This window comes from Aegilops tauschii, chromosome 3 (assembly GCF_002575655.3).
Source record: "Aegilops tauschii subsp. strangulata cultivar AL8/78 chromosome 3, Aet v6.0, whole genome shotgun sequence".
In the NCBI taxonomy this organism is placed as follows: Eukaryota; Viridiplantae; Streptophyta; class Magnoliopsida; order Poales; family Poaceae; genus Aegilops; species Aegilops tauschii.
The window spans coordinates 572,253,076-572,325,164 of record NC_053037.3 but is presented as its reverse complement, the minus strand read 5'-3'; the positions used below and the strand labels follow the sequence as shown (position 1 = coordinate 572,325,164).

The 72,089-nt window shown below is 45.4% G+C and overlaps 4 protein-coding genes, 1 non-coding gene and 1 pseudogene across 5 annotated transcripts; all 6 read right to left on the bottom strand.

The window, feature by feature from the left end:
* Nucleotides 1-4,971: 4,971 nt before the first annotated feature.
* LOC109754062 (putative glutaredoxin-C2) lies at nt 4,972-5,951 on the bottom strand. The gene has a single exon (XM_020312984.4). It carries the CDS (start codon nt 5,541-5,543, stop codon nt 5,229-5,231), a length of 315 nt encoding a protein of 104 aa, XP_020168573.1. The 5' UTR covers nt 5,544-5,951; the 3' UTR covers nt 4,972-5,228.
* Nucleotides 5,952-22,019: 16,068 nt separating this feature from the next.
* On the bottom strand, nt 22,020-42,829 carry LOC120976995 (uncharacterized; annotated as a pseudogene).
* LOC109754052 (large ribosomal subunit protein uL18) lies at nt 27,383-28,802 on the bottom strand. The gene is made up of 6 exons (XM_040402841.1): nt 28,716-28,802; nt 28,610-28,618; nt 28,527-28,533; nt 28,196-28,272; nt 27,654-27,788; nt 27,383-27,448 (listed from the first exon to the last, which is right to left on the bottom strand). Exons 1-6 carry the CDS (start codon nt 28,800-28,802, stop codon nt 27,383-27,385), a joined length of 381 nt encoding a protein of 126 aa, XP_040258775.1.
* A 5,276-nt stretch (nt 42,830-48,105) lies between the features above and the next one.
* Nucleotides 48,106-49,606, bottom strand: LOC109754064 (uncharacterized). The gene has a single exon (XR_005773793.3). It is a non-coding gene; the product is annotated as an uncharacterized protein (transcript).
* An 8,547-nt stretch (nt 49,607-58,153) lies between these two features.
* On the bottom strand, nt 58,154-62,961 carry LOC141020700 (uncharacterized). The gene is made up of 3 exons (XM_073495636.1): nt 62,230-62,961; nt 60,337-62,113; nt 58,154-60,030 (listed from the first exon to the last, which is right to left on the bottom strand). Exons 1-3 carry the CDS (start codon nt 62,959-62,961, stop codon nt 58,154-58,156), a joined length of 4,386 nt encoding a protein of 1,461 aa, XP_073351737.1.
* Nucleotides 62,962-69,318: 6,357 nt separating this feature from the next.
* LOC109754061 (putative glutaredoxin-C2) lies at nt 69,319-70,020 on the bottom strand. The gene has a single exon (XM_020312983.3). The coding sequence runs from the start codon at nt 69,880-69,882 to the stop codon at nt 69,568-69,570; it is 315 nt and encodes a 104-aa protein (XP_020168572.1). The 5' UTR covers nt 69,883-70,020; the 3' UTR covers nt 69,319-69,567.
* Nucleotides 70,021-72,089: the final 2,069 nt, after the last annotated feature.

Below are 72,089 nucleotides of genomic sequence, written 5' to 3'. Positions count from 1 at the left end.
CTCCTACGTATCTCGATCCGCTGACCAAGCGTGCAAGGTTGCAAGAATGACTTCGGCATCTTCACCTTGTACCCATGAACTCCCGCAACCATCCGGACCAAACTGTTCGGACGCAGTTTGTCATCCAACACGTTACCACATTGGTCCACGGAGCGATCCGGTTGTATGAAATCCCATAAAGCAGACACAAACCTAGGGGCTTTGCGCGCGTCCGGACCGCTGCCACATACGTGTCCGACACTCCGGTCCCACCCAAAGCCCTCCGCACGAAGCGGGTGTCACGCATTCACGCCGGTCAGCGCCGCTCCAGAGTTAATATGACCCCACGACATTCATGCCGATCAGAGCGATGCGACCGGACGAGTGAGCGGCACACTTCAATGCCAACGCGGAGACCGAAAAGGCTACTTTAGTGGTTGTGCCGCATTAAGGTGGCTTCCAAATCGAACATCACGTGAAGGACGTGTCGGCATCGCCGGTGCATAGCGGGTAGGTCCACATTGATCGGCCAGTGTCGCCGCCACGCCGCATGTCGCGCAGGAAGGCCATCAAGGAGGAGGTGTCATCGGCGATCACAAAGGTGCGTGAGGGCTTCCTCTACTACCTCGTTGGCCATGATGGTGGCGGCTGCTCGTCGCCGCGGAGCGTTGTGTCGGCTAAGGAGAGGGCAGTTAGGCAGCAGCGGTGCACCACTCGACATTCACCAAGTCTAACGAATCGTCGACCTAGGTCCGCTCAGACCTCGACCTCACGGAGGCCTGGGCCCGCGGCCGGTCGCTAACCACCATGAAGATGGTCACGCGACGACTACGCCGCCTCGACGGGGAGCTCACCAAGTATGGCGAGGAGTGGTCTTTCAGTGAGATTGACGTTGCTGTTATCGGCGGGATGGGTGAGGGCAAGGCTCCCCAGCTAGGGTCGGCGTTGGCCGCGGCGCCCTCTGCACGGCGCAAGAGGAAGCAGGACAACTACTCCACAAGGGCAGGGTCGCTGCTCCCCCGCGCCCTTCCACCGCTGGAAGGACCACTTCGACGACAACAACACAAACAATTATGGACGTGCCGCCGACCAGGCCGGCCACGCGTACAAGGTCACCATACACTACAAGGTAGCTTATGTGTTTTTTTTAGGTTTTAGTTGAAAGATGAAATACCGTTTGTCTTATGTAAATCAAGTCTAAAATTGAGTTAATTTCATCATGTTTACATGACAATCGTCCAGTTTGTTCAAATTCCATATGCGGCCATGGTTGGATGACCGGTCCCACGCGTCCACGGATAAATACCATGTCGATTTTAGGGGTCCGAGTTGGAGATGTCCTCTCCTTATTGCAAACTGAAAAGCCTACTACTATCACCTACTTTGATTTTTCAGATGAAATGGCAAAAGTAGGATCCCCCTGACCCACCTTGTTGGGCCAGCTCCTTTTCATTGTTGTTGCTCTGCCCTAGCTTCTACCTGCCCTTTTTCTCGACTCTGTTTTGCTCTTTAGAGACTTAGTTAACCAAGCACCAAAGTTTGGTAATGCAAATTGAACTTGGAGGGCCTTGAGCTCAACATCAATTTTGTCTTGATTTGAAATGTGTTCTCATGCATGAGGATGATATGTAACATACTGAGCTCACTGAACCCAATGGGCGGAGACAGGCCCCAGGCAGCCCGGGCCGTGGCCTAGGGCGTGAGGCCCAAGTCGTTCCTTGACTATAGCATTTATTGTAGTTATAGCACTACAGTAAACGAAGGTTGCCTAGGGCTGCCTGGTCCTTGGCCAGTTCCTGTGGCCGCCACCGACGGAGATGGGCCTCAGGCAGCCTAACCCGTGGCATGGGGCGTAACGCCCAAGTCCCTCCTTGGTTTTAGCATTTGTTGCAGCTATTGTGCTACAGTAAATGAAGGTTGCCCGAGACAGCCTAGGCCTTGGCCAGTTCATGGCACCGCCACTGAGGGCGTGTTTGGTTGCCCGCATTAGGCCCAGCCTGGCCCGCGCGGGAAGGAAGTGGCCCGTTTGGTTGCCTGCGTTTACTGTGCGGCCCGCATGGCATGGACCTTAAAGCACTCCTGGGCCTGGCTCCCTGGGAACGCATGAATCGGCAGTTTCTCCAGGGCCAGGCCCGAGCGGTGCACGTGGGCGGCGGCGGTTGCACGCGCGCGGCCACGCTCGAGAAGCCGTGTTGCTTCCCGCAGCGCCGACAATTATTAGCCTCACCGCCCCTCACCGCTCCCTCTCCAAACTCTCACCGGCGGCGGCGGATCGAAGCAGAGCAAGAAGACCACCGGACTCCATCACCAGCGAGCGGATCAGCAGTTGGCGCGCGGCAATGGCGGTAAGCACTTCTCTCTGTTCGACATGCAAAACTTTTTCCCGTTCGATTCGGCAATAGATTCGATCCACGGCGGAGGGGAATGGGGAATAGAGGTAGATAAGCATAGGGGTAGTTCATACTAGTTCATACCAGTTCATACCAGTTCATAGATGCAAGATCGGAATGAAGAAGGGGGATAGGGGGATAGGGGGTACACAACGGACACCGGCTGGCCGCGGCGGTCGTCACCGGCGTGCAGAGCGGCTGGTCGAGCCGCTGGCCTTCATCTTCTTCTTCATCGCCGTGCGGGCCGGCGGGTCGTCGTCGTCGTCCTCGGCGGAGTTGAGGTCGATCGGCCTGGCTCCGGCGCCCTCGCTGGCATCTGCACCGCTTCTTCCTCCTCCTTAGGCTCCCCACCGATGACCGCCGGTGGCGCGATAGCCGTCTCCCAGTACACTGCGGCACGACGGTCATTAGAAGCCCAGTAGTTCTTGTACTTGCACCACTTCTTCCTTTGTTTAACGTCGTCAGAGACGGCCTGATTCATGGCCCAGCAAATGATGTCAACTGCCATCGCACCCTTCGCTAGGTCAGGAATCGGCGTCTTCAGCCCTTCTTTAGTGGCCTTCATGAGCACTGCATTAGATTCGTTCTGCATGTCAGGCATGGAGCTGAAGTTCGAGCACACCTCCATGGTGTTCTCGAACTTGATGCGGTCACCAGCCGACCACCCGAGGAAGAAGGCCCTCCGGCCAATACCCCAAGGGAAGGGGTTGGCGTTGGAGCTGGAGCTAGAGCTCATGGCGATGGGGAGGAGGAAGGTTAACAGTGAGAGAAGAGAGGGGGTGGGTTAGTGGTGGGCAGGGTGAGTAAATATAGGGGGGATGGAGAGGAGGAGAAGAGTGACAGTCATGTCGTTTTAACTACATGCTCTTCAATAAGCCATGAACTCTGTGTTGTGCTTGAGTCCATGAATTATGTGCAGATCGAGGAGAGTAATGAGATGGGCACGGAGGTGCTTCCGGCCGTTGACAACAAGGGCAAGCATCCCCTTCACCCAATGCCCGACGAGGTTGTGCTGCCGCCCACCGCCGAGGAAGACCCAAAGACGCCTGAGGGTGGCGACGACGAGGGCATGCAGGAGCCCCCCAGCAACAAGCGCCGCAACTACGGCCACTACCATCAGGAGGATGGCCCAACTCACTTCTGCAAGGTCATCGTTGCACCGAAGCTTGAGTGCATCCCCATGCCCCTGGACTTCACCAAGCACTTCGTCACGGTGCCGACCGAGTTCAAGCTCAGGAACAACACCGGCTGCTCCTGAAAGGTGACGGTGAAGCTGATGAACGGCAGGGTGACCCTGGATCAAGGTTGGGCCACCTACGCAACCGTTCATCAGATCAAGATCGGCTACAAGGTGACGTTCAAGCTCCTCACTCCCGACACCCTCGAGGTCATCATCTTCGACGACGATGGTATTGAGGTCGTCAACAAGTGCGGGAAGCACGTTGAAGCCTTCGCCGCCAAGGAGTAGGGCCAGGGCCTCCCTAAGTACTATCGAGTCTGCTTTGAACTGTTTATGTTTATGGTTTATGCGTAGAACTGTTATGAAGTGTGGTACTGCTTATCTGAAATATGCTCTTATGTAGTTGATCCTCTGTGTATACACTGCTGTGCTTATGATGTGTGCTACATGGTTGTGCCGAAGTGTGCTGGTAACCTCACCAACTAGCCAAAGAGGTTACCACACACCAGGCGTTGCATACAACCAAACATCATGCCTTGGGTTTGTCCACTAACATGCATGCAACCAGACACTAGTCAGTGTGGTTCTGCCCATGCAGGCAAGAGGGCATGCAGGCAACCAAACAACATGCAGATGGTGCATTTGAGGCTGCATTTGCATAGCCAGGTTGAGTGGAGAAGTGTATGCAATGCGGGTATTGTAGCGCACGGCAACCAAACACGCCCTGACTGAACCGGTGCGTCTATCTCAAGTTCTCAACACACCGAGATCTCCCCTCTCTGTATCAGCGCATCTACCCCCATGCTATCCATGTACTATAGCCCCGAGAAAAGTGTGAGCAATATTATTGAATATTTGAGCAATTTTCCGTTAAATTTGATCCAGAAAGACCAAAAGACGGTAGGTAAATAAAACATGATAATCATAATAGAGATGATAATCAAATCAAGTAGCAAAGTGATGTAAGTAGTCATGCAATTGAGTAAATAACAAAGACAAGATCCACATCGATAGATAAAAGCAGTAAACCGGATGCAAAACCTAACAGAAGAGAGAAAACGTACGCTGCGATGGAAGAAGATGTTGGTGCACCGTTCGTCATATTGCCGAGAAGGTAATCCAAGTTGGGGGAAAAGCCATCGTTCTCTGCCACGAAAAAGGAAGATTCAACAGTTGCGCTAGAGGGCTCTCTAAAACCTTATTGCCTCTCTCCTGTACAGCAAGAGGCAGGGATTTGAAGGCCTGCTGTCTAACGTCTCGATGCACACCGAGAGGTACAACTGTCTAATAAAATTCCAATAATTCGAGCAGATATGACACTATATTCTCCATTCACCGAGGAGCATTATATATACCGTGGATTCTCTCACGGCCTTAGCACAACAGCCAGCCAGATTAAGCAAAGCATCAAATTAGTTAAGCACCGGCAACAAGATAACAGGCATAAGCTCTTTTAATATTGCTCAGGATGCTCATCTCTTACAAAGCATCCTTTCTACTCTTTTCATGACAACGAGGTACAACTGAAAGGTCATAACCGTTAATATGTTTGATGACCTTTTCAAAATTACGTAGCTGCACTGCAGTGCACGCACTACATGATCACTAGCTTCGCTCGATTTCGAGGCTGCGATCGCACATAACTGCTCGCACCATCAGCCACTGCTGCCCATGACTCTTCAAAGCCACAGGGCGCCGGCCTGGCGGAGGAGCGGCACGAGCTGGCCGCCGACGTGCAGCGTCATGACCTGGTCGGTGGTGCCGATAAGCCTGCCACCGATGAAGACGGCTGGCACGGGCGGGCTCCGTCCGACCATGCCAACGAGCGCCCTCTCGACGTCCTTCCCGCGGGGGTCCTTGTCCAGCTCGTGCACCGTCCAGCTCACGCCCAGCTCTGTGAAGAGCGTCTTCACCGTGTGGCACATGAAGCAGTTGCTCGCCCCAAAGATCACCACCGCCCGCTGCGATGCCAGCTTCGTCACTCTGTCTGCCATTGCTGATCGAGCGAATTGGTGGGTAGCTAGTAGGCTGTTCTTGGGGATTTGTTATTGGTCGATCTGATCAGCTCACTTCACTTGAGCTTGCTCTAAGCTGTTGTGTTCTTGGAGTTGGATGATGGTGATGACCCAACGGTGCTTATTTATAGATGACTGCGGCGGGTAAAGAGGATGGAGTAGTCGGCGCGGGATTGCACGCTTAACTGAGGTGCAAGGGAATCGCTATGAGATGTGGCTAATTGGGTAGAATATATGTTCTCTGTGTAAAGGTTCTATTCTAGCCACCACCTTTTCTAATCTTTGCTTTTGGGAATTGGGAGGGGCCAAAATCATACAGTTAGCTATGTCCAGGAGAGTGGCTGATCTTTGATATTTTTAAAGAAGAATCAAGATTCGAGACAGACTGAACTTTTGTTGTTAGTACCATATATAGAAAAATGGTGTGAAGAATCAAGATTCAAGAGAGGCTAAACTTTGGTGATATCAATTGAATCAATGCTTCAGCTGATGATTCAACAGGTTCCTGATAGGCTAGGTTAGATACAGTCTAATTCCTAGTTTTTTGCCATTTGTGCGTGAGAAGTAATACCATCGGTGTAAGATGGATACCACAACTAACATTCAACATGCTCACCTTGTTGTATCGTCGGAGCCATCCCTTCCAGAACACAAATGAAGCTCCGTTGCCACAAGTTGTACTTTCAGTCATTTCTGTTCCAGTTGCAGCTCCTCATATTTCTACTTACCTGTCCTCCAAGGATTTTTTTTACACTACGATAAATTCCTTATCTTCAACGTAAAGGCAGAGCTCCTGTTTTGGCTAAAAAAAACTTCATTACTGACAAGTCTATACACACTGCAGTCAAGCTTAGAAGATTCAGTATACTGGTGGATATCTCCAAATACACTTCTGTAAACTTAACATTCTTTTCATGAAATGAAGTTTTTTACGGATGGCCGCCGAGGTGCAGCGACACGAGCTGGCCGCCGAGGTGCAGCTTCATGACCTGGTCGTTGGTTCCGACAAGCCTGCCGCCGATGACACGATGCTTATTTGTAGATGACTAGCTGCGTCGGGTAAAGAGGCGGGAGTGGTCGGCGCAGGATTGCATGCTTAATTGAGGTGCAAGGGGATCGCTATGAGATGTGGCTAATTAGGAAGAATATATGTTCTCTGTCTAAAGGTTCTATTCTAGCTAACACTTTTTTTATCTTTGCTTTTGGTAGGGGCCAAAATCATACAGTTTGCTATGACCAGGAGAGTGGCTGATCCTTCATATTTTTTAATAGTGTCTCGAATAAGTAAGATGAAGAAGAATCAAGATTCGGAACAGGTTGGACTTTGTTGTTAGAATCATACATAGAAAAATGGTGTGAAGAATCAAAAGATTCAAGATAGGCTGAACTCTGGTTGTATCAATTGAATCAATGCTTCAGCTGATGATTCCAGAGGTTCCTGATAAGCTAGGTTTAGATACACTCTAATAGCCTGTTTTTGCCATTTGTGCATGAGAAGGAATATCAATAGTGTGGAGATGTCGAAATCATGCATCACACCTAAAACCCCTTTGTCTAATGGATATCACAAAATTAAGCAGAGAACTAGCTCCAGATCACACCTAACGATCTCGCCTAGAACTAGCAACTACTCTATGAAGTTTGTCGAAGTTGGTCAAACTTTATGAAGTTTGACTTCTAACAAATCTTATATGCAGAGTAAAAAGGACCAGAGGGAGTAGTAGTGAACTAGTGATGATGGACGATTGGACAAAAAAAATCGGAGAAATAAACAAGTTTTAATGTGGCAGATGGATATCACAACTAACATTCAACATGCTCACCTTGTTGTATCGTCTTAGCCATCCCTTCCAGAACACAAATGAAGCTTTGTTATGACTGGCATATTAGGGGCTTAGCCCAATGGGTTGTGGCCCAAGTTATCTTATTGTTATTAGGGCTTAGCCCAATTATCTTATTGTTATTAGAATCGTTTACTTAGGAGTCAAGTAAACCTCTCTATATAAGGAGACGAGATGTATCAATCTAATCAAGCAAGAAGCAATCATTATTTGCTCGGCTTCCCGAAGGGAGCCGGGAGACCTAACCCTAGCCGCCTCTTGCGCCGCCTGTGACGCCCCCGATTTGACCGTACACTAATCATGCACGCAAATGTGTACGATCAAGATCAGGGACTCACGGAAAGATATCACAACACAACTCTACAACATAAATAAGTCATACAAGCATCATAATACAAGCCAGGGGCCTCGAGGGCTCGAATACAAGTGCTCGATCATAGACGAGTCAGCGGAAGCAACAATATCTGAGTACAGACATAAGTTAAACAAGTTTGCCTTAAGAAGGCTAGCGCAAACTGGGATACAGATCGAAAGAGGCGCAGGCCTCCTGCCTGGGATCCTCCTAACTACTCCTGGTCGTCGTCAGCGGCCTGCACGTAGTAGTAGGAACCTCCGGTGTAGTAGGAGTCGTCGTCGACGGTGGCGTCTGGCTCCTGGGCTCCAGCATCTGGTTGCGACAACCAGGTAGAAGGGAAAGGGGGGAAAGAGGGAGAAAAGCAACCGTGAGTACTCATCCAAAGTACTCGCAAGCAAGGAGCTACACTACATATGCATGGGTATATGTGTAAAGAGCCATATCGGTGGACTGAACTGCAGAAAGCCAGAATAAGAGGGGGATAGCTAATCCTGTCGAAGACTACGCTTCTGGCCACCTCCATCTTGCAGCATATAGAAGAGAGTAGATGGTAAGTTCACCAAGTAGCATCGCATAGCATAACCCTACCCGGCGATCCCCTCCTCGTCGCCCTGTTAGAGAGCGATCACCGGGTTATATCTGCCACTTGGAAGGGTGTGTTTTATTAAGTATCCAGTTCTAGTTGTCATAAGGTCAAGGTACAACTCCGGGTCGTCCTTTTACCAAGGGACACGGCTATTCGAATAGATAAACTTCCCTGCAGGGGTGCACCACATAACCCAACACGCTCGATCCCATTTGGCCAGACACACTTTTCTGGGTCATGCCCGGCCGCGGAAGATCAACACGTCGCAGCCCCACCTAGGCACAACAGAGAGGTCAGCACGCCGGTCTAAATCCTATGGCGCAGGGGTCTGGGCCCATCGCCCATTGCACACCTGCATGTTGCGAACGCGGCCGGAAGCAGACCTAGCCTAGCAGGCGTTCCAGTCCAATCCGGCGCGCGCCACTCAGTCGCTGACGTCACGAAGGCTTTGGCTGATACCACGACGTCGAGTGCCCATAACTGTTCCCGCGTAGTTGGTTAGTGCGTATAGACCAAATGGCCAGACTCGGATCAAATACCAAGATCTCGTTAAGCGTGTTAAGTATCCGCGAACGCCGACCAGGGCCAGGCCCACCTCTCTCCTAGGTGGTCTCAACCTGCCCTGTCGCTCCGCCATAAAGTAACAGTCGGGGGCCGTCAGGAACCCAGGCCCACCTCTACCGGGATGGAGCCACCTGTCCTTTCAGCCCCCTCATTAGAATCACTTGCGGGTACTCAACGAGCCGACCCGACTTTAGTCACCACATGTGTCATGTACATAAAGTATATAGTATATACCCGTGATCACCTCCCGAAGTGATCATGGCCCAGTAGTATAGCATGGCAGACGGACAAGAGTGTAGGGCCACTGATGGAACACTAGCATCCTATACTAAGCAGTAGGATAGCAGGTAAGGGTAACAACTGTAGCAACAATGACAGGCTATGCATCAGTATAGGATTAACCGAAAGCAGTAACATGCTACACTACTCTAATGCAAGCAGTATAGAGAAGGAATAGGCGATATCTGGTGATAAGGGGGGCTTGCTTGGAAGCTCTGTTGTACAGGGAGAAGGGTCTTCGGTGACGTAGTCGTACTCGGTGGTCTCAGCGCCGGTCTCGGGGTCTACCGGAGAAGAAGAGGGGGGAAGAAACAGTAAATACGGAGCAAACAAAGCATCACAAAACATAACGAGGCAATACGCGGTGCTAGGTAAGCCCTAACGCGGTAATAAGTGATACCAGCGAAGGGGGAAACATCCGGGAAAGTATTCCCGGGGTTTTGCATTTTTGGACAGATGAATCGGAGGGGAAAAGTTGCGAGTTTGCTATGCTAGGGATGTGTGGCGGACGAACGGGCTGCGATCCGGATTCGTCTCGTCGTTCTGAGCAACTTTCATGTAGAAAGTATTTTCATCCGAGATACGGATTGTTTTATATGATTTTCTAAAAATTTAATCATTTTCTAGAATTTATTTAATTAATTTAAATCAACATTATCCAGAACCGTGTTTGCTGACGTCATCATGACGTCAGCAGTCAACAGAGGTGTTGACTGGTCAAACTGACGTGTGGGCACAGTGGGACCCACCTGTCATACACTGTTAGGTTAATTAGGGTTTAGGTTAAACTAATTATTGTCTAATTAAACTAATAGGTTAATTAGATTAATTAAATAGGATTAATTAACTTAATTAATTTAGTTAATTAATTAATTAAATTTATTATTATTATTTTAATCCTTTTTTATGAACCGTTCTATGCGTGGGCCCCGGCTGTCATTGGGCCAGGGGCCTTAGCGGGCGCGCGGGGTTACGGGCGCGGGCGCACGGGCGTGGCCGTGGGCGCCCATGCCCGAGGCCACGGGCGAGGGGACGCACCAGCGCGCGCCGGCGAGGCGCGGTGGGGGCGAGCCGTGGCAATGGTGGGCGGAGTCGACGCGGCCCGACGGGCATGGCCGGCCGGAGCAAACGCGGCGGGGCGGAGGGCAGCCGGGCGGCGACCAGGGGAGGTGCCGCGACAGAGGCCCGAGCGCGGGGGGAGGGGGCGAGCGCGCGGTGCGAGCGCGTGCGCGAGGCGGGCGGCGGCGCAGTCAGCAGGGGGGACGGCGTGGCGCAGCGGGGCCGGTGAGTGGCCAAGCGGGCGCGGGGCAGCACGCGAGCAGGGCTGCTAGGCGGCACGAGCGGGCGGCAGGGGCGCGGCCGGAGCGGGCGAACGGCACGGGCGACGGCGCGTCGAGGGGAAGCAGAGGCGGCCACGCGTGAGGAGCGGATGGCGCGACGCGCGCGCGGGCGAGCGGCATTGGCTGCGGGAGGCCAGCGGTGCGGGCGGCCGAACGCGTGTGCGGCGAAGCGGGGCAGAGGAGAAGGAGCGGTGCTCACGGCGGGGTCGTAGGGTCGGGGGCAGTGGGGCGCGGGGAGGAGATGGAGACGACGGCGACGCGGTGACGAGGTGCAGGCCGGCGAGGAGGAGGCAGGCCGGCGAGGTGGCGCGGGCTCCGGGCGGCGGCGGCCTGGCGCGGGGCGGCGGTTGCCGCTGCGAGCCCTGATCCGATCTGGATCGGGGGAGGGGGAGGAGTGGGACGAGTGGGGGGAAGTGGGTGCGTGGGGGTTAGGGTTTCGGGGGCGTGGGGGGGTTAAGTGAAGTGGGGGTCGACCGGCTGGGCCTGTGGCCTGCTGGGCCGAAGCCCGGGGGTTCTTTTCTATTTTTTTTGTTCTTTTGTTTTCTGTTTTTTGTGTTTTCTTTTCTTTACTTATTTTATTTTCTGTTTTAATTCATTTCAAAACAAAACTAGTTTTAAAATACAAGAATTGCATCTAAAAATCCTATTAATTTAGGCTACTATCACCTTTAGTTTGATCGGCAAATAAGTTAGTTTGTATTTGTCTAATATTGTAAAATCATTTAAATATTTGTTTTAGCCACTGTTTTATTTACTAGAGTGCATTTAAACATTTTATTTAAATATGGGTTCTTCACCATATCTACCTATGCAACATTTGTCACAACCCGAACATTTTAGTTTTCACATTTGAAAATTTTTGTTGTTTGCCTTGATTTTGAATTTGAATTTGAATCGGTTCCTAATCAACGCGAGTTTAACAACAGTAACCGAGGTGATGTGGCATCATTACGAGGGGGTTTCTGTAGCTTAATTACTCGGGCGTCACAATTCTCCTCCACTACAAGAAATCTCGTCCCGAGATTTAAGAGGGTGTATGGGGGGAAGTTCTGGTTACGAAAGTCTAACGGATCTTCTCGTCTTTGGTTGCTCTCCTCGAAGAGGTCGATCCATAGCATTGATGTCTTCACTCCTATGCCTCAATGCATCATGTTGAAATTGTCGTCCTTCCTTCAGGATCTTCACCGGACTTACGAAAGGATAAGAGGGGGGGGGGACTCTATAAGGCCGGATTCTAACAAAATTGATCATCGGACGGTTAACTCAGGGGGAGAAGCATAAGTATCTCTCGAAGTGAAACTTAAGAAGTTATCGAGAGCAAAGTAAGAAGGTACCATGAGAAGTTTCAAACGGATAGGCAATCTTTCGATGTCTGAAACAACACGCGAAAGGGGTCCAGAGCAATGAGATTGAGTATTGCTTCTGTTACTAGAATAGATCACTTGGGGCGGTGGCCCGTGAATTACATACGAGGCCATGCGCGAGGAATAACTTTGGGAACAGGGGGCGTACAGGAGAGTCAGGTTTCGATCCTGTGGAGCTGTGGGTTATGGGCCCACCATGTGGTTGAAAGTAGGAAGGGGGCCGACATCTTGCACGGTCACGATAGTAAGGCGTGTCAGAGGGTAGCCTGTCAGTTATGTCGGCAACAACATCGATACCAAGGGCGAGGGACGAAGAGAACCATTTTCCTGCTCGTTGAACGAGGCGGGCCAATAGGCAAGGTTCTCGTCCATCGGTAGCTACCGAAATGTCATCAACAATAGTAACAGGGTCTTGCTGACTGAATTGTACACCGAGGTATATACATAAGCAGGAGAATATTACTGCTTAGATCATATAGATCACAAGAAAGGTTAAACCAAACAATGGAAGGGAAAGTGTGTTTAAGCACATATATCAGGGGTATATCCTTCCCAAGGACAAGCAGAGCATGATATCCTTGGCAGGATATAATATAGAAAACTCTTTAGGAAAGGGGAGAGAAATTTCATGACATTACCCATGCAACGGTGTTTGGATAATTGAGCAAGTAACATTTAGCATTGGGCTTCAAATGTTCTGGTTGAAAATCAAAGCACCACAGACATGCTTCGAGATAGCATTGATAAGGTCTTCAAGCAAAGGTCAGACTTTGGATACACAAAGGATCCATCAAGATGAACTTATTAAACAAGGCATTCAATTTCCTCACGGAAAAAATGGTTAACCTTGTTAAGAAGGAAACTATAACACTAGGTCCTCCGGTCAGGTGTGCTAGGCATGACATCACCTTACCGGGTGATATAAAGACCAATGTTAAGACTCTTGGAAAATGTTCTAACCATCATATCTGACTGAGATTCAGATCTGATTGGTGTCAGGATACCTCAGACTCAGGGAATGAACTATGGGAGTGAGTTCCGAAATGAGAGTTCATCATTAAACTAAGGAGAGGATGAGGAGGTGGCTGATGGACTCAGCGACAACTCATCGAGATTTCCAAAAAGATGGATTTCCACAACTATGTGAACAAGGAGATAACATTAGCTAGATCGAATGACTTAATGATGTATGCTCGAGGAAAACATACACAGTTAAACATTGGTTGAAATATGCACCCGAAATATGGGCTAGGTAGCACGATCAATGTTCGAATGATGATTCATTAAGCCATAGACGTAGAATGAAACTATAGACCAATAACTTCAAAGCAATAGGGTTGCTAGATGTTTAGAATTTACACATCACAGACCATTTGTCGGTATTTCGTTTAGAAACAACACGGGGACCAAGAAAGAATGGTGATGGTGAGAAGTATCACTGTACCAAGAATTCTTAAGAGGTGGAGTAATGTTCACGACATTCTTGACATCAAAGATGGTAATACTCCACGGTAGAACATAACATAAGTTGGATAGCAGGGAAATCAAGATACAACACAAAATATGAACAAGTTCGTGTTGGGGGGAGGCAAGAATGTTGTCGATGATAACACAATTCATCGAGGGGCAAGGATGGTATTTCTCATCTTGAATTTCGACACACAACTTGGAAGAAGTCAAATTGTTGACAATGATCACGACAAATTTGTCGAGAGGTTTTCAAGAAGATGTAATTGATCGACGATGACATCAAGTCAAAGGAATGATGAAAGCGAAAGGTTATTGGAACCACGGTTAGGACACAAACTCGAAATCAAATTTGCTGTTCAAGGAGAAGTGATATGACGAGGAAGATCGATTGTAAGATTAGCTCACCGTCGCAATTTGTGCTCCGGGAAGGACCCGGTAGCACAGTTAAAATTTAGCACGATAATGATATAGCCAATCAGGCTAGGAATGACGTGTTTGGGTACAAACTCGTAAGTAAAGAATATTACTAAAGTTGTTGAACCGTAGTGCGGACTCGGTTCAGTTATCGGTGTCTTTGAGTGTTTAATAACTGAGAGCCCGTGAAAAATTGGAATCAGTGAGAATGTAGTACTTGATGAAGAACTCATAAGAAGTTATGATGTTTTGTGTTTATCTCGAGATACCAGGGGGTAATACTCGACGATAGATTAAAGTAAAGGTTGGATAGGTGCAATGATCTGCAGAGGACAAGTGGTTTAACTTGTCTGAGAAATTGAATCAAGGGGAACAGTATGGTCAGAACCACATTTGTAAATGATCAAACCACGGATACAAGAACTTATAACAAGGGGTAACTATTTTACGAGAAGCTTCCATGATAAGATTTACATCGTGTCCATGGGCATGAACACAAAGTTCAAGGTCAACTCCCACTTCTTTAATGCATAACCTTTCATTCACTTCTCGCCTTGATAAAGGCATTAGTGTTGAAAGTTTTACCTGGTGAAATACCAGATGAGTATGACTCGTGAAAACTTCCGAGTTCACGCATATTAAGGAAGGCATAGGTTCAACCCGTCAGGGTATCATGGAAACATATACCACAAGCTTCAATAGTAAATACCACCAGCTCGAAAACAGAGCATGGTTGAGAAAACAGAGGATACAATTTACCAAAGGCATGGTGTATCAGGGGAAGAACTCAAGGTTTTGAGAATATGCAGGAACGGTCGGATAATAATCCACCAAAGGATCTGGCGGACCGCAAAGAAACTGATTTGAGTATATATGTTCAGCCAGAAGAAGAAATAATGCCAAGGCATCGGATTATACAAAATTCTGGATAATTCGGGACCTTAAATGCAAGGAATTATGATTTCCAAATTGGGGGATCAAAAGCAGATGCTCTGATCAAAAGACAAGTAAGTTGAATAGACTTAGAGGCACAAACGGTGGCAATTTGATTGGTCGACAACCAGCTCATGTTCAAAATGACGTCCGAGCCGGAAGGATGAATTCTAGACTCTGATTGAGGATTGCGAGCATTCACAACAAATTGAATCAACGGACTCAAAATGATAATGACAAGAGATGCCAATAAGATTACGAGACTTAAGATTAATCATAATGCAAGTAAGCAAGAATTTCAAGAGCAAAAAGGCTCCTGAGGATTTTTGGAAGATCGAATGGTATTTTGAACACTTTTGTGAAATACTTGAATCAACTGGGGATGAGCGGATACTCGGTAAGTGCGAGAATTATCCGTAGGGGTATTCAGGTGACAAAGAACAGCAAGGTAGTAAGCTCAAAGGATTCTCGGAACAACAGAGAGAATTTCGGGGTATCTTGTAATAACAAGATCAACTAGGAAACATTGTATGAATGGCGAGTATACGTGGTTATCCATAGGAGTTTATCGATGAAAGGGAATTTCAAAAGCGATGAACACAAGTTCTCGGGTTATCAGCGGAGAGTATCTTCAGGGTCTTCACGTGCAGCAGACGATCATCAGTAATAAGGGGCTCTCCGGGTGAAAGTGATAACGAGATCCTAATGTTAGATTTAGCAAAATTAATTTAACCCGAATAGGAGAGAGATCAGAGTCCCAGAGTAAAGGTCGAGGAGTAAAAGATCCTAGTACCACCCAATGGCGACGTGGGCCCGTAAGACACACAGCCATGTTAGTAAAAACTTTTCCAATGACTAGACTCGACTTCGGCCAAGGAGTTGGAAAGGGGGATTCCTACAGGCAGTTGGCTCTGATACCAACTTGTGACGCCCCCGATTTGACCGTACACTAATCATGCACGCAAATGTGTACGATCAAGATCAGGGACTCATGGGAAGATATCACAACACAACTCTACAACATAAATAAGTCATACAAGCATCATAATACAAGCCAGGGGCCTCGAGAGCTCGAATACAAGTGCTTGATCATAGACGAGTCAGCGGAAGCAACAATATCTGAGTACAGACATAAGTTAAACAAGTTTGCCTTAAGAAGGCTAGCACAAACTGGGATACGGATCGAAAGAGGCGCAGGCCTCCTGCCTGGGATCCTCCTAACTACTCCTGGTCGTCGTCAGCGGCTTGCACGTAGTAGTAGGCACCTCCGGTGTAGTAGGAGTCGTCGTCGACGGTGGCGTCTGGCTCCTGGGCTCCAGCATCTGGTTGCGACAACCAGGTAGAAGGGAAAGGGGGAAAAGAGGGAGAAAAGCAACCGTGAGTACTCATCCAAAGTACTCGCAAGCAAGGAGCTACACTACATATGCATGGGTATATGTGTAAAGGGCCATATCGGTGGACTGAACTGCAGAAAGCCAGAATAAGAGGGGGATACCTAATCCTGTCGAAGACTACGCTTCTGGCCACCTCCATCTTGCAGCATGTAGAAGAGAGTAGATGGTAAGTTCACCAAGTAGCATCGCATAGCATAACCCTACCCGGCGATCCCCTCCTCGTCGCCCTGTTAGAGAGCGATCACCGGGTTATATCTGGCACTTGGAAGAGTGTGTTTTATTAAGTATCCAGTTGTAGTTGTCATAAGGTCAAGGTACAACTCCGGGTCGTCCTTTTACCGAGGGACACGGCTATTCGAATAGATAAACTTCCCTGCAGGGGTGCACCACATAACCCAACACGCTCGATCCCATTTGGTCGGACACACTTTTCTGGGTCATGCCCGGCTGCGGAAGATCAACACGTCGCAGCCCCACCTAGGCACAACAGAGAGGTCAGCACGCCGGTCTAAATCCTATGGCGCGGGGGTCTGGGCCCATTGCACACCTGCACGTTGCGAACGCGGCCGGAAGTAGACCTAGCCTAGCAGGCGTTCCAGTCCAATCTGGCGCGCGCCACTCAGTCGCTGACGTCACGAAGGCTTCGGCTGATACCACGACGTCGAGTGCCCATAATTGTTCCCGCGTAGTTGGTTAGTGCGTATAGACCAAATGGCCAGACTCAGATCAAATACCAAGATCTCGTTAAGCGTGTTAAGTATCCGCGAACGCCGACCAAGGCCAGGCCCACCTCTCTCCTAGGTGGTCTCAACCTGCCCAGTCGCGCCGCCATAAAGTAACAGTCGGGGGCCGTCAGGAACCCAGGCCCACCTCTATCGGGATGGAGCCACCTGTCCTTTCAGCCCCCTCATCAGAATCACTTGCGGGTACTCAACGAGCCGACCCAACTTTAGTCACCACATGTGTCATGTACATAAAGTATATAGTATATACCCGTGATCACCTCCCGAAGTGATCACGGCCCAGTAGTATAGCATGGCAGACGGACAAGAGTGTAGGGCCACTGATGGAACACTAGCATCCTATACTAAGCAGTAGGATAGCAGGTAAGGGTAACAACTGTAGCAACAATGACAGGCTATGCATCAGTATAGGATTAACCGAAAGCAGTAACATGCTACACTACTCTAATGCAAGCAGTATAGAGAAGGAATAGGCGATATCTGGTGATCAAGGGGGGGGCTTGCCTGGAAGCTCTGTTGTACAGGGAGAAGGGTCGTCGGTGACGTAGTCGTACTCGGTGGTCTCAGCGCCGGTCTCGGGGTCTACCGGAGAAGAAGAGGGGGGAAGAAACAGTAAATACAGAGCAAACAAAGCATCACAAAACATAACGAGGCAATACGCGGTGCTAGGTAAGCCCTAACGCGGTAGTAAGTGATACCGGCGAAGGGGGAAACATCCGGGAAAGTATTCCCAGGGTTTCGCGTTTTTGGACAGATGAATCGGAGGGGAAAAGTTACGAGTTTGCTATGCTAGGGATGTGTGGCGGACGAACGGGCTGCGTATCCGGATTCGTCTCGTCGTTCTGAGCAACTTTCATGTAGAAAGTATTATCATCCGAGATACGGATTATTTTATATGATTTTCTAAAGATTTAATCATTTTCTAGAATTTATTTAATTAATTTAAATCAACATTATCCAGAACAGTGTTTGCTGACGTCATCATGACGTCAGCAGTCAACAGAGGTGTTGACTGGTCAAATTGACGTGTGGGCCCAGTGGGACCCACCTGTCATACATCGTTAGGTTAATTAGGGTTTAGGTTAAACTAATTACTGTCTAATTAAACTAATAGGTTAATTAGATTAATTAAATAGGATTAATTAACTTAATTAATTTAGTTAATTAATTAACTAAATTTATTATTATTTTAATCCTTTTTTTTGAACCGTTCTGTGCGTGGGCCCCGGCTGTCATTGGGCCAGGGGCCTTACTGGGCGCGCGGGGTTACGGGCGTGGCCGTGGGGCGCCCATGCCTGAGGCCACGAGCGAGGGGACGCACCAGCGCGCGCCGGCGAGGCGCGGTGGGGGCGAGCTGTGGCAACGGTGGGCGGAGTCAGCGCGGCCCGGCGGGCATGGCCGGCCGGAGCAAACGCGGCGGGGCGGAGGGGAGCCGGGCGGCGACCAGGGGAGGTGCCGCGACAGAGGCCCGATGCGAGTTGCGGGGAAGCCCGAGCGCGGGGGGGGGGGGGCGAGCGCGCGGTGCGAGCGCGTGCGCGAGGCGGGCGGCGGCGCAGGCAGCAGGGGGTGACGGCGTGGCACAGCGGGGCCGGTGAGTGGCCATGCAGGCGCGGGGCAGCACGCGAGCAGGGCTGCTAGGCGGCACGAGCGGGCGGCAGGGGCGCTGCCGGAGCGGGCGAACGGCACGGACGACGGCGCGTCGAGGGGAAGTAGAGGCGGCCACGCGCGAGGAGCGGATGGCGCGATGCGCGCGCGGGCGAGCGGCATTGGCTGCGGGAGGCCAGCGGTGCGGGCGGCCGAACTCGTGTGCGGCGAAGCGGGGCAGAGGAGAAGGAGCGGTGCTCACGGCGGGGTCGTAGGGTCGGGGGCAGTGGGGTGCGGGGAGGAGACGGAGACGACGGCGACGCGGTGACGAGGTGCAGGCCGGCGAGGAGGAGGAGGCAGGCCGGCGAGGTGGCGCGGGCTCCGGGCAGCGGCGCCCTGGCGCGGGGCGGCGGTTGCCGCTGCGAGCCCCGATCCGACCTGGATCGGGGAAGGGGGAGGAGTGGGACGAGTGGGGGGAAGTGGGTGCGTGGGGGTTAGGGTTTCGGGGGCGTGGGGGGGTTAAGTGAAGTGGGGGTCGACCGGCTGGGCCTGTGGCCTGCTGGGCCGAAGCCCGCGGGTTCTTTTCTATTTTTTTATTCTTTTGTTTTCTGTTTTTTGTGTTTTCTTTTCTTTACTTATTTTATTTTCTGTTTTAATTCATTTCAAAACAAAACTAGTTTTAAAATACAAGAATTGCATCTAAAAATCCTATTAATTTAGGCTACTATCACCTTTAGTTTGATAGGCAAATAAGTTAGTTTGTATTTGTTTAATATTGTAAAATCATTTAAATATTTGTTTTAGCCACTGTTTTATTTACTAGAGTGCATTTAAACATTATATTTAAATATGGGTTCTTCACCATATCTACCTATGCAACATTTGTCACAACCCGAACATTTTAGTTTTCACATTTGAAAATTTTTATTGTTTGCCTTGATTTTGAATTTGAATTTGAATCGGTTGCTAATCAACGCGAGTTTAACAACAGTAACCGAGGTGATGTGGCATCATTATGAGGGGGTTTCTGTAGCTTAATTACCCGGGCGTCACATCGCCGCCGCCTCTTCTTCATCACGCCACGGCGCCCCACAGCCGGCAGCCGCGATTGCATCTCCGTCAACCCTCCCCCTTCTCGTACAACCTACGCCCTACACCAGGTAGGATTCTAACTCCTATCAATTTGGTATCAGGTAGCTCGGTTCCGATCATGTCTGCACCACCACCCAACCCGCCGCTGCCCGTCACTACCGCGCCGCTGGCCCTCCCCACCGTGCCGCTGGACTCCACCGCCGGCGCCTCCACCGGCCAGACGCCGCCGCCCTCCACCGCGCCGCCCGTCGCCGTCTACTCGCCGGCGGAGATGACCGGGATCCTCAACGACCTCGTCACCGCCGTACAGGGCATAAGTCTCTACCTGGGCGGGCCCTATGGGCAGCCGCCGCCCTTGCAGCCGGACACCGCGACTGGGCCAGTCGCCCTGCCCTGGTACGCGGCCACCACGGCGCCGATCGGGCCTCTACACCACCACTGGCCCGGTCAGCCGCCGCCCGCTGTCGCCCCCACACTGGCCGCAGCGGGCGGCTCCGGCGATCGCCACACCCCCGACGCCTCCCGAGTCCGGGCAGTCGCAGCCCCAGCTGCCGACCCCACCGCCGCCCGCTGCCGCGCCTCAATGGCCACAGTGGCCGGCCCCGGCCCTCGCGGCGCCCACCACGCCACCCGGGTCCGTGCCGCCGCAGCCGCAGCTGCCGGCCCCGCCACCACCAGCACGGAGCCGGGGTCACCCTTGCAGGGAGGCGTACCGATCCAGCAAGTGCGCTTCCCGCCGTCGCCGTCCCCAATACCGGCCTGGCTGACCGGATCATCGCCGCCACCCGTCTACACGTCGGCTAGAGACCCGCCGACACCCACTCTGCAGTTCAACGATCCCTCCGGCTCGGCGGGTCACTCCACGGGCCACGGCCATACTGACCGGGTGCCCCAATCCTCGCTGCTTCGCACCTCCGAGCCAGTCGGCCACGGCGCTCCGACTCAGACACCGCCGCGGTTTGCCAAACTGGACTTCGCCACTTATGATGGCACGGAGGACCCCCCTCAACTGGCTCAACCAGTGCGAGTAGTTCTTTTGCCGGCAGCGCACCCTCGCCTCGGAGCGTACCTGGCTCGCCTCTTACCACCTCCGCGACGCGGCACAGACCTGGTACTACGCCCTCGAGCAGGACGAGGGCAGCATGCCCCCTTGGGAGCGCTTCCGCGAGCTCTGCCTCCTTCGTTTTGGGCCACCGATCCGCGGGAGCCGCATGGCAGAGCTAGGCCGCCTTCCCTTCACCTTCACGGTTCAGGACTCGTTGACCGTTTCCAGGCCCTGGCATGCCACGCGTCGGGCGTGACGGCACAGCAGCGGGCCAACCTCTTCGTCGGTGGACTTCCGGATCACATCCGCGTGGACGTGGAGCTTCGGGGACCCCAAGATCTCCAGACGGCCATGTACTACGCCCGCGCGTTCAAGCGCCGCGCGGTGGCCATCCAGCAGCCCTATACGCCCGACCACGTCTGCCCGCGACTCTTCTATCTGGAGGTTGCAGACTACATTGAGGAGGACGCCGTCACCGCCGACCTGGCCGCCCCAGCTGTCGCGAAGGTGTTTGACGCTGGTTGATCACCTCGAGGAGTTCAGCAAGCGCTTCCCCACCTTACAGCTCGAGGACGAGCTGTTTGTGCAGGCGGGGAGAAGCGTTATGACCGGCATATTAGGGGCTTAGCCCAATGGGTTGTGGCCCAAGTTATCTTATCGTTATTAGGGGCTTAGCCCAATTATCTTATCGTTATTAGGATCGTTTACTTACGAGTCAAGTAAACCTCTTTATATAAGGAGAAGAGATGTATCAATCTAATCAAGCAAAAAGCAATCATTATTTGCTCGGCTTCCTAAGGGAGCTGGGAGACCTAACCCTAGCCGCCTCTTGCGCCGCCGTCGCCTCTTCTTCATCGCGCCACGGCGCCCCACCGCCGGCAGCCGCGATCGCATCTCCGTCAACCCTCCCCCTTCTCGTACAACCTACGCCCTAGACCAGGTAGGATCCTAGCTCCTACCAAGCTTCCTTGCCAAAAGTTATACTTTCAGTCATTTATGTACCAATTGCTGCTCGTAATTTCTACTTGCCCGTCTCCCAAAGGTTTTGTTTTTACACTACTGATCACTATGACAAAATCTTCATTACATTAAGTCTTCATTTGGGCAATATCTTATAGACACTGCGGTCAAGCTTAGAAGATTCAGTGCAGTTCGGGTGGATATCTCACAATACACTTCTGTAAACTTCAATTTCCTTTAACGTAAATGACAGAGGTTATTAAGATCAATCTTACATGACTGCAACACCCAGTGTTATATGGCTGCGAGTCTGATATGAACTCTACACATTTGCATTGCTAAGCTCAGTATCTGTTAATCAAGTTGGTAACCAGTACATGCAAGAATCTATTATATCTTGTAGTGTGCAAATAGCAGAGAGCTGCATACATTGTTTCGACAGTCATGACAAATTCTATGCATGCAAACACGTCTCAAACCAAAGAGAGCAATTAAACACGGTCAAATAGAATACATTAGTCATACCTTTCTATTACAGAAGTTGTACCCAGTGAAGATATTACAAAGATCAAACACAGGGGGGTCATTCCTCTTGATAATGCCCTATGTTCCGTGCCAGGAAGATAGGCAGCCAGATCATCATAATGGGAGAGATATCCATCCCATTTTTTATGGGCGCCATTGGGAGAAAACTTCATCTAATGAAGTCTATCAAATTTTCCATTAGAACTAATAGTAGTGAACTAGTGATGATGGGTGGATTATAGCTTTGTGGACATAAAAATTGGAAAACAGAAGTCAGGTTTAATGCAAATAAAAATGTACAGCACAACACATGTGTAACTTATCTTATCGTTTGAGCCATCCCTGTCCGTAACAGAAACGAAGCTTGCCACGAGTTGTACTTTCAGGTATTTCTCTTCCAGTTGATGCTTGTCATTTTTACATGGTCATCTTTCAAAGTTTTTCTGCACTACTGATCATTACCAGACAAATCTTAGTTACCGACTCTTCACACAACGAGTATGTTATATACACTGCAATCAAGTTTAGAAGATTCAATGCAGTTCTGCTTGGTCTCTTGCAATGCACTACTCGTAGTTTTTATTTATTGAGATGAAAAAAGGTTCTTATGATCCAACCTACAAGATTACAACTATGAGCTGGTGACACAAACTCTACACATTTGAATTGACTAATTTTTGTATCTGTTAATCAAATTGGTAACCATTACATTTAAAGAGTCTACTATATTTTAGTTCCGGGTGCCAAGCATTGACAGCATGAACACAGACCAACATTTGAATTACTCATGTCATCAGATGGATAATCACAATAATTTTCCTTGTGCAGTTGGTTGAAGAGAGAATAGCAGGTTACTTCCATACACAAACTAATGAAGCCTAGCTATAACCATATGATCACTCAGCAAAATAACACATTCCCATCTAGTTTATTCTATAGAAATTAACAGGAAATAACCTGAATGAATAATGGGCGAGCGTCAGTACTACTCTGCAGTTCAAATAAATCTAACTCAAATTCTATGAATATCTGGCTAATGGGAACTAAACAAAAGAAACTACGTGATGCATTGTATCTGGAATTCTGGAGTGAGAAGAGATTTGGGAGCATTACTGAAGAATACACACGTAATGAAAAAAGGCTGAGAAATTAGATCCTTGCTAGAATCTCGTACCAGCCTGGCCTGACGGTAGAGGATGGAACTGCAGCAAGGAGGGCTAGTAAAGGACTTGTGGAGCTGGATGCAGGTCTTCCACCGGTAGGAAAATGCCCAAATCCTCTGCAGTAGATTTCACACGCTGCTGCCCACCGCCAAATAACCTCAGGGCAGAAGTGGTGGCGGTGGAGACGCTGTAACGTGTCGTCGTGAAGCCGAGGCGCCGATTCCTCCATGGCTGAAAGCCAATGCCGACGAGGGCGCCCAACGCAAAATCGCCCACTCGCCGCCAAAACTGCTCGGCCCTCGCCTCCGATCTTGATACTGCTGGTAATGGAGCCCACGTTTTCCAGAAACTGCGGAGAGGGGGTAGGATTAGCTCGCAATACCTGCACCCAAAAAAATCGTGCGCCAGCCCCAGACGTGGTGGGAAAAAAAAATTTGGGTATAAGAGCATTATAAACATGAAGTCTGGTACACAAGCTATATATAGGTGACACCGAAGGTTTACGATGGTGTCCTCATAGGGAGTGAGCAGTTAGACAGAGGCGGAGGCACTTGCCTTGCGTCTGAAGGTGAAGGCATACATCGTTCCTTCATCTATGTTTGCCATGTGAAGAACTCCGTCCAGTTTGTTGTTAAGCCTTGTCAGCAGCTCCTTCCAGAGAAATGTTTTCTCTTGTAAAGTAGACCATAAAGAAACCTGCACCATACAAACAGAGAAATATTTTCTCTTGTAAAGTAGACCATCAAAAGTTTAGGAAGGTGCTTCAGAACTGGAAAAAAATAGTAACTTCACACGAGAAATAACCTCTCCAATATGTATGCAAATACAATCGGCTTAAAATGAAATGAAACAAAAACAGAAACAGAAACAGAAATCAAGAGAAACTAAGAAATGCATACTAGACCATGCTAAGCACCTTCAGTTTGACCATAAGTCAGGGTGCTAAACCAAATACACACACAAAAAAATTAGGCAATATTTCAAGTGAATGAAGAAGGAATTAATAAGATGGAGAGCTGCATTATCATCATTAACAGAAGGAAAAGGCATAGGCAATGAAGAATGTTTGTTTTATACTCCCTCCGTTCCTAAATATTTGTCTTTCTAGAGGTTTCAAATGGTGACTACATACGGAACAAAATGAGTGAATCTACACTCTAAAATATGTCTATATACATCCGTATGCGGTGACTATTTGAAATCTCTAAAAAGACAAATATTTAGGAACGGAGGGAGTAGTAGGCATGAATATAGACATACACAGGGTATTTTTCGACAATGTGTACAATTTAATTTAAAGAAATCCCTGTTGTTTGATAGTAGGAAGACAACACTTGCACCGACAAAAATACAAAAATTGAAATGTAAGATCCGAGCAACTATAAAGATAGGCAACACAATAGAATGTAAGACATGATAACATAGAGCAGTGTGTCCAGGAGCAGTTCATAGGAATAGCAGTCGATTACATCATATAGTAATTGGATCCAACACCATCAACCCATGGTACTTTTCTACAGATAAAGCACACAAAAAGATGATATAAATGCTTCTTTTGATCTTATTATCAGTCCGATCTTTGTGACTGATCAGTCCGATAAAATATGCAAGCCATATGATTACAACCAAAAAGATGGACACAAACTTGTGAGTTTCCTTATGCACAAATTAGAATATATGTGTACTGAAAGTTGAAAGAGATTCAAGCTTCCAGATGAAAAACATCGTTAAAATAACTCAGGATGTTGCAATCAGTTGACATTATACTGCAACCTAGTGCTGCTGCTCACCATGAGACCTCTACTGAACCATGAAACAAAAAGAATGTGCGACCTGACATTATACTACAGTTTCTTGTGACCGGCAGATTAGGAATGCCGAGCATAAAAATATGGTGGATATAATGATAAATTGAATGACTGGAGCTAGCAAGAAGGGCCGTGGAATATGTCAAACAGAAGAAATTACTAACATGAAAGTAGTTATCATTTGTAAGACCACCCCTTAGTGTTCTGGTATGCATGTGCGACCTGAACATGTTATGACGCTAAACATATTTCTTGTTAAAAAGATGGGTGGTTCCCTTTCATACAACTCTTGTATATTTATTTGAGTGGATGTCAATTTTTTTTTTAAATGAGACCAACCCAAGTGCTAACACTCGTTGGCTATTTTTTATAGGAGAAACTCTGCGAGCACCAGGCGTCAAAGCTGGGGCTCGAACTCGGGTGGGCTGGCAGCTACCCTAGCTGCCCAGCCAACGGGTCGACGCCCCGTCCTCGATGTCAATAATTTAGATAGTCACTATCTGGGAATAAGGCAGCTCAAATCATTAGTAAAATGTAGTAGCGCAACTGATAAAAAATGAATTAAAACATCTCTGTAAAAGAATCAGAATCTGTTGTTCAAAGATATGGAATCTACTTAAAAGATAATCTTGGCTCTTGTAGATTGATTGAGGAGAGTAGTTATTAGAGCTCTACCCTGTTTTTCCATAACTATGAAGCGACACAGATAGCCAGCTGCCATAGTGAACTACTTAGTTCTGTATCATAGAGCAAAATCTAGGCATAATAGTCAGGCTACAAAACAACTATGAGGTGCACCAACTTCTTTTTGGAAAATACAAATACCCACTAAAGAAGAACGAAGTTGCACTCGGCCAGCAGGGCATTTAACGCAAATGCATTGGCTAATTGCAATGATGTCTGTTTGTTACCTAGGATAGCCATGAAATTGTTAATCGTATATAAGTACAGGAATGCAAAGAAACCATGATCATTCTACAATTGTGGAAGCAAGTTATTATGTTTCAAGAAATCCTACAGAAAAGAAGCAATGTAAAAAGGGGAAACAGCTAGGCACGCATTAAGAAACTGACGAACAATATCTGTCCAACTAAACATCTACACCTGATGAAATCAATATCCTTGCGGAGGGCCCTATACAATTGGAACAGAAAAAACAATTTTCAAAAACAGTGCCCCTCTGTTATCACCATACTCTAGCAGATTAATTTAACACAATTTCGGATGAGTAGAACTATGATATTAAAACTGAACTAATTGTTCTCGCTACTTGTGCTTTCTGATGCCTTGTGGCATTGCTAATGAAAATACCTTGTGAACCCATTTAAATGAATTTGTACACTTCTGTTGATTTGTCAAAAGGAACATACTGTAATAACCAGGACAAGCACCACTACAGAAGTTGGCATTAGAATAAGCTTAATGACCTTTCCGAATAACTTTTGTGGTGCTAAAAGAGCTATCCCGCAATTACAGTCAACTGTTAATGGCTTCATTCTTAGTGGAGCAAGGAAAATAGGGAGCACAGATGAAAATGCTCATACAGGAAGATCGTCATCGATGGGGAGTGGGAAAGTGTTCTGCACTTGGAGAGCAAAGCCTGCAAAAATGTATAGAAAGAACATGAACTATTGACCTGTTGCCATGTCGTCGGCAGAGTGCCATCACCATGACCGAGTAAAAAAATTATAGCCTATCCCAGCTTGACTGGATATATAGATTCCCAAGGAAAAATTACAAACCTATACTATACTAATATAGTGAATATCAAGATTCTTAGGAGAAATGTGTAACCTAAAATACTAAAAAGGAATCATAGCCCATTCCAAAACGACTGCATATACATACAAAGATTTTCAGGAGTGGATATGATTCTAGCATATGTTCAAACCAAGAATACAAATAGTGAAAATGTTTAACCTGAAATTTGCTCTAAAACCTGACATATGTTTATTTTACAAATAGTAAAACATAAACATAAGCATTCCTTTTAGCATAAAAAAGAGGATCGAAACAGTTAAAGAAAGAACCACCTTTTTTTGTCAAACCATTCCTTCTCTGGGAACCTTTATTAGGCAAGCCTTGTGGCATCTGTAACCCTGAAACCACACATAACTCCCCATCAGAAAAATGAAGTTTCAAGCTTCCTATAAAGGGGCATTTGCATTCCTAACATACCCAGCAAAATAATCAATCGTGCAATCAAGATATGTAGGTAAACAAATGAAAGAAAGCTCTTCACTGCAAATCTCATCTAACTTCGTCGTATTCTCATCTCTCCCTCATGTAGTCATGTTTATAGCATCAAAATGAGAGAACAAAGGTTAACAAGAGGGAGAAAAATCACATTGATCTTCTTCAGTTCTTCTTGATGTACTCACTGAAGTGAGATTGGTACTTCTTAGGTTTCTCATCAGCTATTGACTGAAATAGGGTAGGGCAGAAGTTAAAACGAGATTCAGTAAGCTGCTTCAGAAATAAGAACAAAGTACACTGCTTTAGGATATTTTATATGGGTGAATCAGGCCCAGATATATCTTCCAGAAAGATTTCATGTATACAACAATGATAGCCCTAGGGAATGAAGAAATGACATTATAATACCACGAGGGCAATGGATCCAACTCACCTTCATGTAGTCAGCAACATGACCTTCATAGATGTATTTGAGGTGAATCTCAGCGCCCAGCTGCTTCTTATCCTTCATGAAGCCAGCAAATCTCTTGTCACTGTGCGGAAGATCAAGACCACCATCCATAGCTCCCTGCAGTAGCCAACAGACTAAGCGGGTCTCAAACGGATAAACTGTATGCTTCCTAATTCAATAGCTTAGAACCCCCCAAATATAGAATAAAAGAAACACACCTACGACAGGCAATAAACGCAGTCCAAGATTAGGCATACTTCAGGTCCATTGTAAGTAAGCTATATATTTTTCTTGGCTTTCCATGTTTACCAACTAAATCCTTTAAAATGTCTATTATTTAGATTTCTAACCTATCCAGCAAAATTATCAATCGTGCATTCAAGATCTGTAGGTAAACAAAATAAAGGAGACTTTTCACCACAAATCTCATCTAGCCATCACAAATCATAGCATCAGAATAATATAACAAAGTTTAACAAAGTAACAAAATAAAAGAAAATTAAAGGATTATAGCAGCAGCTCACCATGGCAATCCTGGAAAGCAAAGACTTGTCAGTGTTGTGAAACCCTCTCTGCCTGATCTTCCTACTCTTCCTCGCGACTGCAGATGAAAAGAAAAGCAGTGACTTGAGGTCCAGATCTCAGATTCATACATCCAATTTTTTTGCTAAAAAAGGCAAAGTAAAAATCTGAGAACTAAAACCAACTAATACAGCTGCAGGAGCCCAAATCGTTCTGCATACAAGAATCTTTATTTCCCTATAAGAAAACTTCTTCATACCAAGTTGTATATTCTTTGACACTTTTAGTGGGAAAAATATTTAGCAATAAAATTGATCATTGAAGCTAAAGCACCATTCACCTATGCAACAAGAACATAAATTAGTATCAGAGTTCTAACATCAGATGTAGGTGTAGTCCATAGATAGGCTAACTACCTGGAATACCTAGCAATTTAAAATATATGCTTGAATGAAGCTGCAGAATGAGACAAAAAGGGGAGACCAGAGTGAGACAGGGAGGAGAGAGGAGGTGGAGGCAAACCTGAACCGCCTCGGCATCCTTGCTCCTGCTCCTGCTATGCTGGGAAGGAGAGGGTTCCGGGGCGCAGGAGATGCGTGGACTCGCCATTGCGCATGAGCCCCCGCACCATCGCACTGCACATGCTCCTCGAGGAAGAAGCGGAGCGCGCCAAACTAACTCTCATAATCCACCATAAAATTTGATTCAAGACCAAATTCGGATAACTAAATCCAAATTATTCCAAATTTATTAAAGATTCACTTATCCACCAATATAATAATCATCATGCACATCTATTAGACCTAAAATCTCATAATCCACCAAACATCTTTAACTATCTTCTCAAAACACAATCACCTAAATAAACACAACTAAAATCTCATAAATCGCGAAGAAATTTGGTTCAATATCACAATCACCTAACTAAATGCAAATTGTTCAAGATTAATTAATACACCGAACATCTTTGACTATCTCCTCAAGATTACAATGAACTAACTAATCCATCAAAATCCTCATAATCCACCATAAAATTTGGTTCAAAATCACAATCGCCTAACTAAATCCAAACTTTTCCAAGTTTATTAAAAAAATATTTATCCACCAATATAATAACCAACATACGCACCTACTAGACCTAAATTCGCATAATCCACCGAACATATTTTACTAGCTCGTCAAGATCTCAATCACCTAACTAAATCCAAATTGTTCCAAACTATATTAAATATATGCTTATCCATCAATATAGTAATCACCATGCTCATCCACTAGACCTAAAATCTCATAATCCAGCAAACATATTTGATTATCATCTCAAGACACAATCACCTAATTAAATCCAACTAAAATCATAGAAAATTTTGGTTCAATATCACAATCACCTAAATATATTCAAATTGTTGAAGATCAATTTATTCACCGAACATCTCTGACTATCTTCTCAAGATCACAATCAACTAAATCCATTGCAAATCTCCACCATGAAATTTGTACTAGATCACAATCGCCTAACTAAATCCAAATTGCTCCATGTTTACTAAAGACCCATTTATCCACCAATATAATAATCAACATGCTCACCTACTAGACCTAAATTCACATAATCCACCAAAAATCTTTTACTAGCTCGTCAAAATCACAATCACCTAACTAAATCCAACCAAAACCTTATAATCCACCAAAATTAAGTTAAAGGATTACAATCATCTAACTAAATCCAAATTCCAAACTAAATTAAATATCAGTTTATCTGTTTATCCACCAGTATAATAATCACCATGCTCATCTATTAGACCTAAATCTCATAATCTAGCAAACATCTTTGACTATCTTCTCAAAACACAATCACCTAACTAAATCCAACTAAAATCTCATAAATCACAAAGAAATTTGGTTCAATATCACAATCACCTAACTAAATCTAAATTGTCCCAAACTAAATTAAATATTTGTTTATTCACCAATATAATAATCGCCATGCTCATCTACTAGACCTGAAATCTCATAATCCACCAAACATCCTTGACTATCTTCTAAAGACACAATCATCTAACTAAATCCAACTAAGATATCATAAATCACGGAGAAATTTGGTTCAATATCGCAATCACCTAACTAAATCAAAACTGTTCAAGATTAATTAGTCCACCAAACATCTTTGACATCCCCCAAAATCACAATCTACTAACTAAATCTATTGAAAATCTCATAATCCACCGTGAAATTTGTTCAAGATCACAATCGCCTAATTACATCCAAATTGCTTCATTTTTACTGAAGATCCATCTATCCACCAATATAATTACCACCATGCTCACTTACTAGACCTAAATTAACATAATTCACCAAAAATATTCGAGTATCTTGTCAAGATCAGTCACCTAACTAAATCCAAAAATATCTCAAAATCCACCGTAAATTTGGTTGAAAAATAACAATCACCTAACTGAGTCAAAATTGTTCCAAACTAAATTAAAGATTTGTTTATCTACCAATATAATAATCACCATTCCCATCTATTAAACCTAAAATCTCATAGACTAGCAAACATCTATGATAATATTCTCAAGACACAATCATCTAACTAAATCCACCTACAATCTGATAATCCAGCATGAAATTCGGTTTAATATCGCAACCACTTAACTAAATCCAAATTGTTCAAGATTAATTAATCCACAAAACACCTTTGACTATTCCTTGAAGATCACAATCAACTAACTAATCCATCAAAAATCTCATAACCAACCATGAAATTTGGTTCAAGGTCACAATCATCTAACTAAATTCAAATTGTTTCAAATTTATTAAAGATTTATTTATCCATCAATATAATAATCAATATACTCACCTACTAGACCTAAATTCACAACAATTCACCGAACATCTTTTACTAGCTCGTCAAAATCACATTCACCTAACTATATAATAATCATCATGCTCATCTACTAGACCTAAAATCTCATGATCCACGAAACATCTTTGATTATCATCTCAAGATACAATCACCTAACGAAATCCATATTCTTTAAGATTAATTAATACACCGAACATCTTTGACTATCTCCTCAAGATCACAATCAACTAAATCCATTGAAAAATCTTATAATTCACCAAAAAATTTGTTCAGGATCACACTCGCCTAAGTAAATTCAAATTGCTCCATATTTACTAAAGTTACTACTTCCTTGAGATTGAGGTTTCTTCTACCTTCAATGGCTTCTTTATTTTCTATGAGGAGTATATCCAGGATCTTCTTGCTTGTGCTACTCTTACTGATGAGCACACTAATGAGACTACTATGGAGCTCAACATCCCCCTTTGTGTCCATCTCCGCTCCCTGTAAGTCCAGATGGACGTCCGTTTCCTGGTGGCGGGTTGCTATGTGTGTTGTCTTGATCCCACATCCCGTGTTCCCTTGTTGGGCGGCACAATGGCGAGCAAGAGCTCAGACAATCGACACATACCTGAATTTTACCCACGGGACGCGCCCGAGAACACGGCGCTACCTATCATCAAGACCAAGGGCGCACATTAGGAGAACGTGGGATGCTTAATCAAGTACGTGACGCACAAACAGGACAAGGACACCAAGCCGGATCAGCAGGGAACGGAGCGCACTGGCAAGTGGGATGTTGGTCAAAGTCCATCTGTTGCCATCACCCCCAGTCTCTCCGCCTCTCTTGCCGTGTTTACCAGTTATTTTCATCAGTAGTGGCATCATCGCCTTGAGTCACTCGTGTGGCCCTTATTTCTACCCACCAATATAATAATCAACATGCTCACCTACTAGACCTAAATTCACATAATCCACCGAACATCTTTTACTAGCTCATCAAAATCACAATCACCTAACTAAATCCAACCAAAACCTTATAATCCACCGTAAAAATTAGGTTAAAAGATCATCATCGCCGAACTAAATCCAAATTGTTTCAAACTAATTAAATATTTGTTTATCTATCAATATAATAATCACCATGCTCATTTATTAGACCTAAAATCTCATAACCCATCAAACATCTTTGATTATCTTCTGAAGACACAATCACCTAACTAAATCCAACTAAAATCTCATAACTCACAGAGAAATTTAGTTCAATATCACAATCACCTAACTAAATCTAAATTGTTCAAGTTAATTAATACATCGAATATCTTTGACTATCTTCTCAAGATCACAATCAACTAACTAATCCATCAAAAATCTCATAATCCACCATAAAATTGGTTCAAGATCACAATCGTCTAACTAAATCCAAATTTTTCCAAGTTTGTAAAAAAAAAATTATCCACCAATATAAGTCAAGATGCTCACCTATTAGACCTAAATTCACATAATCTACCGAACATCTTTTACTACCTCATCAAGATCCCAATCACCTAACTAAATCTAATCAAAACCTCATAATTCACTCTAAATTTTGGTTAAAATCACAATCACCTAACTAAATCCAAATTGTTCCAAACTATATTAAATATCTGTTTATCCACCAATATAATAATTACCATGCTCATCTACTAGACCTAAAATATCATAACCGTCGAACATCTTTGACTATCTTTTGAAGACACAATCACCTAACCAAATTCAACTAAAATCTCATAAATCACCAAGAAATTTGGTTCAATATCACAATCACCTAGAGATGGCAATGGGTACCCATTATCCGCGTACCCGGCGGGTAAAAACCCTATTAGGGTAAGGGTATGAGATAAAAAATTACCTATGGGTATATAAATAGAAAAATATTAAACCCATCGGGCAGAGTGGGTACGGGTATGGGATAGCATAACCCATACCCGTGTACCCATATACCCGCGTAAAATCTGTTAAGTGGGCCTTCACTACTCATATATCTAATCTAACTTCCCACAAAATCAGTCTATGTAGTCCACGAGATACATGTAGCCCACATACACACGTACATGGAATGATAGAACATAGAAGGAATCTGCGTGATTAGGGTGATTTGGCTTTGGTGAATAATGAATAGAGATCACGTCCCATATTCTGAGAGACGGAGATTGATATCCTTCTCGTCTCCTCCTGATCTCATCTCGGCTCCTCGCCTCCTCGGGCATCCCTAGTCACCGCCGCCATTGCGTCCAGCTACTTGCTGCCTCGCCGTCGCCAGCACTTCAGCCGCTCGGACGCCATGGATCTTGGGGATGAGGACCATAGCTTGCGCGAGGACGGCGACTAGGAGAAGGAGATGCAGCTCGTGCTCATGCGGACTGAGTCAGACGGCGGCGACCACCAGGGCCAGGAGCATGGGCATGGCGCGGCTACCCTGGTCCCAAGCCTAACACCATCGTTGGGTGGTGCCGTCCGTCTCCGTCTGCCAGGAAAGGGCCAAGCCCCGGGCCAACGTAAAGGACTTCTACCTCCTGCCTCGGCGTCCAAGGTGCAGCCCCGTCGCAACACTTCAAGCCGGCCGCCTCGCCCTAGCCCGCTTAGTCGATCCTCTACTGTCACCAAGCACAAGAACAAAAGCAAGGCTATTTTGGCTTGGTGAGTTTCAATTTTGTGTATGATTTTATGCATTCGTAGATGATACGTAGATGTATAGATATGTGATGATATGATGTTTTTTTCGTGCATATATAAGTTGATAAGTATTGGTTTTCTGCCTATGCATGATGTATATAGCTGCTGTGATGAATGAGATCTTTTTATATAAGAGAAAAAATGTATTTGTTACTGAGATGAGCTCAGCGTAGCAAATTGTGTGCTAGTACGTACATCAGACATTGTGTGATTTTTTAGCATTGTAATAGCAGAGATAGAATCGGCGGTGGTAGATTTTAGATCTATTTAATGAGCATCGTACTTTCAGTTCACATATAGAATCAAGTATTTTATTAAGACTACAAGAATTTGATGTATTTTTTCATTTATGCTCCTTTTGAAGTGGTACAAGTTCAACCAGCCAAGTAGATGCTCCTTGTGATGCATCTGCCCCAATGGATGAAGATGCAGATCATGTCATTTTTTCAGATGATGAAGATGGACAGGAGGAGGAGGTGGAAGAGGTCAATGAAGCAGGCAAACGGAAGCTAACTTCTAAAGTTTGGTTGGAAATGAAGAAGATGAGGATCAATGGACAATGGAAAGCAAAGTGTAACTATTGTCACAAGGAACTTGCTTCAGGACCTAGAGCAGGCACAAAGCATCTTGCTTCTCATCTAAAGATTTGTACTCTCAAGATGTTGAAGATGAAGGGAGGCGAAACATTGAGTCAGCCATCATTGAGGATGAATGCTAAGGAGGACGGTAACGTTTTTCTGGAGAGCTATACGTTTGATCAAGAGGTTGCTAGAAGAGAGCTTGGTAACATGTTGGTGTTGCATGAGTATCCACTGTCTATAGTGGACCATGCTGGTTTTAGGAAGTTTGTTCATGCACTTCAGCCCTTATTCAAGCTACATACAAGAAATACTATTAGGTATACTTTGCCATGGGTTTATTTGATTTATTTCTGTTTATCTTGTTCTATGCAATGAAGAGGTAACGTATGGTATCCTGTCTTTTAGGCAAGATATTGAGGAAGATTATAACCAAGAAAGAAAGAAGGCAATTGATTACATGACTATGAACCAATCTAGGGTTGCTATCACTACAGATATGTGGACTGCGGACCACCAAAAGAAGGGATATATGGCTATTACAGCTCATTTCATTGATGAATCTTGGAAGCTTCGGAACGTTATCATGAGGTACTACTATGTGCTGCTGTATAGTATGTGTTGCTGATCATATACTGTTGTTTATGATGTGCTGCTGTTTATGATGTGTTGCTGATTAAGAAGTGCTGATGTTTAGTATGTGTTGCTTTCTATGAAGTGCTGCTGCTTATAGGTGTTGTTTTTTATTATGTGCTGCTGTTTATGACTATATGTTGCTGAATACTGCAGGTTTGTATATGTTCCAGCTCCTCATACAGCTGAAGTGATATGTGAGGTGCTCTATGATTCCCTGCTTCAATGGAATATTGATGAAAAACTGATGACAGTGACTGTGGATAACTGCACCACCAATGACAAGGCAATTGAGATGATTGTGGGGAAGATAGGGAAGGAGAAGCTCCCTTTGGAAGGTACTCTGCTGCATATGCGTTGTAGTGCACACATCTTAAATCTTATAGTTAAGGATGGATTGGATGTTATGAAGTCAGCTATAGAAAACATTAGGGAAAGTGTGGCATATTGGACAGCAACAGGAAAAAGGATAGAGAAGTTTGAGGAGATGGCTAAGTTTAAAAAAATTAAAATAACAAGAAAGTTGATTCTTGATTGCAAAACTAGGTGGAACTCCACTTTCATGATGCTAGAAGTAGCTTTACCATACAGAGTTGTTTTTGAACGTGCAAAACAAGTTGACAAACAATATGAGCATTTACCTAGTGATAAAGAATGGGAGTTTGCTGCAGAGATGGTGGAGAGACTTGGCTTATTCTATGAGATAACAAAGTTGTTCTCCGGAACTAATTATGTGACTGCTAATATTTACTTCCCTAGAATCTGTGAGATTAAAATGAAAATGAGACAGTGGGCCACTTCTAGCAACCCAATTATCAAAAAACTCTCTGACGAAATGACTACTAAATTTGATAAGTATTGGACGGACATTCAAGATCTAATGGGGATGGCTACACTTCTTGATCCTCGGTACAAGAGGCATATGTTGACTGCTTGCTTTGCGATGCTTCATGGCATTGAGCCATCTTCTTATGAGTGTGTGGAGTTGGTTGATGCATTAGTAGCTAGACTACATTCACTGATAGAGGAGTATGAAGTGGAAGTAGATGAATATAAACCATGTGAAGAATTGATTTCTTCAATGAAAGCTCCAGCCATCATGAATATTTTCAATGACATTGTTGCCAAGCAAAGTCCTGCAGCAGCTCGGCTACAAGGTGAAATAGATATGTACTTGACAGATGGCCTAGTGCCATACACAGAAGTATTTAGTGTGTTGGATTGGTGGAAAGTAGCTGGAACAAGATATCCAACATTAAGGAAGGTTGCCAGAGATATATTTGCCATTCCCGTGACGACAGTTGCTTCAGAGTCCGCATTTAGCACAAGTGGCAGAATACTTAGTGAGCATAGGAGCCGCCTAACTCCTAATATGATGGAAGTCTTGATGTGCTCCCAAAATTGGCTTAGAAACAAATGCAAAGGTGAGCAAATAATGTAATTTGTTCATACTTACTCGTTATTTAACTATTGCTAATCATTGTTTCATCATCTCTCCAAATTGTTTGTTCTAGATGTTCATAAAGGAGATGCTAGCTTTTGGACTTGCCTTCAAGACATTCAAGAGGGGATGCAGGTTAGTATTCACCAACACATTTCCTTTGCCAATTGAGTATTTGAGTGCATATACTACAAGAAAAATTCTAAAAAATGACTATATTCATGTTTCAACCAGGACTTGGCCCTTTGAGATGTAGAGGCATGGACTCCGCGAGTTATGCTCAAGATTGAAGACTTATTGCGCCAAGGTCTTCGTTATGCTACTGTTGGATTGGTCGAGTTTATTTTAATTGAACTAGTTACAATGTCGAAACTTTATTGGGATGCTCATTTTGTGGCCTTATGTACGGTCAAATTACCTGCATACTTTGTCGTGATTTTGTGAACTTAAAATATATGACTATGTGTTGCTGCCTATGAATAAGTGATGTCCTTTACGGGAATGTATTTTTGTTTATGATATGTTGCTGTTACGAGTAAGTGCTGTTTTTTATAAGAATGTGATGTCGTTTATGATGTGTTGTTGTTTATAAGTATGCGATGTTGTTACGATGCGCTGATGTCTATAAATTATGTTGATATGTTGTCGTTTATGCTTATTTCTTGCACAAGTTCATATGTGCACACGTGGGTATTTTTACCCGTGGGTACCCATTTACCCTGCAGGGTGATGGGTATGGGAAAAAATTGTACCCGTTGGCGGGTATGGGTACGGGTGATGGGTAAGCTCAAAGAGGATGGGTAAGGGTATGGGGTAACTCCACCCGTACCCAAACCCGGCGGGTGCCATCCCTACAATCACCTAACTAAATTCAAATTGTTCAAGATTAATTAATCCATCGAACATCTTTTACTATCTCCTCAAAATCGCAATCAACTAATCAAATCCAACTAAAATCTCATAATCCATCATGAAATTTGGTTCAAGATCACAATCGCCTAACTAAATTCAAATATCTTAAGGCTTATTAAAGATCCATTTATGCACAAATGTAATATCCACCATGCTCGCTTACTAGACATATTAATCCATCGAACATCTTTAACTACCTTGTCAAGATCACAAGCACCTAACTAAATCCAACCAAAATCTCGTAATCCATTGTAAAATTAGGTTAAAAGATCACAATCCCCTACCTAAATCCAAATTGATCCAAACTAAATTAAATACTTGTTTATCTACTAATATAATAATCACCTTGCTCATTTACCATACCTAAAATCTCATAATCCACCGAACATTTTGACTATCTTCTCAAGACTCAATCACCTATCTAAATCCACCTAAAATCAAATAAATCATCAAACTAAATACAAATTGTTCCTGTCGACTACGAGACGCCTACGGTGACTTCGTAAAATTTTAAGATGATATGCCGGCTTAGTCTCTCGGAGGTGCTCATAGGGATAGGGTGTGCGTGTGTGCGTTCATAGAGGTAAGTGTATGCACGTTTATATAGCACTTGCGCTTGTACTGTGTTCAAAAAATATTAATTAATCCACCGAACATCTTGGACTATCTCCTCAAGATCTCAATCAACTAATTAAATTCATTTAAAATCTCATAATTCACCATGAAATTTGGTTCAAGATCACAATCGCCTAACTAAATCCAAATTACTACAAGTTTACTAAAAATCCATTTATCCATCAATATAATAACCACCGTGCTCACTTACTAGACATAAATTCTGACATAATCCATCGAGCATCTTTGACTATCTCGTCAAGATCACAATCACCTAACTAAATCCAACCCAAACATCAAAATCCGCCATGAATTTGGTTAAAAGATCGCAATCATCTAACTAAATTCAAATTGTTTCAAACTAAATTAGAGGTATGTTTATTCACCAATATAATAGTCCCATGCTCACATACTAGACCTAAAATCTTAAAATCCACCAAACATCTTTGACATCTTCTCAATATCATAATAACATAATTAAATCCATCTAAAATCACATAAATCATCATGAAATTCAGTTCAATATCACAATAGCTAACGAAATTCAAATTATTGAAGGATAATTAATCCATCGAACATCTTTGAGTATCTCCTCCGGATCACAATCAACTGATTAAATCCATCTAAAATATTGTAATTCATCATGAAATTTAGTTCAAGATCAAAATCGCCTAACTAAATTCAAATTTTCTTAAGTTTGTTAAAAATTTACTTATTCACCGATATAATAACCACCATGCTCACCTACTAGACCTAAATTCACATAATCCACCAAACATCTTTTACTAGCTCGTCAAGATCACAATCACCTAACTAAATCTAACCAAAACCTGATAATCCACCGTGAAATTTGGTTTAAGATCTAAATCACCTAACTAAATCCTAAATGATCCAAACAAAATTAAAGATCTATTTATCCACTAGTATAAGAATCACCCTGCTCATCTACCATACCTAAAATCTCATAATCAATCGAACATTTTAGACTATCTTCTTAAGATTAAATCACGTAACTAAATTCACCTAAAATCTCATAACTCATTATGAAATACAGTTCAATATCATAATCACCTAACTAAATCCAAATTGTCCAAGATTAATTAATCCACCAAACATCTTTGACTATCTCCTCAAGATCACAATGAACTAAATAAATGCATCAAAAGCTTATCATCCACCATGAAATTTGGTTCAAGATCATAATCGCCTAACTAAATCCAAATTGCTTCAAGTTTATTGAAGATCCATTTATCCGCCAATACAATAATCACCATGCTCATTTACTATACATAAATCTTTATAATCCACCGAACATCTTTCACTATCTTGTCAAAGTCACAATCACCTAACTAAATCTCCACTTCATCTCCATTTTATATAACCTTATTTTCAGACCATACCATGGGCATTAGTGACACCCTTAGGTTTGTGTAGAACATTTATGAGTAACAAAGATTCTTCGCATGTCCTATGATTTATGCGACTAGCATGGCTAAGCATTACTATTAAACTTGCACATATGACCCACATTTATCTGTGACCACTACATGGTTAGGAAGGAGGGGTATTATCAAAGGAGGGTGTCGATATCAAGCAAATAGAGCATAGCTAAACCCTAGCTAATTTACTTGGCATAAGAATGTCAAAGGGGTGTCAATATCAAGCACATAGGGCATAGCTAAACCCTAGCTAATTTACTTAATAGCAATACTAGTAAACAATACTTTATGCATGAAAAATAATTCTAAGTGTAATGCAAATATGGGTTCAACATGATCAAAGTAGGTTGCTTGCCTCGCTCAGCAAAGTCTTCAATGGTACTGGTCACTCCTCGAACGTCCTTGAATCTTTCGAAAGATAATGATTTCTATTCGTTGGAAAAATAAAATTAACACACAATCAATAAACAATATGTGCAAAGGGCTCCAAAATTTACAAATGTAATATCATTGCAAAGAGGAAACTTTAGATGAATTCTGGAAGTACCCTGAATTTTAGAAAAAGAGAAATGGTATTGTGGGCCAAAGATGTATAGAAATAGCAAAGGAAAATTTGACAGGACAAGACCAGGTACATGAAATCCAATCATATAATCCAAATACAAACCAGTTCCTTCTGTTTCGATATAAGACCAGGCATGTTCCTTGATGTATGTATTATATTTTAATGGTATACTACAATGGTACACATGAGACTTTTATACCAAAACAGATGGAGCAGTTCATAATTTTATCTTTCATCCATCAGCATCAAGTATATTAACATTAGGTAGTAACAAATCTGCCTCTGGGATTGATGTGTGCAGCCCTCAGAACTAGTTACTGACACTAATTTGGCCTTATGTCAAGATAATGATCAATAGACAGTATAGCCTGCGATATATGGATAACACCACAAGCACCGGTATGACATGTGGTGAAGACGTATAGGGTATATAAACCTCCTAATGGAAGTATGGATTTGCCAATATTTAACTATGATTGTTTAAAGATTTCTAGTATCTTCATTAGAGAGACTACACAGAGCATAGCAGCTAATAACAAAGAGACTGCGCAAATTACAAATATAATTTCAGATTTGTTGTGCGTCTCTGAACATCTCAGAAGCAAGCACACAATTGTATAAAGTATACAATCATGTCAAAGCCATACTGATGCTGCTCCATGACCACCTTGTTTACAAGACAACCCGTTGAGATAACGTTTTGGACATGTACATTTTGACAAGAATATAGGGTATGTCATAACTAAAGAGAAGAGTTTCACAAGCAAACAATGGAAAAGGAAGGTCAAGTAGAGAAATACAAATCCGACGAGACAAAAAATACAGTAACATAAAAAAATTGATAATTAAACCCACATAATTTTAACAACACTGCAAGAATGCAAAAACCAAACAAGTAAACTCCCAAGTGGCATACCTTCCATTTGGGATATCAATCTTCTTTGTTGTACTACCACTCTGGTATCCACCACCATATGAGGAATATGGATGTGTGTTTCCTTGAGAAGATAAGGGTGGGATGGAAGAACCATGCCTGGAAACAAAACAACAACTCATTATATTACTGATAGCTGCAGATCTGTTGAGTGAGAAGAACAACCTTCATGTGGACAACATAAAACAGGACAATAATGTCAGTACATAAGTAACAAACTAATAACATTCAGAGGTGAATGAAAATATTACTGGAAATCAATCATCTATGTACTACATGAGATAATCAAATATTTGGCTCTGTGCCGATAGACAATCGTCAATGCAGTAATAGCAGATAGACTTGCACACATTGTTTCAACACATTGCAAACACATTTCAAACTAAGGAGAGGAACAGCACGGTGAAATAGCATACATTACATTAGTCAGACGAGATGCAACCAAGCCCATCCGCATAATTTTGATTTTTCATCAATTTCCATTAGCACAGTCAGAAACATACCTCTCTATTACAGAAGTCATACCCGGTGAAGATATTACAAAGATCAAACACAGGGGGGTCATTCCTCTTGATCATGTCCTACCTCTCGTGCAGGGAAAACAGGCGGCCAGATCATCACAATGGGAGAGAGAGCTATTTGGGGAGGTACATAGCATTTTTCTGGCACCCTCTGATGGACTTTCTCAACTACCCTGCTCCTCAGATGAACATAAAAGAGAGTGCCACTTGCTGTATGATCCAAGAACACAAAGTCGGCATTGTCCCCGACCGCAGCAACATCAAGATAATTACTGGGAGGGATCCAACGGTCCCTTACAAGACGTGCGCGTGCCTCAGCCTCACGGACACAAAATGTGTCAACCAGCAGCCAGCCAGCACCATTGCCGTCGCCCGACATCAGATGGAGCCACACACTGAGCTGAAACCGTCTGCACTGACAAGATAGAGCCTGGAATCCTCCGCACAGGAGAGCTTGTAATTGTGGCGCACTCCAACTGGGAGCTCAAGGGTGAAGAAGCTCGCTGCTGCCAAATCTAGACCCAGGGCGTACCGAGAGTCGGTCATCACGAAGACCTTGCCATGGATGGGTGGTAGAATTTGAAGGAAGTGTGCGTCAAACGAGAGCTCTATCTCTGTCGCGTGGCAGGGACGCCCCATCCGCCGGATCCCAGGACGTACACCTCGGCGTACACTTTTCGCCGGACCGCCCAGAGATACAGCAAGGTGATGCCGTTGCGACCCCCATCCTCGGGCAGGAACATCTGAACCAATCTACCTTGAGTGGTGTCCCAGTCAAGGTGGGGTAGCGGGGTCGTCGGGAGGACGGCTACGGGCTCCCCGGCGAGCAGCGGAGCCAGGGAGTAATCGAATCTGCCGTCGTTGAAGAACTCTATTATGAGGCGGCCGTTCCGGCAGTGCTTGATTGGCAGGATTCTGCGGGCGAAGGCGGCGGTGCAGGAGGAGGTCGCCCGGCGAATGGGAGCGGCGAGCTCCGGGGGCTGCGGGAACGGCACGAACCGGTACCGGCCGGAGAAGCAGAGGCAGAAGCCGAGGAGGCGGGGCGGGTTGCGGTCGCGGAAGCGGCGGAGGAAGGCCGGGTCGGAGGCGTGGTGGAGCCACCGCTTGGAGACGAGGGCGGCGCGGACGAGGCAGGTGGGGAAGCCGAGGCGGAGGAGGATCTCGCGGAGGAGTTCGTCGTCGTCAAGCACCGATGCCGCCGATGCGGCCGCGGCCGCCGGCGTCCGTCGATCTCCGTCCATGATTTTTGGCAAACCAAAGTTTTGGGGATTTTCCGGAGGGGAGGGTTTCGGTGGGAGAGGAGCAGAATGGATAGGCCAGCTGAATCGATCGTTTCCTTCCTTTTTCTTCTAGGCTATACTACACAAAATTATTATGTTTTAAACTTGTTAAAATCATGGAATCCATTAAAATCTGACATCAAAATTTTAGAATCTCATCACGAACGTGCTTCCTATCGTTGAATTATTAATACGAACCACGGAGCAAATTTTTATGCCTTGTTGTCGGTGACATTTTAGAATCCTTCACATCTTCCCCTCGCTCGGTCGCCCACTCGCTTATTCCCCTCACCTTATCTTCTTCTCGTCCCCACCCACCAACTCACAGCGACACCCCCCAGACACATCGAGGTCATGCGGCGGTAGCACCAGTGACTCCCGTAGGTTCCCAAATGGTTTTGTACATGGAAAAGTTACTGTTTTGCCTATGGAAAAGATGTAGGTTAGACCATCGCTTTAACCAATAACAATTTTTTTGGACAATGGAAAATTCATACCTCAGATCATGGAATTTTTTTATTTTTCAACATGGCAAATTGACTTTTTATCGAATGCAAAAATAAATAAAAAATCAAACCATGGGAAAATTCATTATTTGGATCATGGCAAATCCCTACTTCAAATCATGGCAAATTTTATATTGTTTGGAACATGGCAAACTTTATGAATTTAAACCATGGCAAACTAATTGCTTTGGACCATGGCAAATTTGTTTATATAAACATGGGTATCCTTATGTTGAAACTTTTTTTGGCCAGGGTTTCTTCTATGTTTTCTTAAATTCTGGCATTTTTAAGTTTTCATAACTAGTATGGATCCATTTTTTTAACTTGATGACAATTTTATTATACATATTATGAAAAAATATTTTATGATATTCATAATCTGGTTCAGTCCAGCTTCAAGACTTGATGGTAGTGAGCAGAAAATTGGGCTTATTATGTCTTTTTTTTCTTTATGCCACTAAACTGACGTGGGGTAGTGGGGAGGCCCATTAATAGGCCTGGTCGTGCCATCGGGCTGTTGGGTTCGTGCTAGGGGTACCCCTGGCTAACGAAAGCGTCGGTCCTTTAAATGGGAGCTCCTATTGAGCGCTGTATGCGCCCGTTGCGAGACGTGGCGCCTACAGCGATCTTCTGTGGCCTGATTTCATTTGGCCCATCACCGCTGGTTCATTCGCTGTTTTCATTCGCGCGTCTGAAGCTGGTTCGTTCTAGGCCTTTCTTTAGCGAGAAACTCCTTAGCGAGAAACTGGTTCGTTCGCTGTTTTTTTTTTTGAGAACTCTTTTGCTAACTAGTGTCAGCTATTGGATTGATTGATTCTAACTAGTGAACACTTTATTTTCCGAAGTAAAGAATAAACGTAGGTAACAAATTTGGATGATGAAAAATCAAAACATGGATTCAAAAGTGTTCACATGTTCTAGAAAAAAAGTTCATCAATTTTGGGAAGTTCATCGAAATTGAAAACCTTTCATCGAATTCAAAAAAAGTTCATCCAATTTGAGAAAAGTTCATTGAATTTTAGAAAAGTTCACCGATATTGGAAAATGTTACAGCCCTGAACGTGAGTCGTTCATTGCTTTCACTTGATAAGTATGTTGTTTGGTCATTTTTGTGTTCATACTGAAGTGATTTAGTGGCTGGTTTGCAGGATAGTTTAATTGCGAGAAAGTATTATCTTTGCAATGTGGTTGTCAATGCATATTAAGGTTGCTTCATACTTCAAACATTTACATGTGCATAAAAATTGTGCATTCTGGCTATGAAGTAAAACTATAAATTATTCCTTCCTTGCATGGGCATGCTGTGATGGTCAGGAGGCTTGATGTTTCATGTCACAAAGAAACCGACCAAGTACTTAGTTCCCTGTATGATTTCGAACTGACCAGATGGAGCTTGCCACCTTTTAAAGAGTAGTGGAAATTATTTGTCTAGCAAAATTGTGCTGGGTGGTTTACTTATGCAAAGTTAGAATTTTGGTTAGGATTAATGGTAACCTTTGAGCAGCTTGATGTGTCTGATGGTAATTGCAAACTACTGCATAAGAGCGTCCCATCAATTTTGATGTGTGTAGGGCAATTGTACTTCTGAATTTTCTCAAAGAAATTTGCATTGTAGGGTTCAACTAATTCTAAATTATGAGGTGGCGACAAGAAGGGCGAGGTGCATGATCGTGACACAAAGATGGGCGATCGAAAGGAATGTAGGGATCGGCAAGGTGTTGCGTTGCAGTTACCGCTGCAGGGTTGACTATGGAGGTTACTACTCCTAACTTATTGCTCGGCCATAGAAGCTTTACTTGCATTCTGAATCTTCCATCCACATTCGTTGCCATAAGTGATGCATGATCATGAGGAGTAACCATTTCAATACCTTATGTTTTCTGCTCGAGCACTAATAAATTTTTTTTTGAATGGGCATACCCAATGTGTGGATGTGTGGTAACCCTTTCGGTGATGTTGGTTGGTGCCTACCCTTTCGAGGATCCAGAAGATCCCAAGAACTTCAAATGACAATTCAGGTATGTTGTCGGTTGTTCAGCTTAGTAATTCCATAAGGTGTAGTTCTAGCCAAACAACTAAGTATGTATTGAGCTCAAATTGCTGAAAAATAATGGGTGTTCAGTACTCGATTCCGGACTGTGTTCACATATCTCTAGAGTGACGTGACCTTATCTCAAGGATCTTTATTGCTAACACAGACCTTGATCTTGACATCGACATTAGCAGAGATAATATACGCCATGCCATTTTGTAAATATATATGGAGAAGTAGTTTCAATCTTCCGCCTTGTGAATGGTCAGGAGCTGCCTAGATCCCAGCAAAGATTATTTTTTCAGGCTACAACTTGAGTCTAAATTTGCACGGATACATGAAAATGTGATGTGTGCAGAGAATAAGCCCATTAGCTGTACAATTCAATTTTAGTGTGCATTTCCAGTTGGAAGTTGTCACTGGATACATGATACAAACTGTACGGATACATGAAAACTGCAACTCAAGTATGTAGCCGTCTGTTGTCACTCGATTGAATGCAAACTGAGATAATCTCTCTTTAGAAAAAAATATCTTTGTACAGTGTTGTGAGGACAATAGAGCAAGGAGGGCATGCGGCAAAATTGTCTCTATAGCATCCACTTGCAGAAGATTTCTCTCTAGAAGTTCTAATTGAGAATGACATGTAGAAATGGGTGCAACATTATAATATCCATCTGATATGTGGTCTAAGAAGGATAACCAGTGCATGGTTGCTTTCTCATGATTTCAACACGTGCTCTCCATCTATTTAATGTTTTTATGCCCAGATTCTTCTATATTACATCCTATAGATTAATCTATTTTAATTACATTCTTGTGCAAAAGTGTAAATGCACGCATGCCATTGTAATGTTGTATTTGTAATCTATTGAGGAACTATTTTTGGAGCCTTTCGGAATAGAGGAATGGGTTCAGTAAACAGGAATTTCAGGGACTGTGTGTCTATTGTGCTGCTGGCAGAGAATCTCATCTGTATTTAGAATTTTGGATGCATATTAACCATCTGTTTCTAAAACAATAATCTGTACTAATTCACATAGTAGCCTCTCAGAGCATGTATCTATGATTAGTGGGATGGGACACCACCACCTGCAGGGGAGGCAAGAAAAGGTCAGCAGAAAACGCCGTTGGGGTAGGGCTCGTCACTGTGTTCTACTCCCTCCGTTCCAAATTACTCATCGAGGTAGTAGAAAATAAACAAAATTGATACTGAAAGCTTTTTTAAAAACTTTTTGTGCATTTTCTTTTCAAAGCACCACGAGTGTTATCTTTTCATGAAGTTTTGCATGCAGGTTGAACACTCAAACATGTTTGTTTGCAAAAGGTAGTTTTTTTTTTTGCTATTTGTCTGCATTTACTATTCACAAGGGTACTTGTAAGCAGAATGAATATTTGAAGAATAGAAGCCTATCAATATTTGTTACACATGAGTGGCCCCAACATGAAACTATTCATGGATCAATGCATTTTGGTGCTCCGTGCAACGCACGGGCATCTTACTAGTAATATTACAAAGATCAAACACAGAAGGGATCATTCCTCTTGATCATGCCCTACATTCCGTGCCTGGAATACAGGCGGCCAGAACTGTTTGACTGTTCTTTTATCCTTTCTAGACCAGATTTTAATTAAGCAACCAGCCAACCACTGAAGATTGTAAAGACCAAACGAGAAAATCTTGAGTTCAGCATGTACCTTTTTCTTTAATGGAGTTTCATTATATAAATGGCACTGTTCCTATGGTGATTTTGCCATTGTACCAAAGGAGACATGGCAACAAAACTTAGTTCTAGCTACCACCTTTTGGGAGGGGCCAAAATCATACAGTTGGCTATGGCCAGGGTAGTGGCTGATCTTTGAATTTTTTTTTAATATTGTCTCGAATAAGTAAAGAAGAAGAAGAATCAAGATTCGAGACAGGCTGAACTTTTGTTGTTAGTATCTTATATAGAAAAATGGTGTGAAGAATAAAGATTCGAGATAGGCTGAACTTTTGTGGTATCAACTGAATCAATGCTTCAGCTGATGATTCATCAGATTCCAGATAAGGTAGGTTTAGATACACTCTAATTCCTTGTTTTTTGCCATTTGTACGTGAGAAGGAATACCAATTGTGTGGAGTTGTGGACATCATGCATCACATTTTCCTTTTCTGGATACCATTGCGAATTTGGGATAAAACTCCATCTAATGAATTCGAGCACCTCCTGTAATCTTTGCTTTTGGGAGGGGGCAAAATCATACAGTTAGCTATGGTCAGGACCCTGGCTAATCTTTGATATCTCTTGTAATGATGCCTCGAATGAGTAAAAATGAAGAATCAGGATTCCAGATAGGCTGAACTTTAGTTATTAGTACCATACGTAGAAAAATGGATGGTGGTATTAATCAAATCAATGCTTCAGTTGATGATTCATCAGGTTCCTGACAAGCTAGGATTGGATGCACTCTAATTTACTGTTTTTGCCATTTGTGCGTGTAACGAGGAATACCATTGTTGTGGAGTTTGTCGACATCACACGCCACATTTTTACCAGCATGACATTGGGATAAAACTTCATTCAATGGCATCTATCATAGTAGTGAACTAGTGATGATTGGTGGATTATAGCTTTGTGGACATAGAAAATGGAAAACAGAAGTCAGTTTTAATGTGAATAAAAATGGACATCACAGCACATTCATACCTTGTCTTACCGTCTAAGCCACCTTGCCGAGAACACAAAAGAAACTTCCTTGACAAGAGCTGTATTTTCAGTTATTTGTCTTCCAGTTGCTGCTTGTCATTTTTATTTGGCCACCATTTAAAGTTCTTCTACGCAACCGATCATTACCAGAAAGTCCTCATATATGGAATATCTTATACAAACTACTGTCAGCTTAGAAGATCAGTGCAGTCTTACTAAATATATTGCAATATACCTCTGAGAACTTCAGTTTTTTTTACTGAAATGAACATAGGTTCGTAAGACCCAACTTACATGACTGCAATATCTGCTGATCTAGGAAGAGAAATAACTCAAAGTACATACCTCTCTATTACAGACCTCATACTCAGTTTAGATAGTACAACGATCAAACACAGGGGGATCATTCTTCACGTCTCACGTTCCGCGCTGGGAAGATAGGTGGCCAGATCATCATAACAGGAGAGACACGCACATGGCCAGCAGCCGCACGTTTATACCCACATTCATCTGCCCCCCTCTGATAGACCTTCTCAACCACCCTGCTCCTCAGATGAACATAAAAGAGAGTGCCACTTGCTGGATGATCCAAGAACACAAAGTCGGCATTGTCCCCGACCGCAACAACATCAAGACAAACATTGCGAGGAGGAACCCAACTGTCCTCTGCACGGGGCGTGCATGCCTGACCCTCACGGACACAAAATGTGTCCAGCAGCAGCCAGCCTGCATCATTGTCATCGCCCGACATCCGATGGAGCCACACACTGAGCTGAAACCCGTCTGCGCTGACAAGATAGATCCCTGAATCCTCTGCACATGAGAGCATATAGTTGCTCCGCACTCCAACTGGTAGCTCTAGGGTGAAAAGGCTCCCCGCGGCCAAATCTAGACCCACGGTGTGCCCAGAGTTGGTCACCATGAAGACTTTGCCATGGACGGGTGGTAGCATTTCAAGGAAGACTGTGCCATCTGGGGGCTCTATCTCTGATTCCATGTCAGGGACGCACCATCGGCCAGATCTGAGGATGCACACCTCCGCATACACTTTTTGCCGGTCCTTCCACAGATTCACCAACGATATGCCGTCGCGGCCCCCATCCTCGGGTAGGAACATCTCAGTGAATTGAGTGCGCCTCTCCCAGTAGTTACGGTGGGCGTGGGACAGCAGGGTTGGTGGGAGGACGGTTGAAGACTCCCCGGCGAGAACCGGCACCACAAGGGGGTGATTGAAGCTGCCGTCGCGGAAGACCTCGATGATGAGGCGGCCGCTCCGGCAGTGCTTGATTCGCGGGCATCTGCGGGCGAAGGCGGCGTCGCAGCAGGAGGTCGCGCGGCGTATGGGGGCGGCGAGCTCCGGGGGCTGCCGCGGGAGAGGCACGAAGCGATACCTGCCGGGGTAGCCGACGCAGGCGCCGAGGAGGCGGGGCGGGTTGCGCTCGCGGAAGCGGCGGAGGAAGGCCGGGCTGGAGGCGTGGAGGAGCCACCGCTTGCAGACGAGAGCGGCGTTGACGAGGCAGGTGGGGAAGGCGACGCAGAGGAGGATCTCGCGGAGGAGGTTGTCGTCGTCAAGGACCGATGCCGCCGATGCGGCGGCGGCCGCGGCCGCCGGCGTCCGTCGATCTCCGTCCATGATTTTGGCCGGCCAAATTTGGGGAATTTTTCTGGGGGAGGGGGTGTCGGTGGGAGCGAGCAGAATACTACGGGGGAGCAAAATAACACTAGTCAAAACTGTTTTTTTTTTAATGTTAACAGAACTGCCAAATCATATTTTATTTGATTAAAAAAAAGAGTGAAACAAAACCAAGGCCTCAAGCGATTTCCTCCAAGTAATGCTACAGCAACAAATCCCATTTTACGGTCTACGCAATTTAGGTCGCGCTTGGATTATCGTGTTTCCTTTAGATACAGGTAAAGGATACACGCCCCTAGACGTCTTATTGTTTCCGGCCGGAAATCAGTCTAATCCGGTAAGATACTGTGACGCCCGGATAATTAGGCTACAGTAATCTCACGTTAATGATGTCACGTCACCACGATTATTGTTGTTAATCTCGTGTTAGTTTAAAATCGATTCGAAATTCAAACTTAATAAAATCAAACGGTAAAAATTTTCAAATATTAAAACTAAACCGTTGGGGTGTTGTCAAATAATGCATAAGTAATTATTGTGGAGAAACCACACTTTAATAAAATGTTTAAAGGCTCTAAAGTAATTAAAACAACAGCTATGACAATTAATTAAATGTCTTTTAAAAATAATAATAATGCAAACTATTTTAATTAAGTGTCAAACTTTTTAGGGCAGTAGAATAAATTATAATATTAATTTAGGAGTTGTATTTATATTTTATAAAACAGTAATTAAAAGAATAAAATAGAAAAGAAAATATATAAAGAAAAGAAAACAGAAAACAAAGCTAAAGAAATAAAAGAAGCCCCCCCTCTGACTGGGCCTTGGCCCAGTTGGCCGAAGGAGCCAGTCGGCCCAGCCGGCCCACTCCCCGCACCCCTCCCTGGCCTATATGGCCCGGCTCCCCCGACCAAACCCTAACTGCTACCCCCACTCCCACCTCGTTCCCCACGGTCCCCGTTCCCTCCCACGATCCACATCTGGATCGCGCCCCTGGCGCCTCCCCCCGCCGCCAGGCGCCTCCACGCCCGACCTCCCTTCCCCTCGCTCTCCCTTAGCGCCGCCGCCCTCCACGACGCAGGCGCACATCGCTCACTCCCGACGTCGCGACGCCGCCGCCCGGCGCGTCCCGCCGCCACCTGCGCCGATCGACGCCGAACCCCGTCGCCTCTCGGACCCCCTCGCCGGACTATTTCCGCGCCAATCGCCACCCCTCCCGGCCTCCTCGCAGCTCCTCCCTCGTCGACCCGACGCCTACTAACGCCGACGCCTCGCCACCTCCTGCACGTCGACGCCGCCGCCGCCAGTCGCCGGAGCTCCATCACCGGCCTGCTTCCTCCACCTCGCCGGCCTTCTTCCCCTCCACCGTGACGTCCCCGTCCTCCTCGTCACGCCCCACTGCCACTTCCCTACGCGCGCGGTGAGGCCCGACCTCCTCTCCCCTCTCGCCTCGCTGAACCGTGGCCTCGCCTCGCACACGCCCCGCCCTGCGCGTGCCCACCGTGGCCGCCTCCGCCGCTATGCTATCCCTCGCCTTCGCGCAGATCACTCGCCGCTCGCCCCGTCGCCGGCGCCCTCGGCTCCGTCGCCTTCCCTGCTCCCCCGCAAGCGCGCCCCCTCCTCTGCACTTGGCCGTGGCCCTCCTCCTGGGGCTGCCTCCGCCGCGCCGGAGCCCCGGCTGTGGCCGCTGGTCATGACCTTGCCACGGCCTCACCCCGCGTCCTGGCGGGCAGCACCTTGCCCGCGCCCGTCGGGTTCGCCCGCTAGCACCAGTTCCAGTGGCCTCCTGGGCCACTGGCAGTAGGGTCCCAGCCCCCTGAACGTTTAAAAAAAAGAAAAAGGGAATTAAATAAATAAATAAATATAAATAATAATAATAATATATTAAAAATATTTAATTAATTAAAGAATTAATTAACCTAATTAATTTTTGATTAATTAAACTAATCTAATAACTAAACTAATTAAACTGTTAGTTAATTAATTAATCAGTCAATGACAGGTGGGTCCCGCACGTCAGTTTGACCTAGTCAACGCCCTGTTGACTGCTGACGTCATGATGACATCAGCAGGCACTGTTCTGGATAATGTTGAATTAAATAAGTTAAATAAATTCTAAAATGATTTAAAACTTTAGAAAATCATATAAAATAAACCGTAGCTCAGATGAAAATACTTTCTACATGAAAGTTGCGCAGAACGACGAGACGAATCCGAATACGTAGCCCGTTCGTCCACCACACCTCCCTAACCTATCGAACACGCAACTTTCCCCCTCCGTTTCATCTGTCCGAAAATGCGAAACATCAGGAATACTTTCCCGGATGTTCCCCCCTTCGCCGGTACCACCTACTGCCGCGTTAGGACACACCTAGCACCGCTCATTGTCATGTCACGCATCGTCATGCTTATGTTTGCTTTGTATTTACTGTTTCTTCCCCCCTCTTCTCTCCGGTAGACTACGAGACCGACACTGCTGCTGCCCAGTTCGACTACGGAGTTGACGACCCCTCCTACTTGCCAGAGCAACCAGGCAAGCCCCCCCTTGATCACCAGATATCGCCTATTCTTCTCTATACTGCTTGCATTAGAGTAGTGTAGCATGTTACTGTTTTCCGATATCCTATCCTGATGCATAGCCTATCCTTGCTACTACTGTTGTTACCTTTACCTGCAATCCTACATGCTTAGTATAGGATGCTAGTTTTCCATCAGTGGCCCTACATTCTTGTCCGTCTGTTGTGCTATACTATCGGGCCGTGATCACCTGGGCGGTGATCACGGGTATATACTTATATACTCTATACATGACACATGTGGTAAATAAAGTCGGGTCGGCTCGTAGGAGTACCCGCAAGTGGATCTTTGTGGCGGAGCGACAGGGCAGGTTGAGACCGCCTAGGTGAGAGGTGGGCCTGGCCCTGGTCGACGTTCGCGGTTACTTAACACGCTTAACGAGATCTTGGTATTTGATCTGAGTCTGGCCATTTGGTCTATACGCACTAGCCATCTACGCGGGAGTAGTTATGGGTATCCCGGCGTCGTGGTATCAGCCGAAGCTCTTTTTGACGTCAGCGACGGAGCGGCGCGCGCCGGATTGGACTGGAACGCCACTAGGCTAGGTCTGCTTCCGGCCGCCCTCGCAACGTGCAGGTGTGCAATGGGCGATGGGCCCAGACCCCTGCGCGCATAGGATTTAGACCGGCGTGTTGACCTCTCAGTTGAGCCTAGGTGGGGCTGCGACGTGTTGATCTTCCGAGGCCGGGCATGACCCAGAAAAGTGTGTCCGGCCAAATGGGATCGAGCGTGTTGGGTTATGTGGTGCACCCCTGCAGGGAAGTTTATCTATTCGAATAGCCGTGTCCCTCGGTAAAAGGACGACCCGGAGTTGTACCTTGACCTTATGACAACTAGAACTGGATACTTAATAAAATACACCCTTCCAAGTGCCAGATACAACCCGGTGATCGCTCTCTAACAGGGCGACGAGGAGGGGATCGCCGGGTAGGATTATGTTATGCGATGCTACCTAGAGGACTTCAATCTACTCTCTTCTACATGCTGCAAGATGGAGATGGCCAGAAGCGTAGTCTTCGACAGGATTAGCTATCCCCCTCTTATTCTGGCATTCTGCAGTTCAGTCCACTGATATGCCCCTTTACACATATACCCATGCATATGTAGTGTAGCTCCTTGCTTGCGAGTACTTTGGATGAGTACTCACGGTTGCTTTTCTCCCTCTTTTCCCCTTTCTATACCTGATTGTCGCAACCAGATGCTGGAGTCCAGGAGCTAGAGATTTCGAGGATGATTCTACATGGAGTTCGGCTTCGAGGAGTAGTTAGGAGGTCCCAGGCAGGAGGCCTTGCCTTTTCGATCGTTGCTACTTTTGTGCTAGCCTTCTTAAGGCAAACTTGTTTAACTTATGTCTGTACTCAGATATTGTTGCTTCCGCTGACTCGTCTATGATCGAGCACTTGTATTCGAGCCCTCGAGGCCCCTGGCTTGTATTATGATGCTTGTATGACTTATTTATGTTTTAGAGTTGTGTTGTGATATCTTCCCGTGAGTCCCTGATCGTGATCGTACACATTTGCGTGCATGATTAGTGTACGGTCAAATCGGGGGCGTCACAGATACACTTGTAAAATTATACACATGTATTAAATTATACTCAATTCAATCGCGGCCTTGATATGTGGCAATTTCTAATGGAGATTAAAGGCTCATTTGGTTGTTGTGGACGGAAAAGGCTGGGCAATAAACCCCCAAGTGGGGATCTCCCTGCTCACGTGAGATCCTTGTACAAACCATGGAAAAAGCTATGTTGCTTTTGGACGCAGGGGAGGAGGGAGGAGGAGAGGCTACCTTGGTCGAAGGAGTAGGAAGACGCTCATCGCTGCTGGACGGGACATGAGATTTGAGGCTGATCGAATCTTGGGGGGAACGGGAAGGATGACAGCCACAACAGAGGATTGTCGCTGGAGGAAGGCGTAGGAAGCAACATGTCACTAGGCGGAGAAATCAGCAGGCGTTGCGTCGTGAGGGTGGGCGAGCCGAGGCTTTCCTCCCCAACCCCTCAAGACGTGGAAAACCTTCCCGTGGAAACGACGTGAATCGTGATGCAGAATCCCAGTGGGCAACCAAATGCTTCGGTGGTCTTACATGGGCTGACTTGCCCTGTGGGCTGGACGCCCTGGTTTTTGATGAGGATCCCCGAAGGATCCCGTGAAACCAAACAAAGCCTAAAGGGGAGGAGGGGGCCACCTCCGTTAAATTTAGGAGGGGGGAGGTGAGATTATTAGTATGAAGGGATCCATAATTATTCCGCTGATATCCATTCGTCTATTTACCCCCTAAGCAATTTCCGAGGAAAAATATCCAGTGATACCGCTCATCACATGATACACTGCTCTAAAACTGTGTGGTATGTTCAATCTACATGCAAGGGACATGATCAACTCACTTATCATTTACAGGTGCCCCCTTGATACATTTGCATCTGCACCCCAAAAACAGCCTGTCTTTACAAACTCGCAACAGATTTCCACGTCTCTCCTGTAGATGCTCATTGTTCTCAGTTTTTCCAACATGTGTTGAATATTGTAGTCTAGTTGGTCTTATCTAAATCAAACCAAGAGGTGTGGATTGATCAAACTTAAACCACATCATTAGGCCATGTTCGATTACTTCATAGGGGATCAATCAACAGAAAGTGAATCGACCAAGATGAAATCTTGCCCGGCTGAAACAAATAAGTAACAGTGTGCTACTTCCTTCATCCAAAATTACTTGTCACTCAACGGATGAATCTAGATGTTCTGAAATTACTTGTCGCTCAAACGGATGTATCTAGACATATTTTATTGCTAGACCATCCATTTTAGCGACAAGTAATTTGGGACGTAGGGTACATGCTAAAAACTGGTACATCTAAAATAAACAATCATACAACAAAGCGACAACAGAAACCGGCATGACTAAAGATGGATGCATCTAGATGTATTTTAATTCCAGATACATCCATTTTTATCCAGTTCTCCCACAAGTATTTTCAGATGGAGGGAGTACATTATTTGGGTAAGATAAAAGCTCATAAAAGAAGCACTTATAATCAAGTAGCATCATGGACCAGAATGAGCATAGTATCCACACATATGTTTTGATTAGCAAATATGCTCATGCGTTGCACCGGGAGAAAAAAAATCGTCCCTCATACACACATCCGACGACATCAGCAAATCCCTTAAAATCTTTCACGATGCTGCGCGACAAACAACATGATAAGTGGTGTTGCGCAAAAAACATAAAGATGAGATGATTTTTGAAGTGTACTTAAGGTGTTTCTAATTTATTAGACAACAAAAATATGTACCTAGTTGTCGCTATCTGTTTACACTTTTGTTCTCGTTCCTCCTTAGTGATGCCCAACAAATATTGCATTATGATGAAAATAGAGAAGTACATTTTAGTACACAACGATAACTTGTGCATAAGAGCATTATTTTTGTCTCAAACTAATGAAACTATCACATGTATTCAATTTAAATGGTGTGGGAACATATACAATAGGCATTTACAAAATATCCCATATAAAGAAGGTATTAATTAAGGTTGCATTCTAAACCTAATTTTAGGAATGATTAACATGCATGATAACAACATATTTGAAATCTACACATTTTTTTGAGAAATTGTCATATATAATATGTTAGATTTCGAGTTAGGATTTGAAAGATATGATTTTTTTAAATATACCTAATAAAAAATAGAAATAAAAATAGGCTAAGCTAGAATCAAAGCTGGATATCTCAGGTGGAGGCGTGAAACTCTAGCCAGTAGGTGACATGGTGGGTTGGCTAGTGATAAACTAAAATACGGTGGAGCGACTTGCAAACCATTTTTTCTCACTTATAGGTGATATGGGGGTTAATTGTTGACAACTTTTGGGGCAATCTTATGACGAACTGTCAGAAACAATAGCCCCTTTATTATTATTATAGCAAACGGGCTATGCGTAGGAACGAAAGAAAAACAAATCATAATCTCCAATGGCCATGATCATATTTTGCTGCATCACCGAGATACACTATCACTCTCAATTTCGTGAAATCATGAACATTTTTTTGAAATCGTGAATATTTTTCAAATTCATTAATACTTTTACAAATTTTCGAACAATTATAAAATCAAGAACATTTTATACTGTTTGCAAACATTTTTTCGAAAGTCGTGAACATTTTTTAACAATTTTCTTGAGTCGGCCGAAATTACGAGAATGGACGAACATTGTTTTGGAAATTTGTGGAACAATTTTTGGAAGTAATGAACATTTTTTTTTGATTTAAGAAACATTTTTTGAAATGCATTATCATTTTTGGAATGAATAGACTATTTTGTAAGTCACAAACAGATTTTGTAATTTTAAGATATTTTTCTATTCATGAACATTTTTAGAATTAGCGAAATTTTGTTGAATTTCGTTAACATTTTTTAATACACGAAAATTTTAAAATCATGACATTTTTTATTTCCTGAACATTTGTTTCAAATTTTCATACATTGCTTGAATAAGCAATATTTTTTATAAAATCATGAACATTTTTTTATTCAACAAAAAATTATGATTTATTAAATATTTTAGTTTAAAATTTACATTTTTATTTTTTTTGAAACATTTGAAGTCCCAAATTATTTAAAGTAGAAAAACGAAAACAAAAAAAAGGAAATTTAAAAAGCAGGCTGCCCGGACATGGGCCGGCCCAAACGGGCGGGCTGTGTCTTCTGCCAGCGTGCAGAGCATAGTATAGGAGGTCCCTACTGCATGGGCCGGCCCAGGCAGGGGATTCCTCTGTGTGAAACACTTTTTTTATCACTTATAGGTGGCATTAGTGGGTAACATTTTACAGTGTTTGAGGCAATTTCGTGACGTATCTTTAGAAGCAATAGCCCCTTTATTACTAGACGATGCCCCACGCATTGATGCGAAAAACATGATAAACAAATGCGTAATAGGTGCTAAAAACTAAAACTATTGCAGAAAGAAATATAGGATTGCTCTCGGTTTATATTTTAGAAACAATAAATCATATGAAGCATTTGACAAAAATAGAAACTATTGGATTGAAGTAAACGGGGTGCCATTTTACACAAAATATTGTAACATGATCTACATATTGTTGCACTATGCGTCCAATGTATATAACAATTATGCCCACACAAAAATTAGTGAAACTATGGGTAGATTAGTGCACACATTATAAATTATGACCACATGCATGACTTGCATGATGTGGCATGGTTACATGAAGAGGAAAAATAAGTACTTATGACCACATGCATGACTTGATGATGTGGCATGGTTTGCATGAGGAGGAAAAATAGGTAGTGGGATGCAGCTATTTAAGAATAGAAGATTAGGTACCCCCTTCGTTACTAAAACAAGCATTTGTAGAGATTCCAATATGGACTACATACGGAACAAAATGTGTGAATCTACACTCTAAACTACATCTATATACATCTGCATGTAGTCCATATTGAAATCCCTAAAAAGACTTATATAAAGGAACGGAGGGAGTATATAGATAGATATAGATTAGTACAGAGTGAGCAGAATATGTAAATTCTCTTCCATGCAAAGACTTCGAGTTGTAGCCAATTCGCTTTGTGAAGTTTTCTCTAGAAATAATAAAGGTGCAACTGAAAGATCATGACCGTTAATATGTTTGATGACCTTTCCAAAATTATGTAGCAGCACTGCAGTGCACGCACTACATGATCACAAGCTTAGCTCGACTTCGAGGCTGCGATCACATGCCCCTTGACACTTCAGAGCCGGACGACGCCGGCCTGACGGAGGAGCGGCACGAGCTGGCCACCGACGTGCAGCTCACCATCAATACTAAGCTCAGTAGCTCACCATCAAATTTGCTCCCATGTGATAGGCTATGGGTAGGAACTAGCTCGAATTATAGTGGCAGCACTCTCAGGTACACAATTTAGTGGCGATTACAGGAGAAATACAAGAATGGAGGCTAGGGTTCGTGACGAGGGGGAAGGGGAATGAGCCGAGCCGCCGTTGCCGTGATCCACTGGATACCGAACCCTGGCGTTGCCGTCTCCTTTCATATCGGTGCGGTGGGCTTCACCTTGGACCACTCTGGGCCGCAGGTCCTACAGTTGGGCTTCCGGACTTGGGCCGCGCGTGGCGCGGCTTGTGTCTTGGCGGTGTCGCTGTCCTGCGGGGCGCCCCTGTCAGGGACGCTAACATCCCCCACTTCTTGAGACGAGGCTTGTCCCCAAGCCTCTGCAAAGGGAAACCTTGCCTGTAGACTCGCCTTGTCCTCCCATGTTGATCCTAGCGCGTCGGAGTTGGACCAGCGCACTTGGACCTGTTCGCACATCTTGCCCTTCTTTTGTTTCCACCGCGTCTGTAGTATGGCTACAGGGACTGCAAGTTCATCAGCACAGTGAGGAAGACAAGGCTCTGCAGTCATACCCGGGTTCAGAGCTTGACGAAGCAGTGAGACGTGGAAAACCGGGTGGATTGTTGCATTGGCAGGAAGTTGCAACTTGTAGGCCACCTCATTGATCTTGTCCAGGATTGTAAATGGTCTGTAGAACTTGTAGGATAGCTTGTGGTTTGCTCTTGGCGCCACCGAAGTCTGGATATACGGTTGGAGTTTCAGGTATACCTGGTCCCCTGGTTCGAATGATCTGAACGATCTTTTCTTGTCTGCTTGGTTCTTCATTAGTTGACGAGCTCTGTTCAGGTGTTGTTGCAGCAGTTCTTGAACTGTGTCCCTCTCCTCGATCCATGAGTTCAGCGCCGGTACCGATGTGGTGTTTGCAGCTGAGATGCCCCAATGCTTAGGTTCATAGCCAAACATTGCTTTGAAGGGGGTCATTCCAATCGCTGAATGATAAGCATTGTTGTACCAAAACTGGGCTAAGGGGATCCAGAAGCTCCAGCGTCGTGGACACGCTTGAGTGAAGCATCGCAGGAACGTCTCGACACGCTGGTTGACTCGTTCCATCTGTCCGTCTGTTTGCGGGTGATTGGCCGTGCTGAGGCGCAGCTGGGTGCCTGCTGACTTGAACAGCTCCTGCCAGAAATGGCTTGTGAAAACCGGGTCGCGGTCTGACACGATAGCCCCTGGGAGGCCGTGGATCTTGTACACTTGTTGCATGTACAGCTGTGCCACTGATGCTGCTGTATATGGGTGTGCCAGCGGCAAGAAGTAGCTGAACTTGGTGCGCTTGTCGACGATCACGAGCAGGCAATTGAACCTCCTCGATTGCGGTAATCCGTCCACGAAGTCCATGGAGATCATTTCCCAGGGCTGAGTTGGGACTGGAAGGGGGGCTAGCAGTCCTGGGGATGCTGCGCGGTCCGGCTTTGCTTGTTGGCAGACTGGGCAGCATTGCACATAGTTCTTGATCTGTTCCTTCATCTTGGGCCACGCAAAGAGGCGACGAACGCGCCGATATGTGACGGGAAAGCCTGAGTGTCCGCCCATTGGGCTGTCATGGAAGGCTCTCATGATCTGCTGCTGTATTTGAGTCCCTCCTCCTAGCCAGATCCTTCCTCTGAAACGCAGTATGCCCTGCTGCAACTGGAACCTGCCCTTGGGATCTTCTCGCACCGCCAACTGCTCCAGCAGCTTCTGTGCGTGTGGGTTGTTGTTGTAGCTGCTAACAACATCTTCCAGCCACCTGGGTTGGCAGGAGGAGACCGTTGACAGCGTCATTGTTGGATTAGCTCGAGACAGCGCATCTGCTCCGTTGTTCTCTGCTCCTTTCTTGTACCTGATTATGTATCTCAGCCCCAGAAGTTTTGCAAATGCTTTCTGCTGCCACGGAGTGGTGAGCCTTTGTTCTTCCAGGTGTGTCAAGCTCTTTTGGTCCGTGTAGATGTCGAACTCCGCATGCTGCAGGTACGGACGCCATTGGTGCACGGCCACGATGATTGCGAGGTACTCTTTTTCATATGTCGACAATCCTTGGTATCATGGACTGAGTGCCTTGCTCATGAACGCTATTGGGTGCCCCTTCTGTTGCAGAATTGCTCCTATGCCCTTATCACTTGCGTCAGTTTCCACTGTGAACGGCTGTTCGAAATTGGGCAGAGCGAGGACAGGTGCTGTTGTCAAGTGCTGTTTCAGAACCTGAAAGGCTGTTTCAGTTGTTGATGTCCACAAGAAGGGAACGCCTTTCTTCAGTAGGTGGAACAGAGGTTTGGCGATGATCCCGAAGTTACGGACGAATCGGCGATAATACCCTGCCAGTCCCAAAAAAATACGCACACCTTTGACGTCCCGGGGGACAGACCAGTTGGCTACTGCTGCAATCTTGGTCGGATCGGTCGCCACACCTTGTGCGCTGATGACATGCCCCAGGTATGCTATTTTGCTTTGTCCAAAGGCACACTTGCTACGCTTCACTTTCCACTGATCTTTGCGAAGGAGTTCCAGCACCTGTCTGACGTGTGTCACGTGCTCTTCCAGCGTAGCGCTGAAGATGAGGATATCATCAAAGAAGTATATCACGCAGACTCTGACCACTGGTTTGAGCGTGCCGTGGATTGCACCCAGGAATGTGGGTGGTGCGCCGGTGAGGCCGAACGACACCACGCGGAACTCGAAGTGGCCCTGGTGCGTGGAGAAGGCTGTCTTGTGCTCCTCCCCTGGCGCGAGGCGTATTTGATGATAGCCCGCGCGGAGGTCCAGCTTGGAGAACCATGCTGCCCCATGCAGCTCGTCGAGCAGCTCTTCAATGACTGGGACAGGATACTTACTGGGAACTGTGATGGCATTCAGTTGCCTGTAGTCGATGCAAAGCCGCCAAGTACCGTCCTTCTTCTTAACCAGGATGACAGGTGATGAGAATGGACTGTTGCTGCGTTGTATAACTCCGGAGCGGAGCAGAGCTTCAACTTGTGCTTCGATCTCTATTTTCTGGGCTGGCTTGTATCTGTACTGTCTGACGTTGACTGGTTGTGCCCCCGGAATAAGTGGAATGCGGTGGTCGCACGCTCGCCGAGGAGGTAAACCCACTGGCTCCTCGAACAACTCCGGAAACTGGTCAACCACACTCTGGATGCACGACGGAGTTGGTTCGAGCTCTTCTGCCTGTGGTGCGACCACGCACAGGTGAACGACATGAGTGATCGCGCCCTTGTTGCACAGGCTCTGGAGCTGTATGCTGTTGATCTCTTGGCAACTAGTCGAAGCTGCGTCGTGACCCATGAGTCGGAGCGGCCCCGCTGGAGTAGGTATTTCCAGGAAGCGAGCGCGCCAGTCGACCGTCATTGGGCTATGCTCCTCGAGCCAGTCCATGCCCAGGATGACGTCATAGGTGCCCAGAGCAAGCACCTTCAGATCTGTGTAGAATTCGTGGCCCTGGGCGTACCAGGCACACGCGGTGGCGACTTGTGTACACAGCAGCTCGCCGCCGTTTGCCACACGGACGCGGCCTGGCTTGGGTAGGGGGTGCACGCCCTTCAGTTGCGCTGCTAGTTGCTCATTGACGAAGGAGTTTGAGCTGCCCGAGTCCACCAGCATGAGCACTTCTCTTCCTTGTAGCCACGCTCTAAGCTGAAACGCCTTGGCCGAGACCCCTCCTGTCACCGCGGAGAGGGAAATCGCCATTGCCACCTCGCTGGCGCCCTCCTCTGCGATCTGTGTGTCGATGCCGTTGTCGAGGCCGAACATATCGAGGAGTTCCTCGACAACATGCAGCTGCACCGTAGTGGGGCACACGTGGTCGTGCCCCCACCGTTCGCCGCACTTGAAACACAGTCCGTGGGCGCGCCGGTAGTCACGAAGAGTCTTGAGCTTGGACTGATCGGCGCGGGCGGCGTCCGTACCGCGGCGATCTACCGCGGGCGCTGATGGTACCGCTCGCGCCGGTGGAGGAGGCAGGGGCAGTGGTGTGCCCTGTCTTGGCGCCTGCTCGGGTGGTCGAGGTAGCGAGCCAAACGATCCTTCCATCACCTCTTCTTGTAGCAGCGCCAGCGCGCATGCCGTGTCCAAGTCCGATGGTCCCTGAACCAGGACCACCGCCCTGATGTCCTTCCGTAATCCCTCGACAAAACGAGTCAGAAAATAAACGGATGAATCGTGTCAGAGTAGGAAGCTAAATGATTGATAATCAACTCGAATTGCTCAATGTAATGCGCCACTGATGATGTTTGTCGAACAGAATAGAACTGTCTGATCAGCGTTTGATCTCTATCGCGACCAAAACGTGTGCACAGCAGGGCAGAAAACTGCTCCCAATCAAACTCTGACAAACGCTTTTGCACCGACTGCAGCCATACGGCAGCTGAGCCAGAGAAGTTCAGAGCCGCCATGGGAACCCAGAACGACGGTAATATGCCGAACATTTGAAAGTACTGTTCGCACATCGTCTTCCACAAGCTTGGGTTGTCACCCGTGAACTGTGGGAAGGCGATGGACGGGTGGGACTGCCCTAAACCTGCTAGCAGTTGACTCGCATGTGCAAACGGCGACAGAGAGGACGAAGACGTGGTCAGAGAGGACGACGGACCTATTGCCGGGGGTGGTGGCGGCGTCTGGAAGGACGCCGCCACGTTCCCCTGTGGCAAGTTGAACACGCCGTGGCCGCTTGGCCCTTGAAGCTCGTTGCCCGCGCCGCCACCGGCCCCCGGAAGGACGCCGGTCGTCGCAGAAGGGCCTTGCTTCTGAACCACCCCTTGATGCTCTTCGCCCGTCCTGCCTACGAGTGGCTGCGCCATCTGGAGCGCCGCCACCGCGTCGCCGAGATCGGCCACCCGCTTCTCCAGATCTGGACGCCAGTGAACCAGATCGTCGATCTTGGCGGTGGAGACTTGGATCTCCGCGATGGCCTTGTTCTGGGCCTTGAGGGTGTTGTCGAGGCGGTCGAGGAAGGCTTCGATCGCCGAATCCATGGCTACCAATTGCGTACGCGCTTGCCGGAGGCCTCTGGTCTCGATTAGCTACGCCAGAATGGAGCGGCCGAGGAATTTTACTGGTCTCTGATACCAGATGATAGGCTATGGGTAGGAACTAGCTCGAATTATAGTGGCAGCACTCTCAGGTACACAATTTAGTGGCGATTACAGGAGAAATACAAGAATGGAGGCTAGGGTTCGTGACGAGGGGGAAGGGGAATGAGCCGAGCCGCCGTTGCCGTGATCCACTGGATACCGAACCCTGGCGTTGCCGTCTCCTTTCATATCGGTGCGGTGGGCTTCACTTGGACCACTCTGGGCCGCAGGTCCTGCAGTTGGGCTTCCGGACTCGGGCCGCGCGTGGCGCGGCTTGTGTCTTGGCGGTGTCGCTGTCCTGCGGGGCGCCCCTGTCAGGGACGCTAACACCATGCATGAGGATTTTGCCTTGGCACGAAGGGAACCATAGCTCTTGCCAAGAGGTGCTATATATAAAATATATACAGTGTGCCACATCAGCGCTCATCTACCTCAACATACTGAGCTCACTGCATCTACCTCAACATACAGCTAACTTCTCTACTCAACACACTGAGCTCTTTGAAGCAGTGCACCTACCTCCAGCTATACGTATATTCTATAACTCCGACAAAAACGTGTGCGATATGACACAATATACTCCAATTAACTGAGCAACGTTGTATATATACTGAGGATTCTCTCACGGTAAGCACAACACTGAGCTAAATTAAGCAAAGCATCAAATTTAGCAACGACGAGATAAGCATAAGCTCATTTTATATTGCTCAGAACGCTCATCTTTTGCAGAGCATCCATTCCTTCTGTTGCATGACAGCAAGAGGTGAAACTAAGCGGCAGGTGAAGGAGAGGTGGATCTACAGGCTCGCCGATGAAGTTTGGAGGGGATAAGCGCCCTAGCCGCCATAGACAGAAGAGGGAAAGAGAAACCCTTTGAACTTCAGTAATGTTAAAACTTGTATTAACATTATACAATCTATGGAAAATATATCGAACATAAAGGTTTATCTCCTAGTCATGTATCTTTTCCAGACATGTTAAAAAAAAAGGTATCTTTTCCAAACCTACTTTCTTTTCTCCATTACGCACTTGTGTTTTAATAAATCTATAGCATAAACCAGGAGAAAGTTCCTCGAATCTGGGTTGGCCACACGGTTCACCTTTCGGCCCGGCGAGCATTTCTCATCTGCCCCGCTGGAATGGATCAAGGTCGACTCAGCCGGCCCGGAACATGCATATATAATATCCATGAGGATTCTTATGGCTCGCATCGCATCCATCGATCGCATTGCACCCCGTCGGTGCGCCACAGTACGAGTGAATGAATAAGCAGGAGGATACGATAACACGAATATGTGCCACCACGCACTCGAATCACCAAGCGTACGTGCACACATCTGGCAGTATATCTAACTAACAATATCCAAAACTAGATTATATTCCTGCCTCGAGCCGTAAATAGAGCGTGAAAGAAAGGTCTGAAGAATCACTTCACCTTGTTGATTTTTTGCTAAATGAAAAGGCTACTGCCACCTAGGCTGCCTATATTGAATTTTTCAGCGGTGACATGGAAAACGGGCCGTAGCAGCAGCTCAATTCCTCCTTTCTGGCTCTGCCCTGCTTCCTGCGTTCTTGACTCTGCTTTGCTCTCGAGGGTTTGAGTTTCATCGCAAGCAGGCACCAAAGTTTGATGGTGGAAATTGACCAGTTTGCGTCTTGGAGGATACTGAGCTCAACGTCAAATTGTTTTCATGTACAATTTGTTTTCTTCCCATGCATGATATATACTTTCGCCTTCAGGATTTTGTCTTGGCACCAGAGGAACTAGTTCCTGGCAAGAGATACTCCCTTTGTAAAGAAATATAAGATCGTAACGTATATTACGATCTTATATTTCTTGGACGTCGATAACTCCCGACCGTTCGGTCTGGGAGCACCCCAGACCGAATGTTTTGTTCGGGATGGGAGGGAGCATGGATCGAACGACAACTCGTACGGGAGGAGATCGCCCCAGAGCGAACGCCCCACCCACCGGGCCTTCAGGCCTTTTCCTATGAAAAGCAAAACAAAAAATAAATAAAGCCCATATTAAGTTATGACTACTTTTTTTTAGGCAAAGTTATGACTAGTAAAAGGCCCAGTTTTTCTGTGCACAACAAAATTGCCACGGACTTTTGCAATTCTATGAAAAAAATTACCGTGTTCAAGTTTATGTTTTAAAAAATGGCTCAAAAAAAAGGAAGAAGTCATGGCAATCTGCATCTCAACTGTACGAAAAATTGCCATCAGTATGATGTTTATAAAAAAAATGAAAAGTTGCCATGAAGTGATATGGTGAAAGAAGTTCTCTCCAGAAACATAGAAAATTTTCGGAAAAAGAATGGAGAAAACATCTTAAGTTGTGATGATATCGTACATGTAATATCCATGGCAAAACAAACTTCAAAGGATCAAAACTTTTTGCCATGGCAAAAAGAAATTTGAAAAGAACAAACTCGTCGTGTTCTGAATCTAAAGTGCAATGGCCATGACAAACATTCTTCGGATGGACATGGCAAAAAGACACAACTAACCATGGCAAAAAATGCATTTAGTTGCCATGGAAAAAAAACTTCTATCAACAATACTCATTTTAGTTTCCATGGCAAGTTTGCCATGTTTTTGAACATCTTAGGTTGCCATGTTTTTGAGTATCTTTAGTTGCCATAGCAAGTTGCCATGTTTTTTGAACATCTTAGTTAAAGAAAGTTTGCATGTTTGCCATGTTTTTGTACAAACTTAATTAAAAAAGAATTTTGCCATGTTTTTGCACATCTTAAATTTGCCATGGTAAGTTTACGAATGTTTTAAGATCTACAACGTTGGCATTTTTCTGAACATATTTAGTTGCCATGGCAAGTTTGCATGTTTGTGAACATGTTAATTAAAAGAAGTTTGTCATGTTTTTGGACAAAACTTAATTAAAAGAAATTACCATGTTTTTGCACATATTAAAGTTTGCCATGTTTTTGAACATTTTAAAATGCAATGGCAAATTTGCCATATTTTTTTAACATCTTATGTTGCCATGGCAAAGATTGCCATGTTTTGAACATCTATAACTTTGCCATAGCAAGTTTGCATGTTTTTGAACATGTTAACTAAAGAAGTTTGCCATGGCATAAAATGGAGTTAAATTTGTCATGGCAAAAGTTAATTTTTGCCATGGCAAAAATGTAGTACTTTTGCCATGGAAAATAAATTAAAAAATATCATGGATACACAAATATATTTAAGATGCTACATAGTAAAACTTGCCATGTTCTACAAATGTAAATTTGCCATAATATTTAAATTAATTTTCCATGCTCTTTACAATAAATTTGCCATGGCAACTAAAAATAAAATTTCCAATGGCAACTAAAACTAAAATTTGCCATGTGCAAAATAAAAGTATTTTTTCCATGGCAAAAAATGAAGTTAAATTTGCCATGACAAAAATGGAGTAAACAATTGCCATGGCAAAAAATGGAGTACTTTTGCCATGGCAAATAAATAAAAAAACTGCCATGGCTATGCAAGTATACTTGCCGTGCTACATAGTTAAATTTGCCATGTTCTGGAAATGTAAATTTTCCATCATATTTAAAACAAAATTTCCATGCACTTTACAATAATTTTGCCATGGAAACTTAAACAAAAAAATTGCCATGGAAACTTAAACTAAAATTTGACGTGTGAATAAAGGTATTTTTGCCATGGCAAAAAATGGAGTAAAATTTGCCAAATAAGGGTGCGACAGAAGTTGTGGATGTACCTAACATTTAGAAAAATTGCCATCGTGATTTACTAAATATTCTTTTGCCATGTTTAAATAATTAAATTTACCATGCATCATAAACTTAATTTCCCATGGTCATTTACTAAAAATTGCCATCGTCCTGGCTAAAAAAATGTTGCCAAGCGAAATACATGAAACTAAAAAATGCCATGATCTACAAACTAAAATTGCCATGATCAATTTCTAAACTTATCAAGATCAAATGAAAAAAAAGTTGCCATGGTTACTTAATGAGAAATTGAAACTTGCCATGATCTTTGAACAAAATTTTCCATGGTCAAATGAAAATAGAGTTGCCATGGTTAAATTTAGAAATTCGCCATGATTCCTGAACTAAAATTTCCATTGTTATTTGCCGAAAAAATGGCCTTCGTCTTGGCAATAGAAGTTAATTCGCCATGTCAAATAAAAAGTTTAAATTGGCATGGCAATAAAAAATGTTTGCCCATAGTATGCTCGATCAATGATGGTAGACTGATTCTTCTTTAATTGCATGGCCATATGTACTGAACCAATCAACCAAAAATGCATGCATGGACTCGATGGATCACTCCGACAGTAAAATGAACATGACATTACTGAACCAAAATAGAGATTGTCTCAAACGATCAATTAGATTTGATTGAATCAACATGAAAGCAACATGGGACCAGGTTATGTATGTCTGATATGCTTGACACTCTATTCTACTACTTGTACTGACTGTCAGTGCAAAAACACAATTAAAACAAAAGCATGGCAAATACTGAAACAACATCGGTGGAATGGATTGATTAATCAGACTTGCAGCTTCAACAAATTTCGTAGCGATGAGATGGACGTATGCATTTTGTATCTCGAGCAAGCCCGAAATGGAGGGGTCGATGGCTGACGACGCCGTTGATACACTCGTAGCAGAAACGGGAGCAACTGCCACTGCCACTCGACGTCCTCCATAGCCGTCGGCTCTCCTCAGCGACCGTGTACGACGACGGGAGCACCCAGCGCTTTCCTCTCCTGCAGCTAATACTAACCAACACCTCTATTGATTATCTTCTAAAAATCTAGCAATCAGCAGGACGGCAACTCGTCTCGGAAAAACTCACATTAGTTAGTAGAAGAACTAGAACGGGAGAGGCATGGGCACGATTCATACCTTAGAAGGGAGCTGCACAATTTGTAGAACGCGCGGCGAGATGTAAGCCTGTAGAACACACTCCACTTCTCTAGAACGGGTGCCGTGCCTACCCCTTCTCCACGCCGGCGGCACGGTGGCCGGTACCTCGTCCTTGCGGCACGCGGTGGCTTGCATCTCCTCCCCGGCGGCACGGTAGCCACCACGCCATGGCTGTAGCTTTGAGGAGCTTGGCGCTCATGGCCGTCACGGGGAACGGGGCGGCTGGCTCCCGCATGGAAGCCGAAGGCGCATCAGGGTGGTCCGCGTGCCTCGCCGGATCCGCCCTCACCCTGTGTCGCCCACCGCCTCTCCCCCCATCTCCCTCTCGCCGCTCCTCTCTGCCCGCACCAAACACCAACTTCGACGGCATCGGCGGCGCACCAGGTGGATAGGTGGTGGCCGCACCTCATCATCGCCCAGCCGCCGCCGGAACTTGCCATGCTCCACCCCAAGGCCGCCGCGGGACCTACGGGGCTCCTCCCCGCGCGCCTGCCGCAGGCTTGCCATGCTCCCCACGCGAGGGCGTCGAGGGAACTGCTTGCCTCCTCGTCCCGCGGTCGCCGTCGATGCGCGCGGCGGAGGCGGTGGTCGGGCGGGAGCTGATCTGCGGTCGATGTTGGCGACGGCGGCGAGAATGCGCAGCAAAGAGAGCAAAGGTGTGGTTGGGCCAACCAGATCAAGTGACATGCACGTTTGCATGTAACTGTGTGCCTTGCGGCCGGAATTCAAATTTAAATATTGCGAAAAAAACTGAAAAAAATCATGCATGTTCACAGCATACATTAAGATAACCATTAAAAAATTCAGATCAAAATTCGAAACATACATCGAGAAACAAAAAAGAGAAACGAGTTTTTTGCGTGAACGAGTTTTTGGATAAGAGAGAGAGAGAGACAGACTGAGGCGTTCGGGGTCGGTAGTATCGGGCCCGAACGAGTTTTTTGCGTGACGTGGCAACCCAGCCGATTTAAGATTCGTACTGTAAATCTGACGGCGCAGGAGGCGTTCGGAGGGAAACATCAAAACGCAGCGCGTTCGGGAGTTATCGATTCCGTATTTCTTTACAGAGAGAGTACTATATATGAATACGCTATACCATAAGTACAGTCTCTTTCAAATGCAGTGTGCCACATCAGCACTCGTACCATACCGAGCAATTGGACCAGCGCATCTACCTCAACAAACTGAGCTCGCTGGATCAGGTATCTACATCAACATACTAACCTCTCTGAATCAATCCGGTTACCTACGGAGTATTCTATAGCTCCGAGAAAAACGTGTGCGAGATGATACTATATATAACGTCCATAGCACAACAGCTAGCTAAATTAAGCAAATCATCAAATCGAATTAAGCAACACAAGATAAGCATAAGCTCATTTGATATTGCTCATTTGATATTAAGCAACACAAAGCATCCTTTCCTTCTGTCATATGACAAGAAGAGGTACAACTGAAAGATCATGACCCTTAATATGTTTGATGACCTTTCCAAAATTATGTAGCTGCACTGCACGCACTATTATATGATCCCTAGGGATCACACATAACTGCACGCACGCACAGCCACTGCTGTCCCTGACTCTTCAGTTCAGAGCCAAAGGGCGCCGGCCTGGCGGAGGAGCGGCACCAGCTGGCCACTGAGGTGCAGCGTCATGACCTTGTCTGTGGGGCCGACGAGCCTGCCGCCGATGAAGACCGCTGGCACGGGCGGGCTCCGTCCGACCATGCCGGCGAGCGCCCTCTCGACGTCCTTCCCACGGGGGTCCTTGTCCAGCTCGTGCACCACCCAGCTCACGCCCAGCTCCGTGAAGAGCGTCTTCACCGCGTGGCACATGCAGCAGTTGCTCACCCCGAAGATCACCACCGCCCGCTGCGATGCCAGCTTCGTCACTCTTTCCGCCATTGCAGATCGAGCGAATTGGTGGCTAGTCTGTATGCTGTTGTTCTTGGGGCTTTGTGATTGATATATCTGCTCAACTCACTTCGCTTGAGCTTGCTGTAGGCTGTGGTTTCTTGGAGTTGGATGATAGTGATGAACCAACGGTGCTTATTTATAGATGACTGCGGCGGGTAAAGACGGAGTGGTCGGCGCAGTGTTGCAGGCTTGATTGGGGTGCAATGGAATGAGATGTGGCTAATCGGGAAGAATATATGTTCTCTGTCTAAAGGTTCTATTCTACCACACCTTTTGTAATCTTTGCTTTTGAGAATTGAGAGAGGCCAAAATCATACAGTTAGCTATGACCATGAGAGTGGCTGATCCTTGTTATTTATTTTTAAATAGTGATTGGTCTCGAATAAGTAAAGATGAAGAAGAATCAAGATTCGGGACAGGCTGAACTTTTGTTGTTAGTATCATACATAGAAATATGGCGTTAAGAATCAAGATTCGAGATAGGCTTAACTTTTGTGGTACCAACTGAATCAATGCTTCAGCTGATGATTCAACAGGTTCCTGATAAGCTAGGTTTAGATACATTCTAATCGCCTGTTTTGCCGTTTGTGCGTGAGAAGGAATACCAGTGGACATGATGCATCACATCTAAAACCCCTTTATCTAATGGATACCACAAAATTAAGTAGAAAACACACTAACGATCCCCCCGACAACTACAAGTAGTGAACTAGTGATGATGGACGGATTGGACAAAAATATTTTGGAAAAAATAAATAACTTTTAATGTGGAAGATGGATATCACAACTAACTTTCAACATGCTCACCTTGTTGTATCATTTGAGCCATACCTGTCCAGAATACAAATGAAGCTTCCCTACCACAAGCTGTACTTTCAGTCATTCTGTTCCAATTGATGCTCCTCATTTTTAGTTACCCCTCTTCCCAACGAATTTTTACACTACTGATCGCCATGATAAAATCTTCATTACCAACAAGTCTTCATATTGGAAAATATCCTATAAACACTGCATTCAAGCTTAGAAGATTCAGTGCAGTTCCGGTTGATTTCTCACAATACACTTCTGTGAACTTCAAGTTCATCTAGTGAAATGACAGATGTTATTAAGATGAATCTTGCACGACTGCAGATAGAGTTGCACACATTGTTAGACAGTCATGACAAATTCAATGCATGCATAAACACGTTTCAAACTAAAGAATGGAATTAAACACAGTGAAACAACATACATTAGTCAAAGGAGATGCCATCAAACCCATCCAGATAATTTTTCTCTCATCAATTTCCATTACCTCATCGGCAACATACCTTCCTATTACAGAAGTCATACACAGTGATGATATTACAAAGACCAAACACAGGGGGGGTCGTTCCTCTTATCATGCCCTACATTCCGTGCCGGGAAAACTGGCGGCCAGATCATCATAAAGGGAGAGATATCGGTTTGACTATTTCGAATTCCTTGACTTGACTGTACTTTTATCCTTTCTAGACCAGGTTTTAGTTAAGCAACCAGCCAACCACTGAAGATTGTAAAATCTAAACGAGAAAATCTTAAGTTCAGCATGTACCTTTTCCTTTTATGGAAATTTCATTCACATGTATATGCAGGACACTGTTCCTATGGTGATTTTGTCATTGTACCAAAGGAGAGCTGGCAAAAAAACTTTGTTCAGGATGGGATGATAGGCTATGTCATGAGGGGCAGCGCCTTCAACACCGCTCCTGTAACACCGCTCCCGTGCGGCCGCGCCGGGCCGCACCGGAGCGCCGCCGCCCACTCCCGGCTAGCCTCCCCCATCCTCGCCCCTCCTCCCGCCGCCGCTGGCATCGTAGCTGGGCAAAGTCCAGGCGGCGCGGCGGCGGCGGAGCTTCCTCGACCGACGTCCTAGCACGGATGGCGTGGATCTCGTGGTGGGGGCCTCCCTGGCGCGGCGGCGCAGATCTCGCAGCAGTGGCAGCGCCCGCACCGGCCAAGGTTTCGATGGTGGCGTGGGACGGCGACGACCAACAGATCTCGGCGAGCATCTTCGGCGATGGACGATGACACCGGCTGGTGGTGTTGAGCCCCCGATCTAGTACAACCTAGACGGACCATGACCATTTTTGCGCTTGCTGCATTGCCATGTCTCCAACGAAGGCACGCCAAGGAACTCCTGGGCTAGTCCGGCGGCACGAGGACTGTCCGCGGCA

Bases quoted from the DNA above. Each gene is read 5' to 3' on its own strand.
- LOC109754062 (XM_020312984.4), bottom strand. From the start codon at position 5,543: ATGGCAGACAGAGTGACGAAGCTGGCATCGCAGCGGGCGGTGGTGATC.
- LOC109754052 (XM_040402841.1), bottom strand. From the start codon at position 28,802: ATGGCGAGTCCACGCATCTCCTGCGCCCCGGAACCCTCTCCTTCCCAG. The intron at 27,789-28,195 runs GTGAGCTGCTGC...TGGCTACTGCAG, and splicing joins TGCTTTCCAGGATTGCCATG to GGAGCTATGGATGGTGGTCT. The intron at 27,449-27,653 runs GTGAGTTGGATC...ACCCTATTTCAG, and splicing joins ATGTTGCTGACTACATGAAG to TCAATAGCTGATGAGAAACC.
- LOC141020700 (XM_073495636.1), bottom strand. From the start codon at position 62,961: ATGGATTCGGCGATCGAAGCCTTCCTCGACCGCCTCGACAACACCCTC. The intron at 62,114-62,229 runs GTTCGACAAACA...CGTTTTGTCGAG, and splicing joins TGATCAGACAGTTCTATTCT to GGATTACGGAAGGACATCAG. The intron at 60,031-60,336 runs GTGTGCGTATTT...CATGATACCAAG, and splicing joins TGTCCCCCGGGACGTCAAAG to GATTGTCGACATATGAAAAA.
- LOC109754061 (XM_020312983.3), bottom strand. From the start codon at position 69,882: ATGGCGGAAAGAGTGACGAAGCTGGCATCGCAGCGGGCGGTGGTGATC.